General features: G+C 36.0%; 10 protein-coding genes and 1 non-coding gene across 11 annotated transcripts; 10 read left to right on the forward strand and 1 right to left on the reverse strand.

Annotated features, from left to right (window-relative positions):
- Positions 1-2,241: 2,241 nt before the first annotated feature.
- LOC141609452 (uncharacterized) lies at positions 2,242-4,985 on the forward strand. The gene is made up of 3 exons (XM_074428501.1): positions 2,242-2,452; positions 2,538-4,128; positions 4,462-4,985. Exons 2-3 carry the CDS (start codon positions 3,916-3,918, stop codon positions 4,594-4,596), a joined length of 348 nt encoding a protein of 115 aa, XP_074284602.1. The 5' UTR covers positions 2,242-2,452; positions 2,538-3,915; the 3' UTR covers positions 4,597-4,985.
- LOC141608751 (uncharacterized) lies at positions 2,597-3,849 on the forward strand. Its single transcript, XM_074428095.1, has 3 exons — positions 2,597-2,699; positions 2,958-3,653; positions 3,791-3,849. The coding sequence occupies exons 1-3, from the start codon at positions 2,597-2,599 to the stop codon at positions 3,847-3,849; spliced, it is 858 nt and encodes a 285-aa protein (XP_074284196.1).
- Positions 4,986-9,053: 4,068 nt separating the features above from the next.
- LOC141606645 (putative F-box/LRR-repeat protein At4g15060) lies at positions 9,054-11,645 on the forward strand. The gene is made up of 4 exons (XM_074425852.1): positions 9,054-9,142; positions 9,223-10,544; positions 10,625-10,837; positions 11,208-11,645. Exons 2-4 carry the CDS (start codon positions 9,282-9,284, stop codon positions 11,340-11,342), a joined length of 1,611 nt encoding a protein of 536 aa, XP_074281953.1. The 5' UTR covers positions 9,054-9,142; positions 9,223-9,281; the 3' UTR covers positions 11,343-11,645.
- Positions 11,646-13,834: 2,189 nt separating this feature from the next.
- On the forward strand, positions 13,835-16,905 carry LOC141606646 (F-box protein At3g59000-like). Its single transcript, XM_074425853.1, has 4 exons — positions 13,835-13,983; positions 14,064-15,373; positions 15,459-15,671; positions 16,497-16,905. Exons 2-4 carry the CDS (start codon positions 14,123-14,125, stop codon positions 16,629-16,631), a joined length of 1,599 nt encoding a protein of 532 aa, XP_074281954.1. The 5' UTR covers positions 13,835-13,983; positions 14,064-14,122; the 3' UTR covers positions 16,632-16,905.
- Positions 16,906-21,205: 4,300 nt separating this feature from the next.
- Positions 21,206-22,045, forward strand: LOC141608752 (putative F-box/LRR-repeat protein At3g18150). Its single transcript, XM_074428096.1, has one exon. The coding sequence runs from the start codon at positions 21,206-21,208 to the stop codon at positions 22,043-22,045; it is 840 nt and encodes a 279-aa protein (XP_074284197.1).
- A 15-nt stretch (positions 22,046-22,060) lies between these two features.
- LOC141606652 (uncharacterized) lies at positions 22,061-23,755 on the forward strand. Its single transcript, XM_074425860.1, has 3 exons — positions 22,061-22,800; positions 22,881-23,093; positions 23,467-23,755. The coding sequence occupies exons 1-3, from the start codon at positions 22,162-22,164 to the stop codon at positions 23,599-23,601; spliced, it is 987 nt and encodes a 328-aa protein (XP_074281961.1). The 5' UTR covers positions 22,061-22,161; the 3' UTR covers positions 23,602-23,755.
- A 5,398-nt stretch (positions 23,756-29,153) lies between these two features.
- LOC141608753 (F-box/LRR-repeat protein At3g03360-like) lies at positions 29,154-30,452 on the forward strand. Its single transcript, XM_074428097.1, has one exon. It carries the CDS (start codon positions 29,154-29,156, stop codon positions 30,450-30,452), a length of 1,299 nt encoding a protein of 432 aa, XP_074284198.1.
- Positions 30,453-33,532: 3,080 nt separating this feature from the next.
- LOC141608754 (putative F-box/LRR-repeat protein At3g18150) lies at positions 33,533-34,265 on the forward strand. The gene is made up of 2 exons (XM_074428098.1): positions 33,533-34,160; positions 34,258-34,265. Exons 1-2 carry the CDS (start codon positions 33,533-33,535, stop codon positions 34,263-34,265), a joined length of 636 nt encoding a protein of 211 aa, XP_074284199.1.
- LOC141609453 (uncharacterized) lies at positions 34,191-35,347 on the forward strand. The gene is made up of 2 exons (XM_074428502.1): positions 34,191-34,801; positions 34,887-35,347. The coding sequence occupies exons 1-2, from the start codon at positions 34,376-34,378 to the stop codon at positions 35,166-35,168; spliced, it is 708 nt and encodes a 235-aa protein (XP_074284603.1). The 5' UTR covers positions 34,191-34,375; the 3' UTR covers positions 35,169-35,347.
- A 13,841-nt stretch (positions 35,348-49,188) lies between these two features.
- LOC141609454 (F-box/FBD/LRR-repeat protein At3g26920-like) lies at positions 49,189-54,781 on the forward strand. Its single transcript, XM_074428503.1, has 4 exons — positions 49,189-49,445; positions 49,526-50,850; positions 50,929-51,141; positions 54,372-54,781. Exons 2-4 carry the CDS (start codon positions 49,585-49,587, stop codon positions 54,504-54,506), a joined length of 1,614 nt encoding a protein of 537 aa, XP_074284604.1. The 5' UTR covers positions 49,189-49,445; positions 49,526-49,584; the 3' UTR covers positions 54,507-54,781.
- Positions 54,002-54,090, reverse strand: LOC141609942 (small nucleolar RNA snoR8a). Its single transcript, XR_012527844.1, has one exon. It is a non-coding gene; the product is annotated as a small nucleolar RNA snoR8a (small nucleolar RNA).
- Positions 54,782-70,731: the final 15,950 nt, after the last annotated feature.

The raw sequence follows: 70,731 nt of genomic DNA on the forward strand, positions 1-70,731 counted from the left end.
TTATTTTAATCACCTTATCCCACAACAATACCCCACCTCACCCACAACAATACTTATTTTAATCAACTTACCCCACAACAATAATTATTTTAATAACCCACCCACAATAATACCCACAATACCTTCTCTCTCTCCAATTACCAAACCCCACTATAATACTTTACCCTATTTTAATCCCTCTCCTTAATTCTAGTGCTTCCCATGAATAAGGAGTTTTATCTAGAATAGAAGGGAGTAAGTAGAGGTGGCAATCGGGTCAGTCGGGTCGGATTTGGGTCGGGTCACGTCGGGTCGGGTCATATCGGGTTCGGGTGATATCGGGTCAGCATACCCTTTCGGGTCGAGTCGGGTTGGGTTCGGGTCGTTATCGGGTCGGGTCATTTCGGGTCAAATGATGTATCGGGTCGGGTCGGGTTTGGGTCGGGTCATTATCGGGTCTGGTAACTTAATCGCATTACTACAATTTTTTACCATTAAATATAGTTTTTAACCTATAATTTAGTTTAATTACTTTATTACTAAGTCAAACATATCAATCTAAACACAAAATCACTTTCATTTTGATCAAAATTAAGCTTAATAACTATCGGTTCATCAATTTAATCGGGTCAACATCGGGTCGGGTCAATATCGGGTCGGGTCAGGGTCGGGTTCGGGTCACTGATAATCGGGTCATGTCGGGTTACGGGTCATCATCGGGTCGGGTCGGGTCGGGTCGGTTTCGGGTCGCAATATTTTCGGGTCGGATCGGGTCGGGTTTGCTCGGGTTCGGGTCGGGTCGCTCGGGTCGGGTCAGACTTGCCAGCTCTAGGAGTAAGTTCTATGAATTGTTAATAAATTGAAATAATAAATTATACGGTAGCAAATTAAACTTGCATTAGATTACGTGGTGTTGGTTACAAATTTATGATCAATTTATTGTTTTCAAATCCCTTAGAAAGGTTATTGTTTCTCGAGTCCATTTTTGAAATAATGCTCAAAAATAAAATATTTATCATTTTGGGTCGGTTTTGAAAATATTTGTCAAAATGGTGTCCACGTAGGCTCGGGATTTCTGGACCTAAAACACGCCACTACCAATGGCGTGTTTATAATGAGTAGGGAAAGAAACTTCATTAAAAAATGGACTAAAAAAAACACGCCATTGGGAATGACGGGTTTCGGAGTTGAAACACGCCACTCCCTATGGCGTGTCTTAGTATAATATTTTTTTTTTTTTTTTTTTTTTTCAAAGTTATGTCAGTTGAAGAAAAAATTGTTGTAAAGACACGCCACTGCTAATGGCGTGTTTCTTTCACAAAACACGCCATTGGTAGTGGCGTGTTTCAGGTCTAGAAATTCCGAACCTACGTGGACACCATTTTGACAAATATTTTCAAAACCGACCCAAAATGACAAATATTTTATTTTTCGGCATTATTTCAAAAATGGATTCTTGTTTCTCAGACACTAGGGATGGCAGGTTTGGATAGGGTTCTTTAAAAATACATATTCAGACCCGTATTATATATGTTGGACCCATTTAAGCTATATAACATATTAAAAACATTTGACCAAACTTTCATTTTGCGTCATCCCCATTATAAAAAGTCAAATTTTATGCTCTTCAAAATAAAAATAAAAATAAAAATAAAAATAAAGCGGTTTAAAATCCGGTTAACCTTACCCTGAACACATATCGCTAAAAAAACTTCCTCGGTTAAATGAATCGAGAAAAAAAAAACGAATTTTGCGGTTTCTAAACTTAGTTATTTTGGTTTCGATTTACAAAGGTTGTTCGTTTTTTTTTCCTCACCTCCTAGTCATATCCATTTTTACTCATCCTAATTAGAGCTATTCAGAAAAAAACTGAATTGCATAAATTGAAAAACAAAAAAAAAACCAAAAATCGAGCTGTTAACTTTATCATGGAATTTTTTCGGTTTCGGTTCTTAGTTTTAGAAAACAGGTTAACCGAACCAAACAGTTTTAAAAAAAATTATTCAAAAAATGAAAATATTATATATATATATAAAATTATTCTTTCGTTTCATTTTCCTAGTGCATCCAAATTTAGAAGTTTTTAAATTGGTTAATTCTAAATTTATCCAATTAACTTTATCGTGAGTATAATCCAGTAAGTAAATTATATGTCCGATGTACTATCAACAAAAAATAAACACAAATTGAAAAAATAAATACCCGTATTTCTAGAATGATTTAACGGTTAACCGTAAACCGGGCCAACTTATAACTATTGAAATCGGTTAGCTAAACATTTTATAATCAATAGAGACAATGGGATTTAGGTTCAGAATTTGGCCAAACCATACCGCACCCTAGTGACTGTTTTAGTAATCTTTGGGTTCGAACCTCACTTCCCTTTGTAATAATTCTACTTGCTCAAAATAATCTACTTCGTCTTCCATTCTTCCCTACATTACTTGCCAGTCATTTTGTGTGCTGTTACTCGGTAATTACTCGTAGTCTGCATTACTCCTTTTTGCTTTGAAGTAAACCCCTTCCTTTGGCTTTACTCAGTTTTTCCTTTGTTGCAGGAGAAATTATTAATTTGCGGCTGTGCACACTATCTGTTCGACGAAATTCCTCAGTGAAAATGAATCTTGATTGCAAGGAAACGATACCTGGGCAGTTGAACACTGTTGATAGACTCTCAGATTTACCGGATTTCATCTTGCATGATATCATTTCTTATCTGGGTACGAGGGAGGCGTATAGAACTAGTATCTTGTCGAAAAGATGGGCTCATATTTCGGGTACAAACCCAGTTATTGAGTTTCATTATTATTGTAAGACGGAGAATTCATCCACAAGGTATTGGCCATCTAAGGAAGTCTCTGCCAGATTATTAGAATATATGGATACAAGAATGTAAAGATACGATAAAGATAAGCTGCGTGTAAGGACGCTCGGCCTTGGATTTCCAAATTCTAATAGAGTGTTTGGTTGCGATGAAGAAACAGAGTTATCTATCAAATTTGAAGAGTTGTCATGCATAGTTGATGAGTGGATTCAGATAGTTGTGCGCAATCAGGTTAAAAAACTTGATCTTGATGGTCCTATTAACTACGAATTGCCCGACATTTTGCTCTCTGCAAAATCTCTAAAACGACTTGACTGCATGAATGTCAAATTACCGTACTACAACAAAGCTATAAATCTTGCATCTCTTCGTACTTTGGTATTATTTCATGTTGATGTAGAGGAACAACTGCTAAATCAAATCATTAGTTCGTGCCCGTTGTTGAGGTGTTTGTCGGTTAGGAATTGCGCTGGCTTTAAACCTATTGTTATTCCTTATTGTAGTCAACTGAAGAAGCTTACTTTAAGTTATTCTTTACCTGAAAATGGGACTATCATTCTTGAGACCTTGGGTCTTACGCATTTTCAGTTTTTGGGCGAGTATTTTGATGATCTTTGGCCGGTTATGGCAAAGCCTGGTTTATTGAGAAATTTGAGGACATTTGATATCGTTGGTTCTGGTATTACAGACGGGGAACTTGGCAAACTACTACCTGAATTAGCCTCATTAAAGACTTTGCGGTTAACCTACTGTCATTTTCTGAGAACTGTCAGGATTTCAAGTAATCAGCTAAAGAAGATTTACTTGAATTATTGCTCTAATTTGTTAGATGTTATGATTGATGCTCCAAGTTTGACGAAGTTCAAATATAAAGGGAGCTTTCACCCTTATCGTGCTATCACCATTAGTAGTCAAGCCAGCTGTGTTATCTCTCTTCACACTACACCTAAATACCTTGATACTCGTGGATTTTTCAAATTGAAAAAGCTAATGACAGGACTAAGAAGCTGCAATGCTCCGAAAATTTCGATAACCAACTATGCTGATGAGGTATTGTATAATTGTTATGGCAAATTTTTAATTGTACTAACAAATTTTTATGGCTGTATACTATGAAGCCTGTATGTGATGATATCAAATTTGATGAAGAAGAACTCGGAGATGTTAATTTTGGACCCCCACGCAATATCACAGAACTGAAACTAGGCCTCAATTATTGGACTAGATCATCTGTCTCAGGTTTTTTGAATGGTATATTTTGGACGTGCCACCCTGAAATTATTTCTTTTCGGATTCGTTCAGAAGACCCTGATTTGATGATCCAGGTATATGTTCATGTCTTAATTTTCTATCATTTTCAATAGAATTACGGGTTAGTTATTCTCTATGCTATTTAGTTGAACTCGGTCTTCTTGGAATATTGGACATTTTCTGAAGTCGGAGCATGCAATTTTCAATTGTCCAAGTTGGAAATAAGTAACTCGAACTAATGCCTGCTTTGAGTCTTGGTTTATACATCAGCTGGCTATGTGTCACGGTCAGTGACAATAAAATGTTGTAGCGGTCGTTTTTCCAATAATGGTCAAGAAGTATCTCAAGATTCAAACTTGTAAAATCAGATGTTTTTTTTAACTCATATTGTTTGTATGTGTTTGCAGCTTTTTACGAGTGAACTAGAAGATATGGTAAATTGTTTGAAGCACCCTTTAAAACGGGTTGAATTTCCAGATGCTAATTGCTCGAATATACTCAAGTCTAAGAAGGTTGTTGTACAGTTGAGATTGCATTGGTGAACTGCTTGGTTGCATACATGGCTTGAACAAGTACCGATTTCGTGTGATCTTTATGCTTTCGAATTTGTGATGTTAACATGGAGCTGGGAAGATTGTACATCAATGAGTATTTGTGGTTGTTTGAGCTCAGGTGATGGAAAATTGAGTACATGTGGAGGAAGTATGTTACCTATGAGGCATAGTCATCGAATTATGCGATATGAACGAGTAGGTTGGTGAAGGGACAAGGGTGTTTTCGGAGTTTGAATCGTTCTCTAATTAGTTTTAACTAGTGTAGATTTGTGCAAATGTACGGTTTTTTGGAGAATGATTTATAAAGACGTTAAATAATACTCCTCGGTCTCGGTCATTTGTTGTCTTATTCCATTTTTGGGTATCTCACTCATTGTCCTTACTATTTTAAGAATGAAATTTCGAACAATTTGATTATTCACACTTAATTTAGTCCACTTGCCATTTAGTAAATTGCCCCTCCTCTTTCCCTAGTCTTTATGTCAAAACCAAAGGACAATAATTGACAGGAACATAAGGAGTATAGCTTAATAGCATGCTTAAACGGCATAACCGTATAAGAATGAAAATTTAATAATTTTCATATTAAATAAGCATGACATGCAACTTGAACCTAATTATATACTTACTTAATCATTAAAAATAGTATTATTATACTATTTTTAATTAATTTGACATAATGAATAAGGATCTATCATAGACATTTTATTTAAGCAGAAAATTTTTTGAGCCCTCTTATTCTTTAAGTAATGGGGACTGTTCTAAATCTAAATGCTAATCAATACAAATTATGAGAAATTCAAGAAATTAATGAAATACTTGGAAATTATATTTTTGTGATTTTGTTCGTCAGCTATGTTGGGCCTTAGAGCATCCGCAAAGGTGAGACTCTCCATATTTTCTCTTTCTTTCTCTCATTCACCCACCTCATTTTTCGCTACTTTTTTAATTTACCCTCCCAAATTTATATCTACATCTATGCAACAATGGTGTTCCCCAACAATATTAATTTATACCCAAAAATTTGGGAGCCCCCCTAAAAACATTTCAAAAGACCTTAATTTTTCTTTGGGAATCTTCCCTACAAATAGAGGTGCCCCATTTGTTGGGAGAATGTGTGCAATAATGGGGTTCTCCATTTGAGGAGAGAGAGGACATATGAGGAGGTTAGCTTCTCATCTTTGCGGATGCAAAGAGAGTCTTGTGTTCAAGTTGTATCAGGCCTACTCTAGCCTTAGTAATTTCCAAAACACAAATTCTCATTATAGACGGACACTATCCGTCTATACGTATAGACGGATACCACTTCCCCTCACAAAATACCCATTTACCATAAAGTGGGAAGCACATGGGGATGCCCCACCTTGTCCCCCCTACCCATTTTATTAGAAGTCTTTACCCGTCTATTCGCCCCACCCGTCTATACCAAGACCTATTGTTTCCAAAAAGGTCGTGACACACTAATTCAAATTGTCGACAAATTTAATGAGCAATCACGTCAATTATTTTTTGGGTTTTGATATATATACAACCTGTATTTAAGAAACTAAATATGAAAAGAAGGTCTTAAGATATGCATTAATTACATTAGATTGTGTATAATTTAGTCTTTTTTTTTAGGACAAGATGCCCGAAGGCATTACTTTATTAAAGATCGATCAAACAAAACAGCAGCGTTAGCTGTCGATGGCAAAACAGACGACCAAACAAATCTACCAACTACTCTAGGAACTAAATTTGCTAAAGCATGAGCAACACAATTGTTAAGACGATTCGTATGTAACCATCTAACTGACTGAAAATGAGAAACTAAAGCAACAATGTCATCAACAATATGAAAAATATACTCCGTCCTTGCTTTTGTGTCCGCATAGCCTCGATCACGATCAAGCTATCACTCTCCACTTCCACCTTTGACATTCCTCTCCGAGCAGCTTACTCCAACCCATCGAGCACTGTTATAGCTTCCGCTTCATGAACCTCCCAACTCTCTTCCCGAATAACAGACAATCCCCAAAGCACCTTACCTCGTCCATCTCGACAAACAATCCCCGTCCCAACTCCTTCTTTCTCCTTCACCCCCACATCCACATTAATCTTTACATAGCCATCTCCCACCACCTTCCACCCCTCCACATTATCCGAGTCCCCTCCCTCGCCCCTTCCACGTCTCCTCCTTCCCGCTGTTGTATGCACCTCTAGTCCATCACCTTCACTTAGGACATCCCTCACCCTTCGCACAACTCCCTTCGGATCGACCCTTGCTTCGTCAAAAATCACCTTGTTTTGGTGTTCCCAAATAGCCCAACATCCCATCATGAAAGTACCACACTCCGTAGGACTCATCTCCTTCCACGCCTGCTCCACCCAAGCACGAATATCCCCACCATCATCACTCGTTCCATCCTCAAAGCCCAGCTCCTCCCATACCCATTTTGCCACCCCACAATTCCGAAATAAATGAAGACTCAACTCAATAAAAGATGAACAAAAAGGACAAGAAGAGCACTCACCTCCTATCCGGGCAGCGATGTTTGCTCTCGTGGCCAGCGGTTCACTACACATTTGCCAGAAGAAGAGTTTAACGCGGGGCCAGACCGAAACCTTCTAAATCCGATTCCAGAGCCATTTCCCTCTCTCCCAGTCAGACGAGCTGGCCATATCACCCACATCCCCGACAAGAAGTTTATATGCACTCCGAACGGTATACATCCCATCCCGTTCCCTTCCTCAATACCAAATATCCCTCTACCTATTCGGGCTCACTCGTAAATTCATAACACGGTCGCGATCGAAGGGTAAAAACAACTGGGCAATCCTCACCGCATTCCATCTCATCCTGTCCTCACACATTAGCTCACTAACACGCATACCTTCATTCCCCGGCAAGCAAGGCGAAATAACCCGTCCTGTCTATGTATTAGGTACCCAAGCATGTCCCCACACATACGTTTCCTTCCAATCTCCAATCCTCCTTGGTAGTTCCTGCTCCAACACCGATCTTGCCTCGAAAATACTCCACCAAGTGTAGCTGGGATTATGTCCAATCGAAGTAGTCATGAACTCACCCTCGGGGTAGTATCGAGCCTTCATCAACCGAGACCATAAGCTGCCCGAATTCGTGATTAAACGCCATGCCTGCTTGCCCAATATTGCGAGGTTGAAGAGCCTGAAGTCCCTAAACCCGAGTCCTCCATCAGCCTTGGATTTCACCATCTTATTCCAAGCCACACGGAAAATCCCCTTTTTATTCTCATTATGCCCCCACCAAAATCGTGACACTATCGATCTTAATTCTTTGCAAAAATTCACAGGAATCTTAAACACACTCATCACATAGGTAGGGAGTGAATTGGCCACAACCTTTATAAGAACTTCCTTACCGGCCCCTAGACAAAATTTTCCCGCGCCATCCTTGAAGTCTTTTGCAAAGTTTGTCTCGAATGATGTCAGTGATTACAAGATATCTCGCTTTGCTCCTCAACAATACTAACCCCTAATCTCTCCGCAACACTATCCCGTTGGCCCTCAAGAACTCCCTTACTAAAGGAAACTGTGGTCTTATCTAAACTCACCAACTGACCAGACGTCGCCTCATATCTTCGTAAAATACCGTTCACTGCCTCCGCTTCCTCTAAAGTTGCTCGAACGAAGAAAATGCTATCATCCGCAAACAGAAGATGTGAAATAGACGGTGCAGTGGATGAAACTCGTATCCCATGAATAACATTATTCTCGACGGCCCGTCGCATCATATTAGACAAAGCTTCGGCACAAAGGAGGAATAAGTATGGTGAAAGCGGATCTCCCTGTCGCAAACCTCTACTTGGCCGAAATTCCCAAGATGGCTCACCATTAATAAGGACCGAGAAAGTTACAGATGACACACAGTCCATTACCCGGTTCACCCATATCCCATCGAACCCCATAGTCATCAGTACTCGGCGTAGAAAGCACCATTCTACCCTGTCGTAAGCTTTAGCCATATCAAGTTTGATAACCATGTACCCTAACCAAATTTGGAAGATATTAAATGCTTAAATACAACCGAATGGTTGTATATATCAAAACCCTATTTTTTATACTTCCTCTTATTCCACTAGCATTTTCCACATTTCCTAAAGCGGAAAATTCACAAAAATATTCCACCTACCTTATTTGTCTATCATTTGTGGTTATTAGTTAATATAACATGTAATTCCACATTCTCTCAACTATTTTCATTTTCCTTCACATATTAACACCCTATTAAATATTATTCGAAAAGCGATATGGAAGATTATGCGGGATAAGAGGGAGTAAATATAAATGAATAAACGATGTGATTTAGATTTAGAGTTTAGCCAAACCGTACCGCTCCCTAGTGACTAGTGACTAGTGAGTGTTCTAGTAGTTTGGGTTCAAGCCTCACTTCCCTTTGTAATTCTATTAGTCTTTTGGTCCCAAAAGTAGTTCCTCTTTTGTCAAAAATAATATCCTTCATCTTCCATTCTTCCCTGCATTATTTGCCAGTCATTTTGTCTGCTGTTACTCGGTAATCATAGTCTGCATTACTTGTTTTGCTTTGCACTAAACCCCTTCATGTTGTTTAACTCAGTTTTTTCACTTTTGCAGGAGAATTTTGAAATTTGCGACATTGCACACCACCTGTTCGACGAAATTCCTCAGTGAAAATGAACCCCGATTGCAAGGAAACGGTATCTGGGCAGCTGAATACTGTTGACAGGTTCTCAGATTTACCAGATTTTCTCGTACATCATATTATTTCTTTTCTGGATACGAGGGAGGCGTATAGGACTTGTATCTTGTCGAAAAGATGGGCTCATATTTCGGCTACAAACCCAATTCTTGAATTTCATTATTATTGTGAGCCGAAACTCCCTTGCAGATATTGGCCCTCTAAGGAAGTCTCTGCTAGATTATTAGGATATATAGATAGTAGAATGCAAAGATACGCTGAAGATAACCTGCGTATAAGGACACTCAAACTTAGATTTCCGGCTTCTAATAGAGTGTTTGGCTGTGATGTTGAAGACATAGAATTATTAGAATTATCTAGAAAACTAGAAGAGTTATCTTGCAAAGTTGATGAGTGGATTCGTATAGCTGTGCGCAATCAGGTTGCAAGACTTGATCTAGATGGTCCAATTAACTACCAATTGCCTGCCATTTTGCTCTCAGCAAAATCTCTAAGAGAACTTTATTGTATGAATGTCAAAATACCGTACTACAACGGAGCCATAAATCTTGCATCTCTTCAGACTTTGAAATTAATAAGTGTTGATGTAGAGGAACGTATGCTAAATCATATTATTAGTTCGTGCCTGTTGTTGAAGTGTTTGTCGGTTAAGTTTTGCTTCGGCTTCAAAACTATTGTCATTCCTTGTTGTAGTCAAGTGAAGGAGCTTACTTTAAAATATTCTTTACCCGAAAATGGGACAATTATTCTTGAGAGCTCGTATCTTACGTGTTTTCAGTTCTCGGACAGTTATGATGATCGTTGGCCCATTATGTTAAAACCTGGTTTGTTGAGAAATTTAAGGACATTAGATCTCTTTTCTTCTGGTATTACAGACGGGGATCTTGGCAAACTACTACCTGAATTAGCCTCATTAGAGACTTTGCATTTGTTCAACTGTCGTAGGCTGACAATGATCAGGATTTCAAATGTTCAACTAAAGAAGATTTACTTGGATGACTGCCATGGTTTGTTATATGTCACGGTTGATGCTCCAAGTTTGACGAAGTTCAAATATAAAGGGGACTTTGACCCTGATTGTATTATCACCATTAGTAGTCAAGCCAGTTGTGTTCTCTCTGTTCACACTATACCGTGTTGCCTAGATACTCTAGGATTTTTCAAATTGAAACAGCTAATGACAGGACTAAGAAGCTGCAATGCTCTGAAAATTTGGCTATCCGACGATTATGATGAGGTATTGTATAATTGTTTAGAGTCTGAATGAATGTTTATATTAATTGCACTAACAAATTTTTATGGCTGTGTACTATGAAGTCTGAACGTGACGATATCAAATTTGATGAAGAAGAACTTGGAGATGTTAATCTTGGACCTCCACGCGATATCACAGAGCTGAAGCTAAGCCTCTATGATCAGAACCTCTCAAGATCATCTATGTCAGCTTTTTTGAATGGTTTATTCTGGACGTGCCGCCCTGATATTATTTCTTTTCAATTTTTTTTACATGAACCTGATTTGATGATCCAGGTATGTTCATGTCATCATTTTTTCCATTCTCTATGCTATTTAGTTGAACATGGTCTTCTTGGAATATTGGTCATTTTCTGTAGTCGGAGCATGCAAATTGCAATTGTCTAAGTTGGTAATAAGTAACTCAAACTAATGCTTGCTTAGAGTCTTGGTATATACATCAGCTAGTTATGTCTCACGGTCGGTCGGTCAGTCATACATTGAGCCGGAGTATTAAGTTTACCATTGCCTTAAGTTACGTTTGAATGTTGTATCTATTTCGACTTGCTGACAGCTCTTTCTGCTACGAGTATAAAGTATTCTACCAAGCATTTTACATAGTATTAGTATTGCTTCAAAAATCGAATTACCTTTTGTGTGTTTGCAGCTTTTCATGAGTGAACTAGAAGATATGGCAAATTGTTGGGAGCACCCTTTAAAACGGATTAAATTTCCAGATGCTAATTGCTCGAATACACTCGAGTCAAAGAAGGTTGATCTACAGTTGAGATTGCATTGGTGAACTGCTTGGTTGCGTACATGAATTGGAATTTTAATCAAATCCGCATTTGTATGGATATGGGCGACTACGGTTCGTTGTTTTGTATGCTTCTGTTTTAGTGTATTACTCAAGTAGTACAGATTTGTATGGATATGGACGATTATGGCTCTTTGCAAGTAGGATTAGTGTATTTGATGTGATCTTTATTGTTTCGAATATGTAATGTTGGTGTCCCTTATACTTCGTAAAATGAATATTTGTGGCTGTAGCTTCGATAATGGAAAATTGAGTACAAGTGAAGGAAGCATTGTTACTGCTGACTTGGTGAGATATGGTCATCGAATTATGAGATGTGAATGAGTAGCTTGGTTAGGACCCAAGGGTGATTAGGGGCGTTTTTCGAGTTTGAATCCTTCTACAAAATTAAGTTACTTTCTTGCTCGATTTGTTGTTGAAGGCGGATTGAAAGTTTAGATGAAATTTTGAAAGCGGTTTTTGTGAATTCGTATGCCAGATAAAATTTTGGGTAATCTGGGGTCGGAGGTGTGTTTTTTGTAGTTTAGATAAAATTTGTCAATGCTAATCGGCATCGGTAATTTGTCGATGACGGATAACAATTGGGTTAAACTTGTACTCAAGTTGTGTTGGGCGTGAAGGACAGTCTTGTGATCAAGTTCTATTGGGCCTAGTCGTTGAGCCTTAGTAATTGACCCGAGTGTTTATTTTAGCAACTTTTCTGTAGAATTGTTTTATAATGTTAACAAATATTAAATTTAATTTATATTTTAAGTTTATTATAACAATCCGACATTGTACGATGAAAACACGACAACTTATCCATTTAAAATTTTTGGTTATAAAAAAAAAACTTTTTTGCATGTTTATTAATTAATTTATTTGGACTTTTGGTTATTAAACTAGTTCTATGCATAAATATTATAACTACTTTCAACATTAGCTACACTATTATGGATTTTAAATATCACCCATAAAGATCTCAAACTTATTGCTCTGTTGTCGAGTATCGTCTTATTGTATTTCTTAATCAATGAGAAAATTAGAATTAAAACACAAATTGTTTTACAAGAGTGTAAGATTAATTTCCCGGTTTGTAAACATCGTCGACGTTTTAGTAAATATCGTCGACGTTTTCATTCTAAAAGACGATAATGCACTTTGCACATTTACACTCATTTATCTCTCTAGACAATTTTCTCTCAAATTCTACTAAAAACCAACTAAATTTCGATCTCCCATCTGCATTAAACCAATAAAAAATGTTCAAAATGAACGCACATCGACTAGAAAACTTAAATAATTTTAAAAAATCGGCAAATAAACGTATTAAACACGATTTAAAAAAAAATGAACTAGCTCATGGACTAAATGTTGAGATTTAACAATCGACCATGGACCAAACGTGGGAAGTCTGTGAACGCAACAATGGCCATGGTCGAAACGTAAAAAAGAAAAAAAAAATTGTTCACCATGGCCAAACGTGGGAATCCAACGTCTGGACCATGGCCAACGTTGGTTTCCCACGTTTGGACCATGGCAACGTTGGTTTCAACGTTTGGTCCATGGCTGAACGTTGGATCTCAACGTTTGGTCCATGGTTCAACTTTGGGGTACATATTTCTGATTTACGCAAAAATATCGCAATGTTTGCTATTACTAAGTCAATACGTGATGTAAATCAATTATCGAATAGTTTTAAAGGCGCGCAAAAAAAAAAAATTAACCAAATAATGAAGCGATTAAGTTGTTTAAGTACCGGTTATTCGGGATCTGTCATGTTAATTAATCTTGTTAATTGTTGTTGTTGGTTTTATTTTATTTTTAATTTAGTTGATTTTTAGTAGAATTTGAGAGGAAATTTTTTAGAGAGAGAAAGTGGTGTATGAGTGCAAGGGTAGTTATCGTCTTTTTTTTCTTAAAAAATGTCGTCGATATTTACTAAAACGTCGTCGATGAAAATTAGCGCTTGCTTATTAATTTTTGCCAATTTTTTTTTTTTTATATAATACAGTTTATCCGCTCCTAAATTTTAGCTATCTTATCAGCTACCTTTACGGATTTTAGTTAGCTTTTTAGTTTTCATGTACCTTTCGGGTTTGGTACCTTTTACAACTCGTTTTACCAAACAGAAATTTATAACGTGCTTAAACCGATTAGCTAATATTAAAATTTGTCTAATTAACATCATTCTTGAGTATAATATATAATGAAAATTTCATTAAACCACTATAAAAAAAATAACAGAAGTTGGGAAAAAAAAGTATTCGTAAAAGAATTATTGGTTGTTCATTAACAGGACCGCTGAGCTCCTGAGCTGTTAACCGAACTGTTTATAAGGTTAAAAACCTTTCTAGTAATTTTAGGGTCCCAAAGTTCCTCTTTTCTCAAAAACAAAAAAAAAAAAAAAAAATGAAAACTCAAATAAAAAATTAAAAAAGTATTCGTGGAAGGATTATCGGTTGATCATTAACATGACCGCTGAGCGCCCGAGCGGTAAAAACCTTTCTAGTAATATTTGGGTCCCAAAAATAGTTCCTCTTTTCTCAAAATGAAAACTTGCGTGTTTCCAGGACGTCGTTAAAGAAAATACATCTCCTTCATCTTTCCTATATTACTTGCCAGTCATTTTGCGTGCTATTACTCGGTAATCGTAGTCTGCATTACTCGTTTTGCGTGATCTTAAACCCCTTTCTGTTGTTTAACTCAGTTTTTTCACATTTGCAGGAGAGTTTTGAAATTTGCGACAGTGCACACCACCTGTTCGACGAAATTCCTCAGTGAAAATGAACCTCGATTGCGAGGAAACTGTATCTGGGCAGCTGAATACTGTTGACAGGTTCTCAGATTTACCAGATTTTATCGTACATCATATTATTTCTTTTCTGGATACGAGGGAGGCGTACAGGACTTGTATCTTGTCGAAGAGGTGGGCTCATATTTTGGCTACAAACCCAATTCTTGAATTTCATTATTATGTGACGAAATTCCCTGACAAGTATTGGCCCTCTGAGGAAGTCTCTGCAAGATTATTAGGATATATAGATAGTAGAATGCAAAGATACGCTAAAGATAGCCTGCGTGTAAGGACGCTCAGACTTATATTTCCAGATTCTAATGAAGTGTTTAGCTGCGATGTTGAACCAATAGAGTTATCTAGCAAATTAGAAGAGTTTTCTTGCAAAGTTGATGAGTGGATTCAGATAGCTGTGCGCAATCAGGTTGCAAGACTTGATCTCCATGGTCCTCTTAACTACCAATTGCCTGACATTTTGCTCTCCGCAAAATCTCTAAGGCAACTTAATTGTTCTCAAGTCAAAATACCGTACTACAACGGAGCCATAAATCTTGCATCTCTTCAGACTTTGAAATTAATATGTGTTGATGTAGAGGAACGTATGCTAAATCATATCATTAATTCCTGCCTGTTGTTGAAGTGTGTGTCAGTTAAGGATTGCTCTGGCTTCAACACTATTGTCATTCCTTGTTGGAGTCAACTGAAGGAGCTTACTTTAAGTCACACTTTACCTAAAGATGGGACAATCATTCTCGAGACCTCAAGTCTTGCGTGTTTTAAGTTCTCAGGCTTGACTTTTGATCGTTGGCCAGTTATGTCAAAGCCTGGTTTATTGAGAAATTTGACGGTACTAGATATCTATTGTTCTGGTATTACTGACGGGGATCTTGGCAAACTACTACTTGAATTAGCCTCATTGGAAACTTTGCTTTTATACAACTGTCGAAAGCTGACAACTATCACGGTTTCAAGTATTCGGCTAAAGGTGATTTGCTTGGATGTTTGTGGTGGTTTGGTAGATGTTATGGTTGATGCTCCAAGTTTGACGAAGTTCACATATGGAGGCGCCTTTGGCCTTTATCCTGCTATCACCATTAGTAGTCAAGCCAGTTGCGATATTTCTGTTCGCACTACAACTAATTACCTTGATACTCCAGGATTTTTCAAAATGCAAAAGCTAATGACAGGACTAAGAAGCTGCCATGCTGTGGAAATTTTGCTAGCCAACCCTCTTTATCAGGTATTGTATTGTATAATTGTTTTGAGTCTGAATGAATGTCTCTATTATTTGCACTAACAAATTTTTATGGGTGTATACTGTGAAGTCTGTATGTGATACTATCAAATTTAATGAAGAAGAACTCGGAGATGTTAATCTTGGACCCCCACGTAATATCACAGAGCTGAAGCTAACCCTCTATTATTTGAAACTCTCAAGATCATCTGTTTCAGCTTTTTTGAATGGTATATTCTGGACGTGTCGCCCTGATATTATTTCTTTTCGATTCTATTCAGAAGATCCTGATTTGATGATCCAGGTATGTTCATGTCTTCACTTTCTGTCATTTTCAACAGAATTAGGGTTAGTAATTCTCTATGCTATCTAGTTGAACATGGTCTTGGAATATTGAACATTTTCTGAAGTTGGAGCATGCAAATCACAATTGTCCAATATGGAAATAAGTAACTCGAACTAATGCCTGCTTAGAGCCTTGGTTAATACATCAGCTAGCTGTGTGTCACGGTCAGTGACATTGAGCCAGAATATTAAATCTTCCATTGTCTTAAGTTACAGTTGAATGTTGCATCTATTTTGACTTGTTGATAGCTTTTTCTGCTAAAAAGTATGCTATCAAGCATTTTACCTAGTATTAGTAATGATTTTACCTTTTTAAGGCGCACTCAATTAGAAATTAGACATTTAGACCTGGCAAAAATCGAATTACCTGCCCGTAATTGATATGATTCGAAATTACCAGAATTTACTAATTTGACGTTATGCCTAAGTTTATTGACATAAAAAATGACCCATAAACATCAATAGACAGGTGCCAAAGTTAATGTGTCGAGCAGTGGTACTGGTAAACCATTTTGCTTTCTCTAATCCTAATGAGACAATAAACACGAAATTTCTGTCTTAAGTTGTTCTTATCACAAGATTGAGAAGGAAAGATTGAACCACAACATTAAAATGTTGTAGTGGTCGTTTTTCCGATAATGGTCAAGTAGTTGCAAGGTCTGTCACTGAGTCTCATGATTCAAAATTCTCCACCAGCAATGTTTTTTTATGCATTTCTTTTTGAATCCTAGTTGGTTGTGTTGCAGATGCTTTTTTAACTCATATTGGTTGTATGTGTTTGCAGTTTTTTATGAGTGAACTAGAAGATATGGCAAATTGTTTGAGGCACCCTTTAAAACGGATTGAATTTCCAGATGCTAATTGCTCGAATATACACGAGTCAGGGAAGGTTGAGGTACAGTGGAGATTGCATTGGTGAACTGCTTGGTTGCATACATGAATTGGAATTTTACTCAAATCCGGATTTACATGGGGGTAGAAGATAAACACCTCCCTCTATTTTAGAACAATGTTTTGTATGCCTCTGTTTTAGTGTTTTAGTGTAGTGCTGAAGAAGTACGGATTTGTATGGATATGGACGACTATGGTTAGTTGCTTTGTATGCCTTTGTTTTAGTGTATTACTGAAGAAGTACGGATTTGTATGGATATGGATGATTATGGTTTGTTGCAAGCAGGATATGTTTTAGTGTATTTGGTGTGATCTTTATGGTTTCGAATTTGTAATGTTGGTGTTCCTGGTACTTCGCAAATATATTAAAATGGAGCGGGAAGATTGTACATCAAGAATATTTGTGGCTGTGATTTATAGCTCAGATAATGGAAAATTGAGTACATGTGATTATGTGAAGGAGTAGCTTGGTTAAGGCCAGGGGTGATTAGAGGCATTTTTCGAGTTTGAATTGTTCTCTAGTCCATTTTAATAAATACTCCCTCCAATTTTCTTTTATCTCCTCCTTTCTTTTGGCCACAAAAATTAAGAAATGGGAAGAAATAAGGAATAAAGTATAATAAAGTATTGTAAGTTGTGAAATTTTTAGGGGAGAGAAAATAATAAAGAATGAATAATGAATAAATAATAGATAAAGTAATGGGAGTTGTTGATTTTTTAGGGGGGATAAATTAATAAAAAATGAATGAAACTTACCAAAAAAGGAAAGAGGGGAGATAATCAAACTTGTGTGAAAAAAGAAAAGAGGGGAAATAATCAAACTCTAGTCCGTTTTGAATGGTTCTCTAGTCCTGTTTGGGCCTTGGGCCTTGAAAGGACATTCTTGTGTTCAAGTTGTTTTGAGGGTACTCGTTGAGGTTTAGAAATTGACCAACGATGTACTCCCTCCTATTCTACATAATCGTCTCATTGTGAAAATGACACAGGAATTAAGAAAGTGAGTTTAGACCACGCAAAACAGACAATAGGACAGTTATGTGAATAGACGGAAATGGAATTGAATTTGGACCACACAACACTAACCCAAAATAGACAATGGGACAATTATCCGACTAGACGAAAATGGACAATGGGACAATTATGTGGAATAGGAGGGAGTATGTTTTTTGGGCTATATTTTATGCTCATGTTGTGATGTATCAGGATTATTCGGAAATTTATTTGTTGGAAAAATTTTATACAACTTAATCAATAAAATAATACACTACTTTTATTCCATATAAATTAGGCTTTCTCATTCACGAAAGTATGGTTAATTTTAATTTTCTCATTGGTTAAGAAATACAATAATAGTGCACACTATACATGACAACATAGCAAGAATTTTGAGACATTTTTATGGGCGAAATTCAAAATCCATAATAGTGCAGGCTAATGTTAAAAGTAATTAATTTATTTTCCTCAGTAAAATAAATTGACATTCTAAAGTTACTCATCCACAAGTATAGGTATTTATTTATATTTCCTCAAAAGAAGTATCAGTTTTTATACTACCTCGGGATAAAAAAATTACAGGATTGTATACTATATCGTATTCACTTTCTCCTAATCACATCCGTGATCTAGTAATCTTCGGGGTTAAACTTCTCTTAGCCCAAGTTCTTTCTGGTTGAAAGTAGTTGAACATAACAACAAAAAGTGAGTTGAACTTAATGGAATTTAACTGGAAAAAAAATACTAATATAAATTAATAATATTAAAAAGGATAATTCTCACATTTTGACCAAACTTTCATTTTTTCTTTCCCCACGTTTCAAGTCTAATTTTGTGTATTTTGAAAAACAGGAAAAAAGAAAAGAAAAGAAAGGCGGTTCAAAACCATGTTAATCGTACCCGGAACGGGTTTTCACTAAAAAAACACGATTGGTTAAATGAATCGGCAAAAACCGAATATCAAGGTTTCAAAATTTAGTTCTTATGGTTTAGGTTTGCAAAAGTTATTCGTATATTTTACACCCCTAGCCAATAGCTCTATCCATTTTTACTCGTCTTAGCTAGGAGTATTCAGAATAAATCGAACCGCAATAGATCAAAACCAAAAAACCATTAATTTTGTAGGTCCGGTAAACCAAAACCATTTTGCCAAAGCAGTTTAGTGAACCGATCTTTTAACTTTGTCGTGGAATTGGTTCAGCTTCGGTTAACAGTTTTAGAAAATCGGTTAAGGGAACAAAACCATTTCCCTAAAAACCAAGCAAAAAAACAAAGATATCATATAAAAAAAAAATTATTCTTTCATTTCATTTTCTTAGTGCATCCAAAATTAAATTTTTTAAAATAATTAATATACTAAAATTTGTCTTGTTAAATTTATTGCTGTATATAATATATAATGAAATTTTAACTAAATCATTAGAAAAAAAATTTAACAGAAGTTGAAAAAAAAATTGTAGAATGAGTATCAGTTAATTATTAATCATATTGCTTATGACTGTTCAACCAATAAACCGATCCGTTTATAACCGTACCGCACCGCACCCTAGGTACAGAGTTTGGCCGAACCGTACCGCACCGCACCCTACTCTTAGTGACTGTTCTAGTAAATCTTTGGGTTCAAACCTCACTTCCCTTTGTTTCCAGGACTTCGTAAAAGAAAGAGAATACATCTGCATTCATCTTCCCTACATCTCCTTCATTTCTCTACACTACCTGCTATTACTCGGTAATCGTAGTCTGCATTACTCGTTTTGCTTGATCTTAAAGCCCTTCATGTTGTTTAACTCAGTTTTTTCACATCTGCCGGAGAATTTTGAAATTTGCGACAGTGCACACCAACTGTTCGACGAAATTCCTCAGTGAAAATGAACCCCGATTGCGAGGAAACGGTATCTGGGCAGCTGAATACTGTGGACAGGTTCTCTGATTTACCAGATTTTCTCGTACATCATATCATTTCTTATCTGATTTACCCCGATTATTATTTTTTTTTTTTTTTTAACTCATTGGTTCATTGGTTGTATGTGTTTGCAGTTTTTTATGAGTGAACTAGAAGATATGGTAAATTGTTGGAAGCACCCTTTAAAACGGATTGAATTTCCAGATGCTAATTGCTCGAATATACACGAGTCAGGGAAGGTTGAGGTACAGTGGAGATTGCATTGGTGAACTGCTTGGTTGCATACATGAATTGGAATTTTACTCAAACACCTCCCTCTATTTTAGAACAATGTTTTGTATGCCTCTGTTTTAGTGTTTTAGTGTAGTGCTGAAGAAGTACGGATTTGTATGGATATGGACGACTATGGTCAGTTGCTTTGTATGCCTTTGTTTTAGTGTCTTACTGAAGATGTACAGATTTGTATGGATATGGACAATTATGGTTCGTTGCAAGCAGGATTAGTGTACTTGGTATGATCTATATGGTTTCGAATTTGTAATGTTGCTGTTCCGGGTACTTCGCAAATGGAGCGGGAAGATTGTAGATCAATGAATATTTGTGGCTGTTTAAGCACAGATAATGGAGTGGGAAGATTGTAGATCAAATTATGATATGTGAAGAGTAGCTTGGTTAGGGACTAGGGGTGATTAGGGGCATTTTTCGAGTTTGAATTGTGCTCTAGTCCGTTTTAATAACTATAAAATTATGAAAAATTCACGGAAGTAATGAAACAAAATTAAGTTAGTTTCTTGCTCGATTCGTTATTGGTGGCGGATTTGAAGTTGAGATGAATTTTTGAAAGCGGTTTTTGTGATTTCGTTTGTCAATTTTATAGAGAATGAAGGATTAAGAGTTTTGGGTAATGTGGCGGGAGTGTTTTTGGCAGTTTAGATAAAACCGTCAATGCTAATCGTTAATTTGTCCATGACGAATAACGATTGGGTTATTGTATTGGGCGTGAAGAACAGAAACAGTCTTGTGTTCAAGTTGTACTGGGCCTAGTAATTGAAGCAAACCGCTAGGAATCCCAGCGGCTTACCATATTAGCACTACCATTTTGTAGTGTACCTATTACCTATTGCAATTGGTTGGACAAAGTCGCTAGGTATCTTAACGGCTTATTCTCTACGCTATTTTTCTAAAAGTGATAGATATTTGGCCAATGACATTTTCTAAAGCCGCTAGGTTTCTTAGTGGTTTTGTATAAAAAATAAAAATCAAATAAAAAGTAATGACGTGGACTCATTGAGCCAAAATAATTTGAAACGGACACTAATTCTCTAATTAGTTTGCTAATGAACACTCATTATCCAAAAAAATTCCGATTCAGAAATAGTGCGATTTAACCTTTAGGTATAGAGTTTGGCCGAACCGCACGGAACCGCACCGCACCCTACTCCTACTCTCCTAGTGACTGTTCTAGCAAATCTTTGGGTTCAAACCTCACTTCCCTTTGTTTCCAGGACTTCGTTAAAGAAAGAAAATACATCTGCATTCATCTTCCCTACATCTCCTTCATTTCTCGGTAATCGTAGTCTGCATTACTCTTTTTGCTTTGAACTAAACCCCTTCATGTTGTTTAACTCCGTCTTTTCACATTTGCAGGAGAATTTTGAAATTTGCGACAGTGCACACCACCTGTTCGACGAAATTCCTCAGTGAAAATGAACCCCGATTGCAAGGAAACGGTATCTGGGCAGCTGAATACTCTGGACAGGTTCTCTGATTTACCAGATTTTATTGTACATCATATTATTTCTTTTCTGGATACGAGGGAGGCGTATAGGACTTGTATCTTGTCGAAAAGATGGGCTCATATTTCGGCTACAAACCCAATTATTGTGTTTCATTTTTATTGTAAGAATGAGAATTCATCCGCAAGGCATTGGCCATCTAAGGAAGTCTCTGCTAGATTATTAGGATATATAGATAGTAGAATGCAAAGATACGCTAAAGATAACCTGCGTGTAAGGACGCTCAGACTTATATTTCCAAATTCTAATGAAGTGTTTAGCTGCGATGTTGACCAAATAGAGTTATCTAGCAAATTAGAAGAGTTTTCTTGCAAAGTTGATGAGTGGATTCAGATAGCTGTGCACAATCAGGTTGCAAGACTTGATCTTGATGGTCCTCTTAACTACCAGTTGCCTGACATTTTGCTCTCCGCAACATCTCTAAGACAACTTAATTGTATTAAAGTCAAAATACCATACTACAACGGAGCCATAAATCTTGAATCTCTTCAGACTTTGGAATTATTTGATGTTGATGTGGAGGAACGTATGCTAAATCATATCATTAGTTCGTGCCTGTTGTTGAAGTGTTTGTCGGTTAAGTATTGCTTCGGCTTCAAAACTATTGTCATTCCTTGTTGTAGTCAAGTGAAGGAGCTTACTTTAACTTATTCTTTACCCGAAAATGGGACAATTGTTCTTGAGAGCTCGTATCTTACGTGTTTTCAGTTCTCGGACATTTGTGATGATCGTTGGCCGGTTATGTATTAATACAATCTCTAAGAGAAGTTTATTGTATTAATGTCAAAATACCGTACTACAACGGAGCCATAAATCTTGCATCTCTTCAGACTTTGGAATTATTAGGTGTTGATGTGGAGGAATGTATGCTAAATCATATCATTAGTGCGTGCCTGTTGTTGAAGTGTTTGTCGGTTAAGTTTTGCTTCGGCTTCAAAACTATTGTCATTCCTTGTTGTAGTCAACTGAAGGAGCTTACTTTAAGTAACACTTTACCTAAAGATGGGACAATCGTTCTTGAGACCTCAAGTCTTGCGTGTTTTAAGTTCTCAGACTCGACTTCTGATCGTTGGCCGGTTATGTCAAAACCTGGTTTGTTGAGAAATTTAAGGACATTAGATCTCTCTTCTTTTGGTATTACAGACGGGGATCTTGGCAAACTACTACCTGAATTAGCCTCATTAGAGACTTTGCATTTGGTCAACTGTCGTAGGCTGACAATGATCAGGATTTCAAATGTTCAACTAAAGAAGATTTACTTGGATGACTGCCATGGTTTGTTATATGTCACGATTGATGCTCCAAGTTTGACGAAGTTCAAATATAAAGGGGACTTTAACCCTGATTGTATTATCACCATTAGTAGTCAAGCCAGTTGTGTTCTCTCTGTTCACACTATACCGTGTTTCCTAGATACTCTAGGATTTGTCAAATTGAAACAGCTAATGACAGGACTAAGAAGCTGCAATGCTCTGAAATTTTGGCTATCCGACGATTATGATGAGGTATTGTATAATTGTTTAGAGTCTGAATGAATGTTTATATTAATTGCACTAACAATCTTTTATGGCTGTGTACTATGAAGTCTGAACGTGACGATATCAAATTTGATGAAGAAGAACTCGGAGATGTTAATCTTGGACCTCCACGCGATATAAGAGAGCTGAAGCTAAGCCTCTATGATCAGAACCTCTCAAGATCATCTATGTCAGCTTTTTTGAATGGTTTATTCTGGACGTGCCGCCCTGATATTATTTCTTTTCAATTTTTTTTACATGAACCTGATTGGATGATCCAGGTTTGTTCATGTCATCATTTTCTACCATTCTCTATGCTATTTAGTTGAACATGGTCTTCTTGGAATATTGGTCATTTTCTGTAGTCGGAGCATGCAAATTGCTATTGTCTAAGTTGGTAATAAGTAACTCAAACTAATGCCTGCTTAGAGTCTTGGTATATACATCAGCTAGCTATGTCTCACGGTCAGTCGATCAGTCATACATTGAGCCGGAGTATTAAGATTACCATTGCCTTAAGTTACATTTGAATGTTGTATCTATTTCTACTTGCTGACAGCTCTTTCTGCTACGAGTATAAAGAGTATTCTACCAAGCATTTTACATAGTATTAGTATTGCTTCAAAAATCGAATTACCTTTTGTGTGTTTGCAGCTTTGGATGAGTGAACTAGAAGATATGGCAAATTGTTGGGGGCACCCTTTAAAACGGATTGAATCTCCGGATGCTAATTGCTCGAATACACTCGAGTCAAAGAAGGTTGATCTACAGTTGAGATTGCATTGGTGAACTGCTTGGTTGCGTACATGAATTGGAATTTTAATCTTTATTGTTTCGAATTTGTAATGTTGGTGTCCCTTATACTTCGTAAAATGAATATTTGTGGCTGTAGCTCCGATAATGGAAAATTGAGAACATGTGAAGGAAGCATTGTTACTGCTGACTTGGTGAGATATGGTCATCGAATTATGAGATATGAATGAGTAGCTTGGTTAGGACCCAAGGGTGATTAGGGGCGTTTTTCGAGTTTGAATCCTTCTCTAGTCGATGATGACGTATGTGAAGTTTTGATGATGACGGATTTGAAGTCTTATATGAAATTTTGAAAGCGGTTTTTTTTTTTATTTGTATGCCAGATTTTGAGAGACGAAGGAATGAGAGTTTTGGGTAATCTGGGGTGGGAGGGGGGTGTTTTTGGTAGTTTAGATAAATCTGTCAACGCTAATCGGCATGGGTAATTTGTCGATGACGGATAACAATTGGGTTAAACTTGTACTTAAGTTGTGTTAGGCCTGAAGGACAGTCTTGTGTTCAAGTTCTATTGGGCCTAGTCGTTGAGCCTTAGTAATTGACCCGGGTGTTTTTATTTTAGCAACTTTTCTATAAGATTGTTTTCTTCTAATATAAAACAGATTCAAAAGATGAGAAACACAAATATTAAAGAGTAAATTATAAATAACTCTCTTATATAATCGACTTTTTTGAAATAACCCACTTTTATAATTTTTTATTCAAATAACTCCCTTTTAAAACATGTTTTTATAAAAATCAATGCCTCTTCACTGGAATGAGACTTATTTTTAAATTTTTCGGCCAAAAATCCGTTTTTCCTTTCATTTTTCACTTATATAAGATGTTAAATTACTATTCTGCCCGTTTACTCACTACGTTATTCTTTAAAATAAGACGAAACGGGGAATTTATGCTTGATTCTTTTTCGTTCAGAGTGCATTATTTGAGTGTATTATATTTGAGAGAGATTTGGAATTAGTCACAGAGTCACAGGTTTTGAAAACTTAGTAAGGATGTGAGGATTACGTTATAGGAAGAGTAAATCAATCAAATTATAAAATTAAATTTAGTTCCAGTGAAGAGGCATTGATTTGTTGAAAAACAAGTTTTAAAAGAGAGTTATTTGGATACAAAATTATAAAAGGGAGTTATTTCAAAAATGATGACTATATAAGGGAGTTGTTTGTAATTTACTCATTATTAAATTTAATTTATATTTTAATTTTATTATAACAAACCGACATTGTACGATGAAAACACGACAACTTACCCATTTAAAATTTTTGGTTATAAAAAAAACCTTTTTTGCATGTTTATTAATTAATTAATTTATTTGGACTTTTGGTTATTAAACTAGTTCTATACATAAATATTACTGTACTAGTTGAAAACCCCGTGCGATGCACATGACTCCCATGAAGATCATCTGTATAAATATATTCTATAGTTGATAAAAAAAGTTCAATTATGTTTAAATCATTGATAAATAAAAGTTCGTGATTGGTGTAGTTGATCATCAATGAACTATTAGTGCTTTTAGCATAGAAGTTTTGTCATTTAGTAGTTATCATTTCAGTTGTAAAACATCAAGTAACATTGTAAGAGTATGTAGTTAGTTTTTTCATTATTGTTATAGGCATCACTGGTTTTTTTTTTTTTTTTTTTTTGAAAGGGAAAGCCCGAAGGCTTTACTGCATAGATAACGAATCAAATAAAACAGCATTGTTCACAGTCGGCGGTAGACTATCCGACCATACAACTCTACCAGCAACAAAAGGTAAGAAATGAGCTAAAGCATGGGCGACACTATTGTTCGTACGGCTAGTATACACCCATTGAACTGAAATAAAGGAACTACAAAGCGATAAGATATCTGCTAAAACTAACGCAAGATTGTTTCTCCCTGGATAGGCATCACTGGTTTTTAATTAAATACAAAACGTTATCTCCATAAACATAGTGCAGCTTACCAAAAATGAACCGCCCTTAATACAATACTAACTGAGACAGACCTTTATGAGTTTTACAAATTATTTTAACCTATAACAATTACGTAAAACTAAATGGTGTTACGTAAAGCAATATGTATCATAATTATCTATATTTAGTGTGTTTAGAGAAAATGTTAGATTTCTTATAGCATAAGTTTACCTTGACTATCTACAACTAAGAGTGTTTTGGTCTATATACTTATCGTAAAATCAAATCCATACTAAATTCCAATAAAATTAGTAGTCTCTAAACAACAGTACAAAAATATATGTGATTCTATTATATAGAATGTATGAGGCTTCCATTAGGATCATCTTTTACAATATGCATGTTGAATGTTCTAAGAATTTGTTGAACATTAGATTGCAAACGTTGGTTTAATTTACATTGTCATGGTTTGTAGTAGAATTCTATTAAGTTGATAAAAAAAAAATTCCTAACTATGTTGAAAATCGGAATACACAAAACTATTGGGTTGATTTAGTTGATTATTGATGGACCATCGGTCCATTTAACATAAAAGCTACTCTTTTTTGTTTACGTTAATTATATTATGTAGTTACCTATTTTTATTGTTGTACGCACCACCGATTTTAGTCAATTTAAAACGTCATTCCCAAAAATGTGGTTTACTTTCTTAAAATGAACACGTGATAACTGAGACTGGCTTTTATAAGATTCACAAATTAGATTAACTTACAACATCTACCAATATATTCCATTTTGTAAGCATACGACAGTGTAAATGTTGATGGTGGTACGCAAAACAACAAGTGTCTCAATTATATATGTAAACTGTTTGGAGGATTTTTGTTAGATCTCTAAACAATAAATTTGTTTTTGACTATCTACCATTAAGACTGGTTGTTCCCTATGAACTTCATGCGAAATATATAATACATCTAATTTTGTAGATGTGGGATATATTTTTGAGTGAATTAACGATCAACTTTTCAAAGTCCGACCTCCAAAAAGCAAATTAAGAGTTTTGTGTGGATTGGAGGGAGTAGGATATTAGGATACTACTGTTAAACTCGATTAGTTTTAGATTAGTTTTATTAAAATTATAACTCATTTTTGTTTATTTGAAATTTTGTCTATCAACAAAATCAAGTATTATTATCTTACATTATTATTCTACTCTTTATTTATAATAACAAAAAGAACAAATTTTCAAAAAAGAGTTTCAATTTTAAGAAATTGGCTTCAAATTACTAATTATATATGTACAATTGTTTCACTTCTTAACCAATATATATGCAATTAGTTGTCTTTATTTTAACCTAATTTATTACACTAAGCAGTACCTTATATTCAACTAAACTCATATGCGATACCTCATAGTTAACCATTAACAAAAAACGGAATTTTATTTCAATACTCGGGTTACCAAGGTGGGAAGTAGTCGAAACCTCACGACACCAAAGTGGAATTATGCAAAGCTCAGGGCACTAAAGTGGAATTAACCCAAACCTCGGGGCACCAAAATGGAAATTTTACAACAAAAAAAAAAAAAGAAAAAAAAAAACTATGAAAAGCTACTGCAAAAATTATTGCACTTTTAAATATATAATCAGTGCATGATATAGTAATAACCAGCCATACGCAAACCGCGGTAAATAGTTAAGTGGATAAAAAAAACATAGATGAATTAGAATTTAGAAAATAAAAATTGATGTAACCGAATAATTTTGTATATTTGGCAACTCAATACATTTTTAACGTTTATTATGGATTTGATATGAATTTGAAACCAGATTGAAGAAAAAATTTGGTGATATAATAACAGATTATATATAGTCCGCACAATTTTTCTATATATTTATTATACACTCATTCATTCATAAAATCATAGTTAGCTGGTTCTTGAATATTATTGGTAATCTAACCATATTCAGAATTAAAACTATTTCATGCCACCGTTGAAGTTGTTTATTTCTAATATTGTCATTATTAAAAAATTTCTCCTCCTACCGCCATTGTAAAAGCCAAATGATAAGTAAATGTCATTCCTTAATTCTTTTTTCCTATTATGACATGTTATTTTTTTTTTTTTCTCGAGTTTTTCTTTTTAAATAAAAATCACTTTTTCTTATGGTTTTTGGAAGATAATTAGGGGTTTGGTTATAATTAACAACTCGAATATTTTGTAAATCTTTCAAATATTCAAAAAAGTTTTAAAATAAAATTATCTTTATTACTACAAGGGTGGGTTTCACTAAGTAGTTAAAGTCGAACAACTTAGATTTTGGAGAATAGTTTATATTTGTAAAAAATTAGGGTCTCTTTTGATTTTTTTCTCACAAAGAGTAATTGTATGTTTATAAAATATACAATTTTAACACTTTTATATGTTTATTATATGACCTTTTTTGCGTTATAAATATTTTCAAAATAAATATTCTTTATAAAGTTATTTTCCTATTATTATTTTAGTAAAGAATAATGGATAAATTATTAGATCCACTTCTATTAGTATTATTTTTCTCATAAATAATTGATCTACTTCTAGTAGGATTATTTTCTCATAAATTATTGGATCTACTTCAATTAGGATAATTTTCTCATAAATTATTAAGAGGAAAAAGCTAAATCTACACTTATTAGGATAATGATAATAATTTAATATAAAAATTATTTTATATATAGGAATTATAAAAAAGTTGGACTCTCTAATATCGCTCGAAAAGTTCCTACTTTATATATATGTATGTATTGATTAACTACTTTCAACATTAGCTACACATGGATTTTAAATATACACTATTATGGATTTTAAATATCATCCATAAAGATCTCAAACTTATTGCTCTGTTGTCTAGTATCGTCTTATTGTATTTCTTAATCAATGAGAAAATTAGAATTAAAACACAAATTGTTGTACAAGAGTGTAAGATTAATTTTTGCCAATTTTTTTTTTTTTATATAATACAGTTTATCCGCTCCTAAATTTTAGCTATCTTATCAGCTACTTTTTCGTATTTTAGTTAGCTTTCTAGTTTTCAAGTACCTTTTGAGTTTCAGGTACCTTTTCAGCTCGTTTTACCAAACAGAGCCGTAAGGTACTATAATCATTTAACTAATATTAAAATTTGTCTAATTAACATCATTGTTGAGTATAATATATAATGAAAATTTAATTAAACCACTATAAAAAAAATAAACAAAAGTTGGGAAAAAAAAGTATTTGTAGAAAGATTATCGGAATATCGGGGAACACGACCGCTGAGCACATGAGCGGTTAACCGAACCGTTTATAAGGTTAAAAACCTTTCTAGTAATTTTGGGGTCCCAAAAATAGTTCCTCTTTTCTCAAAAAAAACCGAAAACTTGCGTGTTTCCAGGACGTCGTTAAATAAAATACATCTCCTTCATCTTCCCTATATTACTTGCCAGTCATTTTGCGTGCTATTACTCGGTAATCGTAGTCTGCATTACTCGTTTTGCTTGATCTTAAACCCCTTTCTGTTGTTTAACTCAGTTTTTTAACATTTGCAGGAGAATTTTGAAATTTGCGACAGTGCACACCACCTGTTCGACGAAATTCCTCAGTGAAAATGAACTCCGATTGCGAGGAAACGGTATCTGGGCAGCTGAATACTGTTGACAGGTTCTCAGATTTACCAGATTTTATCGTACATCATATTATTTCTTTTCTGGATACGAGGGAGGCGTATAGGACTTGTATCTTGTCGAAGAGATGGGCTCATATTTCGGCTACAAACCCAATTATTGAATTTCATTATTATTGTGAGCCGAAATCCCCTCACAGATATTGGCCCTCTGAGGAAGTCTCTGCTAGATTATTAGGATATATGGATAGTAGAATGCAAAGTTACGCTAAAGATAATCTGCGCGTAAGGACGCTCAAGCTTAGATTTCCAAATTCTCATAAAGTGGTTGGTTGCAATGTTAAAGACTTACGTTGCATAGTTAAAGAGTTACCTCACGTTGAAGAGTTACCTAGCAAAATTGATGAGTGGCTTAGGATAGCTGTGCGTAATCAGGTTGAAAAACTTGATCTTGATAGTCCTGTTTTGAAGTACCAATTGCCTGACATTTTGCTCTCCGCAAAATCTCTAAGACAACTTAATTGTATTAAAGTCAAAATACCATACTACAACGGAGCCATAAATCTTGAATCTCTTCAGACTTTGGAATTATTTGATGTTGATGTGGAGGAACGTATGCTAAATCATATCATTAGTTCGTGCCTGTTGTTGAAGTGTTTGTCGGTTAAGTATTGCTTCGGCTTCAAAACTATTGTCATTCCTTGTTGTAGTCAAGTGAAGGAGCTTACTTTAACTTATTCTTTACCCGAAAATGGGACAATTGTTCTTGAGAGCTCGTATCTTACGTGTTTTCAGTTCTCGGACATTTGTGATGATCGTTGGCCGGTTATGTTAAAACCTGGTTTGTTGAGAAATTTAAGGACATTAGACCTCTTTTCTTCTGGTATTACAGACGGGGTTCTTGGCAAACTACTACCTGAATTAGCCTCATTAGAGACTTTGCATTTGTTCAATTGTCGTAGGCTGACAATGATCAGGATTTCAAGTGTTCAACTAAAGAAGATTTACTTGGATGAATGCCATGGTTTGTTATATGTCACGATTGATGCTCCAAGTTTGACGAAGTTCAAATATAAAGGGAACTTTGACCCTGATTGTATTATCTTCATTAGTAGTCAAGCCAGTTGTGTTATCTCTGTTCACACTACACCTAAATACCTTGATACTCGAGGATTTTTCAAATTGAAAAAGCTAATGTCAGGACTAAGAAGCTGCAATGCTCTGAAAATTTCGCTATCCGAAAATTATCATGAGGTATTGTATAATTGTTTAGAGTCTGAATGAATGTTTATATTAATTGCACTAACAATTTTTTATGGCTGTGTACTATGAAGTCTGAACGTGACGATATCAAATTTGATGAAGAAGAACTCGGAGATGTTAATCTTGGACCTCCACGCGATATCACAGAGCTGAAGCTAAGCCTCCATGATCGATCCTCTCAAGATCATCTATGTCGACTTTTTGAATGGTTTATTCTGGACGTGCATACGATATTATTTCTTTTCAATTTTTTTTTCATGAACCTGATTTGATGATCCTGGTATGTTCATGTCATCATTTTTTCCATTCTCTATGCTATTTAGTTGAACATGGTCTTCTTGGAATATTGGTCATTTTAAGTGAGTCGGAGCATGCAAATTGCAATTGTCTAAGTTGGTAATAAGTAACTCAAACTAATGCCTGCTTAGAGTCTTGGTATATGTATCAGCTAGCTATGTCTCACGGTCAGTCGGTCAGTCATACATTTGAATGTTGTATCTATTTCGACTTGCTGACAGCTCTTTCTGCTACGAGTATAAAGTATTCTACCAAGCATTTTACATAGTATTAATATTGCTTCAAAAATCGAATTACCTTTTGTGTGTTTGCAGCTTTTGATGAGTGAACTAAAAGATATGGCAAAATGTTGGGGGCACCCTTTAAAACGGATTAAATTTCCGGATGCTAATTGCTCGAATACACTCGAGTCAAAGAAGGTTGATCTACGATTGAGATTGCATTGGTGAAATGCTTGGTTGCGTACATGAATTGGAATTTTAATCAAATCCGCATTTGTATGGATATGGGCGTCTACGGTTCGTTGTTTTGTATGCTTCTTTTTTAGTGTATTCTTTGAAGTAGTACGATTTGTATGGATATGGACGATTATGGCTCTTTGCAAGTAGGATTAGTGTATTTGATGTGATCTTTATTGTTTCGAATCTGGTGAGATATGGTCATGTGAATGAGTAGCTTGGTCAGGACCCAAGGGTGATTAGGGGCGTTTTTCGAGTTTGAATCCTTCTCTAGTCCGTTTTATTACTAAAAATCTAACTGCTAATCAATACTAATTATGAGAAATTCACGAAAGTAGTGAAACTTTTACAAAATTTAGTTAGTTTCTTGCTCGATTCGTTGTTGAAGGCATATTTGAAGTTTAGATGAAATTTTGAAAGCGGTTTTTGTGATTTCGTATGCCAGATTTAGAATTGCCTAAAAGACGACAAATCCAAAAATAAAATTTAATTTAATAATATTTTCATCTTATTTTAACAAGACCACATTGTATGATGGAAACACGACAAGTTATCTATATAAAATTTTAGGTTATCAAAATAAAATATTTTTTACAAGTTTAGTAACTAATCTATATAGGCTTTTGGTTATTGAACTAGTTTTATACATAAATTAATCTTACACTCTTGTGCAACAATTTGTGTTTTAATTTTATAGTTCTCGTTGCAAATTTCTAAGTTACACTCAGTCAGACATCGCCACATCGGTGTACCGTGTATCATATTACCGTACATCTTAATTATAATAGCGCATTCTTGTTTTGGGCCTTGAAAGGACATTCTTGTGTTCAAGTTGTTTTGAGCGTACTGATTGAGGTTTAGAACATGTTTGGCCTAATTTGCTTAAAATGAGTTTCTATTTTTTAAACTTAATTTTTCAAAAGAAGTTTTTAAGAAATAGAACACCAAATTGATGCTTTTATTTTTATGGGCAAAAAGGTATTTAAGCTTTTGAGAATCCACTATTAGCTTTTAAATTTAAGATATGTTTGGTCGAAAAGTGTTTTTAAGTCCAAAAATACTTTGAAAATCAAGGCCACGGTGTATATTTTTTGGGCTATATTTATGCTCAAGTTGTGATATATCAGGATTATTCAAGAATTTATTTGTTGGGAAAATTTTATACATCTTAACCAATAAATAATACGCTACTTTTATTCAATTTAAATTATGTTTTCTCATTCACGATAGTATGGTTAATTTTAAATTTCTCATTGGTTTAAAAATGCGATAAGACTATACGTGACAATAGAGCAAGAATTTTAAGACATTTTATGGGTGAGAATTCAAAATCCATAATAGTGCTTGATTAATGTTGAAAGTAACTAATTTATTATCCTTTTTAGAATAAATTGACATTCTAAGGTTACTCATCCACAAGTATAGGTATTTATATTTCCTAAAAAAAAGTATCGGTTTTTATACTACATCGGGACAAAAAAAAAATATAGGATTGTATACTATGTCATATTCACTTATAGTCTTATACACATCCTAATCATCCGTAATCTAGTAATCTTCGGGTTTAAACCTACTTTAGGTTAGGGGTCTTTCTGGTTGGAACTTGGAAGTAGTTGAACAAAACAACAAAAGTGAGTTGAACTTAATGGAATTTAACCGATCTTTGTATAACTAAATTGAACTGAGCTAAATAGAGTTGAACTGAAAAAAAAAATACTAATATAAATTAATAAGTTTAATAAACAGGGAAAAAAATGAAGGGGGTTCAAAACCATGTTAATCATACCCAGAACTGGTTTTCACTTAAAAAAGAACATGGTCGGCTAAATGAATTGGGAAAAACCGAATATCAAGGTTTCTAAATTTAGTTCTTATGGTTTAGGTTTGCAAAAGTTATTCGTATTTTTTCACCCCTAGTCAATAACCATATCCATTTTTATTCGTCCTAGTTAGGAGTATTCAGAATAAATCAAACCACATTAAATCAAAAACCGAAAAACCATTGATTTTGTACTTTGTAGGCTCGGTAAACCAAAACCGTTTGGACAAAGCAGTTCAGTGAACCGACCTGTTAACTTTGTCATGGATTGGATCAGCTTTGGTTAACAGTTTTAGAAAATCGGTTAATGGAACTGAACCATTTCATCTCTCCATTCATCTCCTCTACAGGCTACACTACGTGCCAGTCATTTTGCGTGCTATTACTCGGTAATCGTAGTCTGCATTACTCGTTTTGCTTCATCTTAAACCCCTTCATGTTGTTTAACTCAGTTTTTTCACATTTGCAGGAGAATTTTGAAATTTGCGACAGTACACACCACCTGTTCGACGAAATTCCTCAGTGAAATGAACCCCGATTGCGAGGAAACGGTATCTGGGCAGCTGAATACTCTGGACAGGTTCTCTGATTTACCGGATTTCATCTTACATCACATCATTTCTTTTTTGGATACGAGGGAGGCATATAGAACTTGTATCTTGTCGAAAAGATGGGCTCATATTTCGGCTACAAACCCAATTATTGAATTTCATTATTATTGTGAGCCGAAATCCCCTCACAGATATTGGCCCTCTGAGGAAGTCTCTGCTAGATTATTAGGATATATAGATAGTAGAATGCAAAGATACGCTAAAGATAATCTGCGCGTAAGGACGCTCAGGCTTAGATTTCCAAATTCTCATAAAGTGGGTGGTTGCAATGTTAAAGACTTACGTTGCATTGTTAAAGAGTTACCTCACGTTGAAGAGTTACCTAGCAAAATTGATGAGTGGCTTAGGATAGCTGTGCGTAATCAGGTTGAAAAACTTGATCTTGGTAGTCCTGTTTTTGAGTACCAATTGCCTGACATTTTGCTCTCCGCAAAATCTCTAAGACAAATTAATTGTATTAAAGTCAAAATACCATACTACAACGGAGCCATAAATCTTGAATCTCTTCAGACTTTGGAATTATTATATGTCGATGTGGAGGAACGTATGCTAAATCATATCATTAGTTCGTGCCTGTTGTTGAGGTGTTTGTCGGTTAATAATTGCTCTGGCTTCAAAACTATTGTCATTCCTTGTTGTAGTCAACTGAAGGAGCTTACTTTACGTAACACTTTACCTAAAGATGGGACAATCATTCTTGAGACCTCAAGTCTTGTGTGTTTTAAGTTCTCAGACTTGGTTTTTCATCGTTGGCCGGTTATGTCAAAGCCTGGTTTATTGAGAAATTTGACGGTACTAGATATCTATTGTTCTGGTATTACTGACGGGGATCTTGGCAAACTACTACTTGAATTAGCTTCATTGGAGACTTTGCTTTTATGCAGCTGTCCAATGCTGACAACTATCAGGGTTTTAAGTATTCGGCTAAAGGTGATTTGCTTGAAAATTTGTGGTGGTTTGGTAGATGTTATGGTTGATGCTCCAAGTTTGACGAAGTTCATATATAGAGGCACCTTTGGCCTTTATCCTGCTATCACCATTAGTAGTCAAGCCAGTTGCGATATTTCTGTTCACACTACACCTAATTACCTTGATACTCAAGGATTTTTCAAAATGCAAAAGCTAATGACAGGACTAAGAAGCTGCCATGCTGTGGAAATTTCGCTAGCCAACTCTCTTTATCAGGTATTGTATTGTATAATTGTTTTGAGTCTGAATGAATGTCTCTATTATTTGCACTAACAAATTTTTATGGGTGTATACTGTGAAGTCTGTATGTGATAGTATCAAATTTAATGAAGAAGAACTTGGAGATGTTAATCTTGGACCCCCACGTAATATCACAGAGCTGAAGCTAACCCTCTATTATTTGAAACTCTCAAGATCATCTGTTTCAGCTTTTTTGAATGGTATATTCTGGACGTGTCGCCCTGATATTATTTCTTTTCGATTCTATTTAGAAGATCCTGATTTGATGATCCAGGTATGTTCATGTCTTCACTTTCTGTCATTTTCAACAGAATTAGGGTTAGTAATTCTCTATGCTATCTAGTTGAACATGGTCTTCTTCGAATATTGAACATTTTCTGAAGTTGGAGCATGCAAATCACAATTGTCCAATATGGAAATAAGTAACTCGAACTAATGCCTGCTTAGAGCCTTGGTATATACATCGGCTAGCTGTGTGTCACGGTCATTGACATTGAGCCAGAATATTATATCTTCCATTGCCTTAAGTTACAGTTGAATGTTGCATCTATTTTGACTTGTTGATAGCTTTTTCTGCTAAAAAGTATGCTATCAAGCATTTTACCTAGTATTAGTAATGATTTTACCTTTTTAAGGCGCACTCAATTAGAGATTTAGACCTGGCAAAAATTCGAATTACCTGCCCCTTGACGGAAATTAGACTCAAAGTGCTGTACCAAGATGACAAAAAGACACAAATCACATAACCTGTAATTGATATGATTCAAATTTACCAGAATTGACTAATTTGACGTTATGCCTAAGTTTATTGACATATTAAATGACCCATAAACATCAATAGACATGTGCCAACTCAGTGAATAACTCGACTAGTGGTGTGCAGCGTAGCCAGAAACGAAATTTTAGGGTAGCAAAACTTCTTTTTATAGTTTAATATATTTGCAAAGACTGCATTTGCGGCTCTAATCCTAACGAGACAGTGAACACGAAACTTCTGTCTTAAGTTGTTTTTATCACAAGATTGAGAAGGGAAGAATTAACCACGACTTTAAAATGTTGTAGCAGTCATTTTTCCAATAATAGTCAAGAAGTATCTCAAGATTCAAACTCGTTAATTTTTTATGAAATCGTTGCAAGGTCTGTCACTGTGTCTCATCCCCTATCTATAAAAGCTGAAGCATTTAAAGCTTTCTGATTGGTTCCTCATTTTTAGAGAGTTAAAAATCTTTTATTTCATAAGGGACCCCACCATTTTCTCACAAGAATTAATTACCCTCTCCCCAGTTTATAATTTTTAAGGTTTCATATGGTTTAATTTCATTAATTAGTGAACACTACTCCCTCCATTCAACTCCACATTACTCCCTATTCCTTTTCCGTCCATTCAACTCCACATTGCACATTTCCTTATTTGGTTGTACTTTTATTACTATAATACTATAATTCCACTATTAAGGCCCACAAATTACACAAAATCACAACACTTTCTATCCATTCGTTGTACTTTTAATACTATAATATAGTTTTCTTAATATTTGTGCATAAAGTATATATACAAAGTAGAGTTGAATGGAGGGAGTATATCGTTAATTATGCTGTATCTTTAATTATTCCAAAAAATTCTCCAAAATAATACTGTGTATTGATATGAATATATTGTTTTTAATGTTTTTAAATGAAAAAAACACGAAAATTGGTACAGCTCCTTAATTTCTACAGCTACAATTCTATCAAATATAGAAATACATGAAATCAACTATACAAAATTACAAATCCATATAATATTTACAAATCCATATAATATTTACAAATAAATTCTGAACATCAAGAAAATACAAATTGAAAAGTTACAAATTTACAAAAATATTCTGAATAAATTAAAAAATTGCGAAAATGATACTTTTAAAAATCAGATCTGTATGACCTCAAAATTAAAATACAATACATTAACTCGAACTAAATTAGTTAAAATCGAAAAAAAAAAACACCTTTGATACCAAAAAATCTAAATATGCGCTATTTAATACACCAAGAGTAGTTAAAAATCTCAGAATAATAAGTAAATCTCAGAATAATAAGGGGGCGTTTGGTTCAAACATTCGGTATGGAATGGAATGGATTCTAACTCCAAGGAGATATGGAGTTAGAACCCCATACATGTTTAAACTTGTTTGGTTCAATCCGGGTATGGGAATAATAATGTGTTGGGTAGAATGGAGTTGGAAACTTGGGGAGAGGGATGGGTATGGGATTCCAAGGGGTTGGAATGGAGTTAGAATCCATCAGGTATCTAACTCCATTCCAAAATGCTCCAACCAAACATTGGAATGGCCCGAATCCATTCCAATCCATTCCAAAAGCTCCAACCAAACACCCCCTAAGTATAGATTTCATAGAGCCAAAAAATCGATACATTGGAGAGAAATATCATGGATTAGTATTTCATGTGGCACATAAATAAATGAGTAGGTCTCCTGAGAGACGGTCTCTTAATAAGCTTTATTGAGAGACCATTGTACAATTTTAAGAAAAAGTGGTACTAAAGGTAATAAAATAGGTACAAATCATGATTAATGATAAAATGGGTACATTTATTATGTATATAGGTACAAAATTACTATATCACGATCAACAATAAAAATGGTACGAAATACAAATAAAAAGGTACGAAAGATTGGTCTCTCAATAACTTAGTGAGAGACCGTCTCTCCCAAGTTTTAGTGTAAATAAATATATAAAAGAATGTTATTTGTATGATTTAATAGAGTGTTAGATGTAAAGATGGAGTTAATAAAATATTTGAAAGGGGGTGAGTGAGAGGAGGGAGCCGACGGTAGTGAGGGAGATGGGAGAGTGTAGATTGGGAGAGAAAATTAGGTGATGAGGGAGTGACGTCAAAGAAGGAATTAGGGTTAAATACTTAAATGTGAGACAATTAGTGTGGGGAATATATTTGGGGGGCTATAAGGCTATTGGTTAAAATTGGACTTTAAAAGTAAATGGGTTGAATTTGGTTACACTAAAAATAAAGATTTGAAATAATAGGGAATGAGGGATGTCAGCGGGTACTGCCCCGCATCAGTTGGGGCTGGTATGGGTACAACTTTAGTTGATGGTGGTGCGGGTACAAAAATTTCACCGTTTAGGTGGTGGGCGGGGATGAGTTTTACGTCATACCCACCAAATACCCGCTTACCCACCAATTGTTAAAAAAAATATACTTCGTATATTATCATAACTTTCTATAATATTCTTTATTGATTTTATTATTGAAAATTTAAAATAGGATTATAAATACGAAAATTCACGGATATTTATAGTGATTAAAGTAAATTTTATTTAAAAAAATATTGATAAAAATTATAACATAGGTGGTTGGTTGGTAAACAGGGCGAGTATGGCTCTAGATTTTCACTCAGTGGGGCGGGTACAGGTATGGAAACCTGTACCCGCCGTGGGTGGTGGGGCGGTACCGATATGGGAATTACTTGGTGGGTACGGATACGGGGGAGCCTATATCCACCACCGCCCCGCCCCAATGACATCCCTAATGAGGGATATATGCGGTGTTCAAATTGGGTCAAATGAAAATGAGTGGAATAGGAAGAGAGCTTTTATATTTTTTGTAAAAGATATTTTAATCATAGGAACATTAATGATCGCGATGGAGGTAGCAAATTTGTATAATAATGCAATATAGTTCGGTTCTAATTTTTTTTTATCATAATTATATAGAAATAAATTGTCGGGATTTACGTACTATTTTTGTATTGTTTTCTATTTAAATCAAAATTATTATTTTTATTATAATTATTAAATATTTGGCAAGTGCTTCAAAACTATCTCAATTATTCAAATGGTACATTTATTAATACGTTATTTACTCCTGTTCTTGAATATTCAATCCCCAGCAATTCTATCAACATGAGCTTAATTTACAACTACATTATTATTATTATTATTATTATTATTTTTTTTTTTTTTTTTTTTTTTTTTTTTATTTTTGTAGAAATGCAAAGGATCTTTATAAATTTAAGATTAGAGTGTTTACAAGACCCTAGACCAGATCTACAAAGGAGATCAAAGCAATCCCCCTTACAAAAACCAAGATAAAAAAGCCCTAGACACCAAGCAGATTACAAGTCACCTTTGTCTTACAAGAGTTACAAACTGAATATGCAAGCTAAGAATCTCAGGGGGTCGTTTCAATCCCTTGAAAATCCTTCGATTCCTTTCATGCCAGATATGGTAAATGGTGGCCGTGAAAGCACAAAGACAACGTTGCTGTGCCTGCTTACTCCCCTTATTGAGAGTCTCAAACCAAAGAAGGGTGCTAGGAAGATCATTATCAATAGCCACTTTCAGCCATGCTCCCACCTGACGCCAAACAGCTGTAGAATAGGGGCACGTAAAGAAGAGGTGCGATCCCTGTTCAGCTGCATTCTCACAGAGGGAACAACGATTAACCAAGTGAATTCCTCTTGCACACAAATTATCAATGGTAGGCAAAGAGTTCTGAGTAGCAAGAAGACTGATGAAGCTGTGCTTTGGGACACTGATTGAGCTGTGGATAATAGTTGACCAAGGCTGAAAAGGAGCTCTGAGTCTGAGCAGTTCATACATGGAGCTGCAAAGGAACTTAGACTGCTGTATACAATCCTGGACACACTGTGCAGCCAAAGAAGGAGTGCCAGCTAGTTGCAAAAGTCTGTCCCTGGAGTAAAGAACATTGTTCCAGTACCACGACTGACTAATGCTATGAGGGATGTTCCAGAAATCAACACTTTTAAGAAGGTAGGCATGAACCCAACGAGCCCAGATCCCATCAGGTCTATGCAGCAATTTCCAAACCCATTTAACCATTAAAGCATGATTCCAAGCCATGACCTCCTTTATATCCATCCCACCTTCAGTTTTAGGTAGGCATAGAGTCTGCCAACTTTTAAAAACATGCCTACGCTTACCATCCTCAATGCCCCAAAGGAAGTCTGCGCAAATTTTATTAATTTTCTTCACTACCCCTTTTGGCAAAATGACACTTGCTCCCCAGAAATTTTGCATACCAAAAATAACCGAATTGATAAGCTGAAGCTTCCCTGCATAGCTGAGGTGGGAGTTAGTCCAATGGCCAATTTTTACCCGCAGCTTCTCCAAGAGTGGGTAATACATTTCATTTGTGAGCCTGGAAGTGTGGAGAGGAAGTCCCAAGTACCTAAAAGGGAACTCTCCCTCAGTAAAGTGAGTAAGGGAAAGGATTTGAGACTTCACATCAGTAGCCACCCCCCCAAAATAGAGACAAGACTTCATAGGGTTAGCTTTAAGACCAGAATAATCCTCAAACCTTTTAAGGCAGTTTGCAACAGCAACAATAGAGGGAACATCTCCTCTAGAGAAAATAAGAAGGTCATCTGCAAAAACTAGATGTGTGAGATTAAGTTGCACACACTTAGGATGGTAGGAAAACCCCCTTGCACTTGGTAATTTTCTCAAAATTCTAGATAAAACTTCCATACAGATAACAAAGAGGTAAGGAGAAAGAGGATCTCCCTGCCTCAGTCCTCTTTTGCCAGGGAAAAAACCCTCCACTGAACCATTTATGCTGAGAGAATAATAGGGGGTAGTCACACATTCCATCACCCAAGCCACAAGTTTAGGAGGGAAATGGAGTAAAGTGAGACAACTCCTCAAAAATTCCCAATTGACAGTATCAAAGGCTTTTTGAATGTCTACCTTTAGGATACATCTAGGGGTAAGTAAAGACCTGGAATACTTGAAAGAGAGCTCATGTGCAAGCATGGAATTGTCAAAGAGATCCCCGCCTTGCACAAAAGCGCCGCTCTTGCCCAATGATTTCAGGTAGAATAGTTTTGATTCTGTTCGCTAGGATTTTACTCACTACCTTGTAGAAAGTAGTGCAACAAGCAATAGGGCGAAAATCAGTCACAGAGGCTGGAATAGGCTTCTTTGGGATTAAGACAAGTAAAGTGGAATTGGCAGCCTTGGGCATGGTCCCTTTATTGAAAAATTCCCTGACAAAGCCAGCGATGAAATCTTTGCCAACCACACTCCAAGCATCCTGAAAAAAACCTGAAGTATAACCATCCACTCCAGGGCTCTTGTTCCTATCAATGGATTTAAGAGCAAGGAGAATTTCGAGATCAGTGACAGGGCCCTGAAGATTAGGATAAACAGCAGGGGAGACAGTTTGAGTGTGAAATAAATCGGTGGGAAGATCCGTTCTCGCAGTAGTCCCTAGAAAGCCTTTATAATAGGATAGGAACCCCTCGGCTACGCTCTTACACCGGAGCGGAGGGTGCCATTCCCATCGGTGATCTTGCCAACAATCTTTTTAGCCTCGCTTGTCGGCAATTTTGGCATAAAAGTAACGAGTATTAGAGTCATGAAGCATCAGATCATGGACTTTAGCTCGTTGTCTTAGGTAGTCCTGCTCAGCAACTTTCAACCAATTATTATTATTATTATTATTATTATTATTATTATTATTATTATTATTATTATTATTATTATTATTATTATTATTATTATTATTATTATTATTATTATTATTATTATTATTATTATTATTATTATTATTATTATTATTATTATTATTATTATTATTATTATTATTATTATTATTATTATTATTATTATTATTATTATTATTATTATTATTATTATTATTATTATTATTATTATTATTATTATTATTATTATTATTATTATTATTATTATTATTATTATTATTATTATTATTATTATTATTATTATTATTATTATTATTATTATTATTATTATTATTATTATTATTATTATTATTATTATTATTATTATTATTATTATTATTATTATTATTATTATTATTATTATTATTATTATTATTATTATTATTATTATTATTATTATTATTATTATTATTATTATTATTATTATTATTATTATTATTATTATTATTATTATTATTATTATTATTATTATTATTATTATTATTATTATTATTATTATTATTATTATTATAAACTTTCATTAAAATAAGAATAAAAGTTTACATGAAATTGGTGGGGAGCCGAGAAACAATCTGGGCTCCCACACCCTTATTATTATTATTATTATTATTATTATTATTATTATTATTATTATTATTATTATTATTATTATTATTATTATTATTATTATTATTATTATTATTATTATTATTATTATTATTATTATTATTATTATTATTATTATTATTATTATTATTATTATTATTATTATTATTATTATTATTATTATTATTATTATTATTATTATTATTATTATTATTATTATTATTATTATTATTATTATTATTATTATTATTATTATTATTATTATTATTATTATTATTATTATTATTATTATTATTATTATTATTATTATTATTATTATTATTATTTATTATTATTATTATTATTATTATTATTATTATTATTATTATTATTATTATTATTATTATTATTATTATTATTATTATTATTATTATTATTATTATTATTATTATTATTATTATTATTATTATTATTATTATTATTATTATTATTATTATTATTATTATTATTATTATTATTATTATTATTATTATTATTATTATTATTATTAGGGTAGAGTTCCGGTGAGAACGGGGCAAAAATGTTGTTGATGGGGATTGAACCCACAACCTCTTGGTTGAGATGCACTTACTTTTACCACTGTGACACATGCATCTTGTTGTTATTTTTGTATCTCTTTTAATATATATATTTGTTCGGACTGAGTTAAAACAATATGTACCTCTAATAATAATAATAATACTAATAATAATAATAATAATAATAATAATAATAATAATAATAATTATTATTATTATTATTATTATTATTATTATTATTATTATTATTATTATTATTATTATTATTATTATTATTATTATTATTATTATTATTATTATTATTATTATTATTATTATTATTATTATTATTATTATTATTATTATTATTATTATTATTATTATTATTATTATTATTATTATTATTATTATTATTATTATTATTATTATTATTATTATTATTATTATTATTATTATTATTATTATTATTATTATTATTATTATTATTATTATTATTATTATTATTATTATTATTATTATTATTATTATTATTATTATTATTATTATTATTATTATTATTATTATTATTATTATTATTATTATTATTATTATTATCTGTATGAAAATATTACGCCATAAATAATCGTCTTAATTAACATATTTTGGATATTAGAATTTAAAATTAAACACTAATAACTAGGAAAAAGAAGTATTTTTAGCTATTTGATTGGTGAAAACTGGCCGCTTTCTAATTCTTCAAAAGCGTTTAATGTACATAAGTACATAACTAATAATATTACATATCAAACACTTCCTTAATTCTTGTGAAATATTGTCAAAGGATATATAAAATGAAACGGGTAAGAAATACTATATTTTGCTTGCTTTTTTTTAAATCAGCCCGTGCATTGTTTGCACGGGTGTAAAACTAGTGATTCAAAATTCTGCGTCAGCAATGTTTTTTTATGCATTTCTTTTTGAAACCAGGTTGGTTGTGTTGCAGATGTTTTTTTTAACTCATATTGGTTGTATGTGTTTGCAGCTTTTTATGAGTGAACTAGAAGATATGGTAAATTGTTGGAAGCACCCTTTAAAACGGATTGAATTTCCAGATGCTAATTGTTCGAATATACACAAGTCAGAGAAGGTTGAGTTACAGTGGAGATTGCATTGGTGAACTGCTTGGTTGCATACATGACTTGGAATTTTAATCAAATCCGCATTTTCACGGGGTAAAAGATAAACACAAAACACCTCCCTCTATTTTAGAATATATTGCTGTGTATGCCTCTGTTTTAGTGTATTGCACTATTACCGATTTGTATGGATATGGACTACGGTTCAATACATTGCTAGCAGGATAGTGTATTTTGATGTTAAGGTCAGGTAATCGAATTATGACATGTGAACGAGTAGCTTGGTTAAGGGACAAGGGTGTTTTTCAAGTTGGAATCGTTCTCTAATTTGTTTTAATTCTAAATGCTAATCAATACAAATTATGAGAAATTCACAAAATTAATGAAATATTTGCAGAAATTATATTACTTTCTTGGTCGATACGTTGTTGACTTGTTGTCGATGACGGATTTGAGGTTAGTGAAATTTTGAAAGTAATTTTTGTGATTTTCTGTGTCAATTTTTGTGATGGGTGTTCTTGTGCTCAAGTTATGTTGGGCCTTATAAGGATAGTCTTGTGTTTAAGTTGTATCAAGCCTACTCTAGCCTTAGTAATTCCTAAAAAGATCAACACATTGACAAATTTAATCAAACAAAGTAATTATTTTATTTTATTAATTTGGGAGTACGTTGACGTGACATATTGATTATTGGGTGCATCCAAGATTTCTTTTCTTTAGGTTGTTTACGTGTTGTTGGTTATGAATTTATAATGAATTTATTGTCTTCAAATCCCTTAAAAAGGTTAAGATTGTTTCTTGACACTGGGGAATATGGATTGGCAGGTATGGATAGAGTCCTATAAAATTCATATTCAGACCCATATTACATATGTTGGACCCATATAAGCTATATAACATATTACAAACATTTGACCAAACTTTCATTTTACCTCCCCCCATTATAAAAAGTCAAATTTTATGCTCATCAAAATAAAAATAAAAATAAAAATAAAGCGGTTTAAAAACCGGTTAACCTTACCCTGAACATATATCGCTAAAAAAAACTTGGTCGGTTAAATGAATTGGAAAAAAAAAAAAAACAGAAAATCGCGGTTTCTAAACTTAGTTATTTTGATTAGGGTTTACGAAGGTTGTTCGTTTTTTTTTTTCTCACCTCCTAGTCATATCCGTTTTGTTTTTCTCAGCTCCTAGTCATATTGGACATTTTCTGAAGTCGGAGCATGCAATTTGTAATTGTCCAAGTTGGAAATAAGTAACTCGAACTAATGCATGCTTTGACTCTTGGTATATACATCAGCTAGCTAGCTATATGTCACGGACTCACGGTCAGTGACAATAAAATGTTGTAGCGGTCGTTTTTCCAATAATGGTCAAGAAGTATCTCAAGATCAAACTTGTAAAATTTTTATGAAATCGTTTCAAGGTCCGTCACTGAGTCTCATAATTCAAAATTCTCCATAAGCAATGTTTTTTTTTGCATTTCTTTTTGAACCCAGGTTGGTTGTTTTGCAGATGTTTTTTTTAACTCATATTGTTTGTATGTGTTTGCAGCTTTTTACTAGTGAACTAGAAGATATGGTAAATTGTTGGAAGCACCCTTTAAAACGGGTTGAATTTCCAGATGCTAATTGCTCGAATATACTCAAGTCTAAGAAGGTTGTTTTACAGTTGAGATTGCATTGGTGAACTGCTTGGTTGCATACATGGCTTGGAGTTTTAATCAAATCCGCATTTACACGGGGGTAGAAGATAAACACCTCCCTCTATGTTAGAATAATGCTTTGTATGCCTCTGTTTTAGTGTATTGCTTAAGAAGTACCGATTTGTATGGATATGGATGACTATGGTTCGTTACGTTGTTAGCAGGATAGTGTATTTCGTGTGATCTTTATGCTTTCGAATTTGTGATGTTAACATGGAGCTGGGAAGATTGTACATCAATGAGTATTTGTGGCTGTTTGAGCTCAGGTATAGTCATCGAATTATGCGATATGAACGAGTAGGTTGGTGAAGGGACAAGGGTGTTTTCGGAGTTTGAATCGTTCTCTAATCTCCCTTTAACTAAAAGAATAAGAAACTCTATAATTTTTCCCGCTCAAATTTGTAGTAAGGAATTGGACCTCCTATATTTGGCTATATTATTCTATTGAAATATTCTATACAAATTGGGCCTAACAAGTGAACATATAATATTTAGTAGAAGTATCTTTCAAGACTAATGTGTTAAATAAGATTGCAATATACCAAATTATGTAGCATAACAAATCTTTTACCTTAAATAAAATATACCAAATAATATTCTTACGAGATTTAGTTGTTGCCAATATTTTAAGTCATCCCCACTAAACTAAAAGAATAAGAGTTGCTCATAATTTTCCCGCTCAATTGATTGATAAATATGATGAGCCCATATTAAAATTATGCGTTTTAATTTATTGACTAAAAATTGCATCCACAAAATAAAATATTATAATCAAATCAAATGCCAACTAAAAATAGGCTTAACAGTGTCATTATTCACGCTTAATATACCTGTAATATACTAATTTGTTCTTTTTTAAGTTGGTGGTTGGTGTTGATAAAGTTTCAATTTTATTTGTTTTCTTTTTCTAAAATAAATTATCCTTTTTTTTAAGTTAACTAATTTTATTAATATGAGTTGTTCTTAATGATAAAGGGGTAAAAATCAATAATTCTAATTTTCCTATTAAAAATAAAAGAAAAAAGAATATAGGGGTAAATAGTATTTTTAATTGTTTGTAAATCGTCCTTCTAAATGTGTCGTATACTGTTTATATATATTTCCGTTATAAGGTCAATATGTGCTTGATAATAACAGAGTACTGACCCTATTAAATTATGTTATTTCATAACAGTCAGCTATCATTATTTTTAATAATAAAAATAAATTCACACAAAAATAATTTAATCTAAAAGTCCTTTGAATAGTAACCTTTTTTTATAATTTAATTAATATTATAATCAGTACATTACAACATGTTATTATAACTATAACTATAACTCAGTTATGTAAAAAATGTTAATTTTTACAAGCTAAATTAATTTAAACCTCACAAATGCCGTGCTTTAGCACGGGATCTCAACTAGTTAGTTTTAACTAGTCTAGATTTGTGCAAATGCAAGGTTTTTTGGACAATGATTTATAAAGACGTTAAATAATACTCCCTCGGTCTCGCTCATTCGTTGCCCTATTTCATTTTTGGGTATCTCACTCATTGTCCTTTCTATTTTAAGAATGAAATTGATGATCAATTTGATTATTCATACACAATTTAGTCCACTTGCCATTTAGTAAATTGCCTCCTCTTCTTGGTCTTTGTGTCAAAACCAAATGACAACAATTGATCGGAACATAGGGAGTATAGCTTAATAGCATGCTTATAACCGTATAAGAGATAAAATTTGATAATTTTCATATCAAATAAGATTGACATGCAACCTGAACATAATTATATAGTTACTTAATCATTAAAAATAGTATTATTATACTATTTTTAATTAATTTGACATAATGAGTAAGGATTTATCATAGACATTTTATTTAGGTAGAGAAATTTTTGAGACCTTTTATTCTTTTAGTAATAGGGAATGTTTTAAACCTAAATGCTAATCAATACAAATTATGAGAAATTCACGAAATTAATGAAATATTTGCAGAAATTATATTTTTTGTGATTTTGTTCGTCAGTTATGTTGGGCCTTAGAGCATCCGTAAAGTTGAGGCTCCCCATATTTTCTCTTTCCTTCTCTCATTCATGCACCTCATTTTTCGCTAATTTTTTCATTTATCCTCCCCAATTTATATCTACATCTATGCAACAATGGAGTTCCCCAACAATATTAATTTACACCAAAAATTTGAGAGCCTTCCCAAAACAACTCAAAAGACCTTAATTTTTCTTTGGGAATCTTCCCTACAAATAGAGGAGCTCCATTTGTTGGGAGAGTGTGCAAAAATAATGAAGTTTCCCATTTAAGTAGAGAGAGGACATATGAGGAGGTTAGCTTCCCATCTTTGCGGACACAAGGAGAGTCTTGTGTTCAAGTCGTATCGGGCCTACTCTAGCCTTAGTAATTTCCAAAAAGGCCGTGACACACTAATTCAAATTGTCGACAAATTTAATGAGCAATCACGCCAATTATTTTTTAGGTTTTGATATATACAACCCGTATTTAAGAAATTAAATATGGAAAGAAGGTCTTAAGATATATACATTAACTAGGTTTGGTGCCCGGCTACGCCCGAGCTACCTTTATTTACCATTTAAGTTTTATTTTCTTTGAAATATGATTTTCTAAATTTGGTTAACACATACATTTACAATTTATATATTGAAATTATGATGAAAGGTAAAATTAATCAACAAATTATGAGACACGTTCACCTCTCCCGCTGTAAATATTATTACTTTCATTACATCCCCTGTTAATACTATTATGTTCACTACTTCTTCGGTTACTGTTGTTTGTTTTACTACTCCTGCTATTTTTACGGTTGACCCGTTATTTTTGTCAAACTCATATATTTAAATAAATTAATATTTTTCTTAAAATCGAATTGTTATTTAATTTTTCATACTCTCTCCATTGTTCCTACCATTACTTTCATTACATGTGTTGTAACTACTATTACTTTTACTTCTCCCACCGTCATTATTTTTTCTTTCACTACTCCCACATTTATTATTGTTAATTCAACTACTCTCGTTGCTGCTAGTATGACTTTCACTACTCCCGTTACTATTATTGTTGCTTTTACTACTCACATGGGTGGCTATTATCATAGTAGTTGATTATCTAGTTGTATATTTAAATAAATCTGAAATATTAGATTAGAATATTATTTAACAGCAATCATTATTATTTAGTAATTAAATTACAAATCTAATGAATCATGCACTATTATATTTTTTGGAAATCTGAATTGATTTACTTACCTTTTAATAGTTTCCTAAATATAACATATACTTATATATATTATATTTGTGTATGTTAAATAATTAACATCTTTATACTAATTAATATCATAAGTGCGACCCGTTTATTTTAAGGAAACTCACCATATTCTAATATTCTCTAAATTTATATTTTTAACCAAAACTATATAATATTTACATTGAAGTCCCTTGTTCAGGTCCATCACACAGCGCTAGCGATTAAAAACTATATAGTATAATTAATTTGTATAAATTTATTTAATTACATAGAAGTCCCTTGGTTTCTGGAATTAATATATAGTATTGATTGATTGATTGATTGATTGATTGATTGATTACATTAGATTGTGTATAATTTAGTCTTGAATTCCTAACTTAATACCAAATTTGGAAGATATTAAATGCTTAAATACAATCGAATGGTTGTATATATCAAAACCCTATTTTTTATACTTCCTCTTATTCCACTAACATTTCCCACATTTCTAAATTCATAAAAATATTCCACCTACCTTATTTGTCTATTATGTCTGGTTATTGATTAATATAACATGTAATTCACATTCTCTCTACTACTATCATTTTCCTCTACATATTAACACCCCATTAAATATCATTCCAAAATCGATGTGGAAGATTATTCGGGATAAGAGGGAGTAAATATAAACGAACAAACGATGTGATTTAGATTTAGAGTTTAGCCAAACCGTACCGCACCCTAGTGAGTAGTGACTAGTGAGTGTTCTACTAGTTTGGTAGTGACTAGTGAGTAGTGACTTCCCTTTGTAATTCTACTAGTGAGTAGTGACTAGTGAGTGTTCTACTAGTTCCTCTTTTGTCAAAAATAATATCCTTCATCTTCCATTCTTCCCTGCATTATTTGCCACTTTGCCAGTCATTTTGTGTGCTGTTACTCGGTAATCATAGTCTGCATTACTTGTTTTGCTTTGCACTAAACCCCTTTCTGTTGTTTAACTCAGTTTTTTCACATTTGCAGGAGAATTTTGAAATTTGCGACAGTGCACACCACCTGTTCGACGAAATTCCTCAGTGAAAATGAACTCCGATTGCGAGGAAACGGTATCTGGGCAGCTGAATACTATGGACAGGTTCTCTGATTTACCAGATTTTCTCGTACATCATATCATTTCTTTTCTAGATACGAAGGAGGCGTATAGAACTTGTATCTTGTCGGAAAGATGGGCTCATATTTCGGCTACAAACCCAATTATTGAGTTTCATTATTATTGTAAGGCGGAGTATTCACCCGCAAGGCATTGGCCCTCTCAGGAAGACTCTGGAAGATTACTAGGATATATAGATACAAGAATGCAAAGATACGCTACAGATAACCTGCGTATAAAAACGCTCAAACTTAGATTTCCGGCTTCTAATAAAGTGTTTGGCTGTGATGTTGAAGACATAGAATTATTAGAATTATCTAGAAAATTAGAAGAGTTATCTTGCAAAGTTGATGAGTGGATTCGTATAGCTGTGCGCAATCAGGTTGCAAGACTTGATCTAGATGGTCCAATTAACTACCAATTGCCCGCCATTTTGCTCTCAGCAAAATCTCTAAGAGAAGTTTATTGTATTAATGTCAAAATACCGTACTACAACGGAGCCATAAATCTTGCATCTCTTCAGACTTTGGAATTATTAAATGTTGGTGTGGAGGAACGTATGCTAAATCATATTATTAGTTCGTGCCTGTTGTTGAAGTGTTTGTCGGTTAAGAATTGCCCCGGCTTCAAAACTATTGTCATTCCTTGGTGTAGTCAAGTGAGGGAGCTTACTTTAAGGGAAGCTTTACAAGAAAATGGGACGATCATTCTTGAGACGTCGTGTCTTATTTATATTAAGTTATCGGATATGTATGATGATCGTTGGCCGGTTATCTCAAAGCCTGGTTTATTGAGAAATTTGAGGACACTAGATATCGTTTTTATGGGTATTACAGACGAGGATCTTAACAAACTACTACCAGAACTAGCCTCATTAGAGAATCTACGGTTAACCGATTGTGATAAGCTGACAATGATCAGGATTTCAAGTATTCAGCTAAAGAAGATTTACTTGAATGAGTGTTTCGGTTTATTAGAAGTTACGATTGATGCCCCAAGTATGACGAAGTTTGAATATAAAGGGGAGTTTTACCCTCATCGTGCTATCACCATTAGTAGTCAAGCCAGTTGCGATCTTTCTCTTAGCATTACGCCGGATTGCCTTGATAATGAAGGATTTTTCAAATTGAAAAAGCTAATGACAGGACTAAGAAGCTGCAATGCTCTGGAAATTTGGCTAGAGAATTATACTAATGAGGTATTGTATAATTGTTTACAGCATGAATGAATGTCTATATTAATTGCACTAACAAATTTTTATGGCTATACTGTGAAGGCTGTATGTGATAATATCGAATTTAATGAAGAAGAACTCGGAGATGTTAATCTTGGACTCCCACACGATATCACAGAGCTGATGCTAACCCTCTATTATATGAAACTCTCAAGATCATCTGTTTCAGCTTTTTTGAATGGTTTATTCTGGACGTGTCACCCTGATATTATTTCTCTTCGATTTCATTTAAAAGATCCTGATTTGATGATCCAGGTATGTTCATGCCTTCACTTTCTACCATTTTTAATAGAGTTAGGGGCTAGTTATTCTCTATGCTATTTTGTTGAAAATTGTCTTCTTGGAATATTGGACATTTTCTGAAGTTGGAGCATGCAAATCGCAATTGCCCAAGTTGGAAATAAGTAACTCGAACTAATGCCTCCTTAGAGGCTAGGTATATAGTATATACATCAGCTAGCTATGTGTCACGGTCACTGACATTGAGTCGGAATATTAAGTCTACCATTGCCTTAAGTTACATTTGAATGTTGTATCTTTTTTGACTTGCTGACAGCTCTTTCTGCTATAAAGTATGCTATCAACCAATTTCCTTAGCATTAATGACGCTTTTATCGAATAACCTGCCTGTAAACAGAAATTAGACTCAGACTACCATACCAAGATGCCAAACACACAATGACACAAACCACATAACTCATAGTTGATATGATCGAAATTACCTGAATTAACTAATTTGACGTTATGCCTAAGTTTATTTTTTTTTTGGTGAAAATGTAAGCCATTATATTAAACAAACCATCAACATTTTACAACATTCCTCAAGACTAGGCTAAACTCCTAATCAAACTAGAATGTTTATCTTGCACATGCTTACTAACAATATGACGAATACGAAGACAAATCTCATTCCTAATGCATTTAACTAGACCCCCAGGATGAACAAGGCAACCGTCATGTAAACAACGATTTCTTGCCTCCCAAATATGATAAATCAATCCACAGATGGCCGCACCAACAATCTTCTTGAATAACAACGACCTGAATCTCCGAGTACTCCACCACCTAGCAGTATTCTGACACGGGATATCCACCCCCAACCAAGCTGAGACCAAATGCACACACCTGATACTATACTCACAATCAAAAAACAAATGAGTGTGAGACTCATTTACCAGATCACACAGAAGACAAGCAGGAGGTACAGGGAGAGCTCTTCTAATTAGCCTGTCACGAGTCAGCAGCCTGCATTGCAGACCAAGCCAGGCTATAAACTGATGCTTACGCAAAGCAATCCTCGTCCAAACCAGATGATGCCAATTAACCTCATTCACCTCAGGTAGAAGCCAGTTATACCCTTCCTGCACAGAGTATTGTTTGCCCTGACTGATCCACCCATCATCACAATACCCTACTTTCATCCTATCCTTAACCCTGCACAACCATTTCCAAGCCCACTAGCGAAAGAGGAGGTTTATACGATCGCCCGATCTTGCCCTTTCATATAAATTGCATTAATCCACTTAACCTAGAGGTGATCCTTTTTAGAGGCAATCCACCAGATATACTTCCCAATGGCTGCAATATTCCACAATTGAGAATTGAGAAGACCCAAACCACCATTCTTTTTTGGCAAACACACTTTCTCCCATGCCACAAAGGGAGCTTTATCATAGTGCTCAGTGCCTTGCCAAAGGAAATTCCTGCACACTGCATCAATGTTTTTAAGGACAGTTTTGGGGAGCACAAAAATCCTGGCCCAGTAGTTATGCCTAAGTTTATTGACATAATAAATGACTTATAAACATCAGTAGACGGGTGCCAACTCAGTGAATGGCTCGAGTGCTCGACAAGTGGTACTGGTAAGTGGTAACCATTTGCTTGCTCTAGTCCTAATGAGACAATAAACACGTAATGTCTGACTTAAGTTGTTTTTATGACAAGATTGGGAAGGGAAGTTTGAACTACGACATTAAAATGTTGTAGGAGTCGTTTTTTCAATAATGATAACAAAGTATCTCAAGATTTAAACTCGTACAAAGTTTATGAAATCATTGCAAAGTCTGTCACTGAGTCTCATGATTCAAAATTCGCCTTAAGCCATGTTTGTTTTCTTATGCATCTCTTTTTAAACCGAGGTTGGTTGTTTTTACAGATGTTTTTTTTTTAACTCATATCTACATTGTATAAAAGCTAAGTTTTTTTAAAGAGATTTCATTGGTCCCTTAATTTACGGGATTGAAAAAACTTTTTTTTGCGGTAGGACCTCATGTTCCTTGGCCTGATTTAATTACTCTCTCCCTTTTGCTTTACATTTTTGATCAAATTTGTTTTTGTAATGCTTGGTGTAACAATTTCAATACCAAATTTCTCTATGTTCAATAATAATAAATTATTTAGCAATAAAAATCACCAATATACTTTCCAGGTAAAATATACTTTTCCGAGTAAAATGAGGAGTATATCATACCAGAAAAATTGCATAAAACTGAAATAGGAAAAAATCGTTAATTACATTAAGGGCTTGCTTGGAATTAGAGTAATAATTAAGGGAGTAATAGAGCTAAAATGAACTAAAAAATGGAGGGAAGGGATGGGGGTTGGAGATAGAAATGGATAGAAATGGGGAAATATAGTGTAATAGTCACTCCATTAAGGGAGTAATTGTTCCCTATCTCTTCCCCCAAGTAATGCATTACCTTCATATAGAGGTAATAATTCCTCCCTCACCTCCTCTTTCCACCCTCCACAACCACCACTAACCACCAATCTCCTCCTATTTCTTCTTATTTTAGCTCTCATTACTCCCTTAATAATTACTCCCATTCCAAGCAAGCCCTAAATAATACTCCCTCTGTCCCGGTCATTTGTTGTCCTTTTTCATTTTTGGGTGTCTCAGTCATTTGTTGTCCTTTCTATTTTAAGAATGAATTTGATGAGTAATTTGATCATTCACATCCAATTTATTCCACATGTCATTTGGTAATTGGCCTCTTCCCCATTTCCTTGGTCTTTGTGCCAAAACCAAAGGACAACAAATGACCGGGACGGAGGGAGTACAGTATAATACAAAGTAAATTAACACAAAAAAATAAAAAAAATAATAGGGGGTAGAAAAGCTCATATTCTATGGGTGTATTAAGGAGTCTGTCATGCCATTATACACACTGAACAATCATATTTTTTTATACAAATGATTTTTTTAGATTATTTTGCAAGTACACTGCTAAAATCTATTAAAGAAAAATAAAGAATGAATATGCTTACTTGATGCAAAACCCTGATTATCTACCTCTAAAGTCATGCGAACGGATAGGGAGATCATGAAATTTAATAGTTAAACGGAGCTACTGTAAAACAATCTATAACTTAATGGTTTTTAATAGTGGATTATGAATATTTTTATTCATCTCTTTTTGAACCCTGGTTGGTTGTTTTGCAGATGTTTTTTTTTTTTAACTTATATTGGTTGTATGTGTTTGCAGCTTTTTATGAATGAACTAGAAGATATGGTAAATTGTTGGGAGCATCCTTTAAAGCGGATTGAATTTCCAGATGCTAATTGCTCGAATATACTCGAGTCAGAGAAGGTTGATGCACAGTTGAGATTGCATTGGTGAACTGCTTGGTTGCATAAATGAATTGGAATTTTAATCAAAGCCGGATTTACACAGGGGGAGAAGATAAACAAACACCTCCCTGTATTTTAGAATAATGCTTTGTATGCCTCTGTATTAGTGTATTCCTGAAGAAGTACAGATTTGTATGGATATGGACGACTACGGTTCGTTGCTAGCAGGATAATGTATTTTGTGTGATCTTTTTGCTTTCGAATTTGTAATGTCAACATGCAGCTGGGAAGTAATTTCAATCAATCTACCCTAATTTCACAAAATTAATTACCAAGTGCAATAATTAAGTAATTAAACCTTGATTGTCTTGATGATGTTGCAGTTACCGTATGTTGATGTTAATGTTAGATTTAAGTATGCATTAGTGTGTGGAGGTATGAGATGAAAGTAAAAAGTATTAAGAATGAAGAACGTAGTGGGTGAGGAAGGGAATAAAATGGAAGGGTAGTTCGGTCTTTTAATCGGGTGATATTCAATTTACGGACGGGAAAAGATTTTTTTTTTTTAATTATTATTTAGGAAGAAAATGTCATATATGATTAATATGAATGAGTGATTCACAAGAAAATGAAATCCTGTTGAGATATTGAGCGGAAAATACAGAAATGTTTGATTTCACATTTTGGATAAGGGGGTCAATTACTTCAATTCAAATTTATGGGGCTAGATTTGAAAATTCATCAAAGTAGATTTGATATCGATGGTCCTCTTAAATACCAATTGCCTCACATTTTGTTCTCGGCAAAATCTTTAGAACGACTCGACTGTTATAATGTCAAGATACCCTACTACAGCAAATCCATAGATTTTGTCTCTCTTAAGACTTTGAGATTAAATAATGTGGATGTGGAGGAACGTATGCTAAATCATGGCATTAGTTCCTGCCTGTTGTTGAAATGTTTGTCTGTTGACACTTGCTCAGGCCTCGAAACTATTGTGATTCCTTGTTCAAGCCAAGTAGAAGAGCTTGATTTATATGATTCTTTATCTAAAAATGGGAGAATGATTCTTGAGACCTCGAGTCTTACGTGTTTTCTTATCTCAGACATGTTCTGTGATAATCGTTGGCCGGTTATGTCAAATCCTGGTTTGTTGAGAAATTTGAAGAAACTAGAAATCTATTCTTTTGGTATTACAGATGAGGCTTTTAGCAAACTAATACCTGAACGTCGTTCATTAGAGACTTTGAAGTTATGCGACTCTTATATGCTTAGTACTATAAGGATTTCAAGTACTCAGCTAAAGGAAATTTGATTCATTCATTGCGGCAGCTTAATAGATGTTAGGATTGATGCTCCGAGTTTGAAGTTCTTCAAATATGTCGGGGATTCCGGTATTGCAGAACTTTTTAGACTATGAAGGATTTATGTGAAGCTATCGGATTAGACGAAGAAGAACTCGGAAATGTTAATCTTGGGCTCCCATGTAACATTAGAGAGCTGAAGCTAAACCTCTCTGTTCCGGGTGTAATTCCAGAGCAGTTATTTGTTACCACCCGTGCTTGTAGAATGACGTCTTTGATTGAATCCTCCTTTCGGTCTCCTGAAACAATGAACAAACTGAGGGCTCGGCTTTGGACCGAGCGAACTCACTCCGACGCTCAAGTCAGTAAACTTAAAAGGATTAAGTCGTATGTTACTTGGCGAGGTGTATATTGTAGAGAGATAAGGAAGATATTACCAGATTATGAGGTGTTTAGGTTATTTTTCGTATCCTTTCCTCAATGAGGGTTGAGGAGTATTTATAAACTTTCACCTTTTGTCACGTAGTGGCCAAGTGGCTAGCAGGTGGAAAGACTGATCTACCCTCGGCCGAGGGACCCATGGCAGGCCGGCGGGCCCTGTTGACTCGCCGCCGAGGGGTCTTGGATATGAGTTCGCGGATATGTGCCCCGGCCGCTAGTTGTCCCAGTAGAGGCCCAGTGACAGCCGACGGGCTGCGTCGGTTAGGGTCATCTAAGTCGTTGACTTGCTTGTGGATATCTTTGACCTTGCTCAATATGTTGACTCGGTCAGCGGGTGCAGAATATGCCCCATCAATTTGCCCCCAGCGTAGTCTATGCCGTGGTATGGACCTTCGATGAGTGTTGAGCGTATTCTGCGCAAGTTTTGTAAAAATTTCTGCCCCGACTTCTTCTACCTCGGCTTGGTTCTGCCTAGGCCGTACCGTATCATATCCCCCCTCCACATGGATGTGTAATGGACATCAGATGTGGAAAAGAAAGTGGCGCTGGCCGAGACCGAGGTTGTGAGTGCCGTGTGCTTTTGATTGCCCCCAGCCGGTGCTGCCAAGCTTGGTTTCGTCAGCGGGCCGTTGGGCAAGTAGATACCAAGGAGCGTGTTTGAAAAAGATACGTCGATTGGCATTCTGTCAAGGAGCGTGTTGAAGAAGCTTTGTAACTGTTTGTCGATTGACATCCCATGGCTGCATGCCTGACATGTGTCTCGTTGCTGATTGGTTGACGTTTCATGGACTTTGCCCTGATTGGTCGGATTGAGTGGGCTTTGCCCTATAAATAGGAGAGTTAGCCCCTGAATTTGGCCTTCCAAATTCATTTTCTCAAAAAAATTTCTTCTTTCTATCCCTCTTTGACGAAACTTCTCTCTATTTTTCAGAATCGTTACTTCGGCGTAGCACTTTTCTTCAAGGTAAACAAACAAATTTTCCAACTTTTTATTGTTAAATTTTTGCTGTGAACATGTCTTCTGCTGATGCCGGACCTAGTAACCCTGCGCCGGGGGGATCCCCGTCGCGTTTTGATGAAGAGGAGGCACTAGCCGCCATCCCGCTGAGGTCCGGGGGCCCTAGGTCTCCTTCTCCTGAAGTTGATCCTAAAGCTCTGGAGGATTGGGAGGATGATGATGATGTTGATGATGACGGTGATGATGACGGAAGGACTCGTCCTAATGAGGGGAGGCAGTACATCATGGATCACAGCGACGCCTGTAAGGTCTGCCCTGACCGTGCTTGGACCCATAAGTTCGCCAGTTGTTCCGGCGAAACACTTTTCGAGGGCCATTTCTACTTCGGCAGGGGATACAAAATTGTTATCCCTGAGGAGGGTCAGGCCGTCTGTTGCCCTCCCCCGGGTTGCACCGGCGTATACATCCGGCACCTGGAGTACGGGCTTCGGTTTCCGCTGAATGAATACGTTATAGCCATCATTAGAGCCATGAACGTCGCCGTGGCCCAACTGCACCCGTTGGCCATTAGTACTATAGTCGGCTTTGTGTGGCTCTGCCTCTTCAAGGGGGAGGTCCCGACGGTTAATTTATTCCGTCGGCTTTATCACCTTCGGCCGTCGTTTCCTGGTCGCGTTGGGTGGTATAGCGTGCAGACGGAGCCGGGTTACGTCTCCGTTGATAAGCTTTCCTCCTGCAAGGACTGGAAAGAGCGGTGGGTGTACGTTGAGGTGCCGGATGACTATCCGCTGCCCCGGTCCTTCCAGCACCAAGTTAATTTGCGGTGCGAGAGTAAGGCAGAGCATGACAAATGGGTCACCCGGAGTAAGCTTAAGATGGACGCCAGCAAGGTTCCTCTTAATGCGGATGAGAAGCTGGCGATGAGGCTGTTTGAGGCGGAGAAGAATGGGGTGCCGAAGAGATGGATTCCCCCGACGCAGATCATTCTTCAGGATGAGCTGCTCTGCCATGTCGGCCTCATACCGGCCCTAGCACAGGGTGAGTGGGGTCGGTGTGAGGCCCATCTCTGCTTTCAATGTTTCTGTTTTTTGAATTTTGATTTATTTCTTTCACTTAACTCTTGCTTCGTTTCCTTTGCAGACCATTTTGGTCCGGACCTGTCTGAGGATATCCTCCGGAGAATGGGACTTGCCAAGGACAAGACAGTCGTTGATTTGCATCCAAAGGCCCAGGCCCGTGATCGCAGGCCGGCGCCAAATGATCTCATGGATCAGCAGCGGAAGGGCTTAGATGTGAAGGCGGCCCAGGCGAAGGTTGCTGGTAACATGCCGCGCCGAACGCGGAAAACAAAGTCTTCGGCGGCGACGGCGTCGACATCGGTCCCACCTCCCATCCCTTCAGTCCAGAAAGAGACGGTGGAGGTCGTTGATATTACCGCCGAGGAGGTGGTCACCTTGGCAGTGGAATCTCCCCTCTTCCGCAAGAGGAAAGAGCCTACTACTGCCGCTGATGCTTCTGCTTCTACTGCTGCTACTACTGCCGGCAAGGAAATGCGTCCTCCGACCAAGAAGGCCAAGCATGGTACAGATCTATCCTGTGGCTCAGACTTAGCCGGTTCATTAGGCGTTCCTGATGACAGGCTCTCCGGTATGTCCATGTATGTTGACACGGATGCTTTGATTGAATTTTTTGTAGATCAACCGCCGTCGTCTACCGGGCACACTGTGCGGGGTAATATCCGTATAAGACCCTTTAAATTTAGGACTATAACGTAAAATTAACATGCGATTATCGTCATAAAACATAAATACAATAGAGAAACGATAAGGAACAAGAATCAACCTCGGGTCCTTTGAAATGCGGCGTAATGAACAGAAATCAAAGTAGATTTCCTCCTAATCGTTGCACCCAAGACCGTCTGAGACTATGCCCCTTGTGCTAGAAAGAATTCTCTAATTGCCTTGCAATATTGAGAGAATTTTGTGAAGTTTTCTGATGTGAGATCTAGGTTTCAGAGGAATAATCTCCAAAACCCTAGTTTCTGTAAAAATGAGATGCCTCGGTCAAAAGGAGAGAGGCTCTCTCCTTTTGTCTTGTTCGGCCAAACCGAGAGCCCAAGGGGAGGGAGTGGGCTTTCACTTCCTCCTTATTCTAACTCGTAGTTCAGCTCGAAATTACTAAAATGTATATGACGGGTTTTCAATTATAAATCGTCATCGGTTATCGGTTATTAACGTATCAACTAGTGACATGACTCAGTCGATATATTAATACATGTCCGACAAAGACAATATTGTATAATTAAATAAATTCAATATACATTAATTAAATATAAATCGTTTATATTTAATTTACGAATTAACTGCTTAATTCGCCTTAGCCATTATTATTTAATCCGTATTAAATAAAATATCTCAACATCACATTTGACTAATTATTAGTCAAATAACTCGACTAACCGCTTAGTCAATTATTGGCATCAACATGACTGTATTTTCATACCGTCACATCTCTCAAACGTATCCTATAGGTGTGACTTTTAGGGACCAGTTGATCACCGCCATCTGTATGACAATAACGTCAAACTTATCTAGCAAGCCAACCGTTATTGATAAACGTGGACCAACTGATAATAATACAAAAGTATACCCTTTGATCCTTTTAGAGATTTGTAAGTCCTTGCACTAACTGTAAAGGACACCAGCCCCAACAAGCTCCCACTTGTCCGTACAAGTGTATGTGCAATGACGTTATCCGCACTAACTGGAGGACACAGCTCCAACAAACTCCCACTTGTCCGTACAAGTGTATGTGCGATAACCGATTCTCATATTCATTTAAAATTTCTCCCACTCAATGTAAAACAATTTGCAGATCCGGATCCGCAAAGGTCGTATTTTACAATCGATCTGTATCAAGAGTGGTTTCCCCGACTAGAGAGTAACTTAACTGATAAAACGAATCCGTATTCGAGCATGGCCATGCATTTCGATTCTGACTCCTCGAGTGGCCCTGAGAAATATCGAGTACCCGATAAAGGCTGAATATTTCCTTCAACTCGACTCCTTCCGATCTAAGCACAAAGATGAAAATGACCCGAAAAAATCTACTTGGCCCCTGTTACGGATGACCGTGAGAAAGAAACCAAAGTCACCCAAAATCTGCCGTAGTCTCAAGAGACAGTCGATAGTCAAAAGAATCGACTCTTAGGATCACCATGGAGGTCCTATCCACGACCTGGCACCGAATGTTATAAAACATTTAGGACTCCACGTCGATGTCACAATTGTGTCCTACGAGATATCCGTATAACTCGCCTCTGTGATTGGTCAGTCAACCGGTTGACTTATGGCTCGTTGAACCCACCATCAACCAACGTCACAAAATAATTGCCGAGTTATCACTCATGTGGGCAATTAAGGACTAAAAATATAATGTTTGTTCAGTTCACTTTGTGGTGTTCAAAATTGTCGTACAATTCCACATGAAAAACAAAATATATAAATATCAAAACGATGATGTCGTATAGAGTACACAAGAAAATGAATCTAATCCATAAAAGAGTACTACAACTCAGGAACACGTTTAATTCCCATGGAATTAACATGCCCTTCATGCTTATCTTGTCGTAATGGTTTAGTGAGAGGATCTGCTATATTATCATGTGTAGCAATCTTTTCTATCACTACTTCCTTTTGCTCCACGTAATCTCGGATTAGATGAGCTTTCCGTTGTACATGTCTAGACGCGACATAGTACTCGGACTCAGTCGTAGAATCTGCTGTGTAACTTTTTTTTGGAACTCTTCCAGTGATCAGTAGCGCCATTAAGAGTAAAAACGAATCCAGACTGAGATTTCGAGTCATCTCGATCCGTTTGGAAGCTAGCATCTGCGTAACCGGTTGCGCATAGCTTTTGTTCGCCTCCATGAGTCAATGCCCAATCTTTAGTCCTCCGTAGGTACTTAAGAATGTTCTTGACAGTCATCCAATGTGATTCACCTGGATGCTGTTGGAATTGACTTGTCATACTCAATGTATATGCCACGTCCGGACGTGTGCATATCATGGCATACATGATTGATCCTATAGCCGAAGCATAAGGAATCCGTGTCATGCGCGCTTTCTCTTCCTGTGTCTCTGGTGCCTGAGACTTGCTCAAATGCACCCCTGGAGCCATGGGAAGAAAACCCTTTTTGGAGTTAGTCATGCTGAATCTCTCTAGGACTTTGTCTATGTGAGACTCCTGACTGAGAGATAACATCCGACGTGATCTATCTCGATAGATACGGATGCCCAAAATTCTTTGTGCCTCACCCAGATCTTTCATCTGGAAATGGTTTTTCAACCATACTTTCACCGAAGTTAAGAGAGGTATGTCATTCCCAATCAGGAGTATGTCGTCAACATACAATATTAGAAAGACAATCTTGCTCCCACTCGACTTGATATACAGACATGGTTCCTCGACCGATCGAATGAATCCATTTTATTTTATCACTTGGTCGAAGCGATGATTCCAACTCCAAGATGCTTGCTTAAGTCCATAAATGGAACGCTTAAGCTTGCACACTTTCTTAGGATTTTCTGGATCAATGAAACCTTCGGGTTGTACCATGTACAACTCTTCCTCCAAAAAACCGTTTAAGAAGGCGGTTTTCACATCCATTTGCCAAATTTCATAGTCATGAAAAGCGGCGATCGCTAAGATAATCCGAATGGAACGCAGCATGACTACGGGTGCAAAGATCTCATCATAGTGCAAACCTGGCACTTGGGTGAAACCTTTAGCAACTAGTCGTGCTTTATAGATATCTTGTTGACCTTCCACAGAATGCTTTATCTTGTAAAGCCATTTGCATTGAGGGGGACGAACCTTAGCAGGTAAGTCAACAAGATCCCACACGTTGTTCTCATACATGGAGTCCATCTCGGATTGCATGGCCTCAAGCCATAGCTTTGAGTCAGAACTAGTCATGGCACCTTTATAGGTTGCGGGTTCACTACTCGTTAAGAGTAGAATGTCATCTATGTCATGTTCCTCGACCATACCAATGTATCTGTCTGGAGGAATAGAGACTCTTCCAGACCTTCTAGGTTCCTCAGGAATATTAACCGCAGCCGGGATTGAAGGAACTGGTTCCTCCAATGGATGCTCGGTACTTGGTTCTGGAATCTCCGACAGTTCGAAGGTTCTATCACTCTTTGCATTCTCGAGAAATTCCTTCTCTAAGAATATCGCACTAGCCGCAACAAAAACACGTTGTTCGGTTGGCGAATAGAAGTAATGACCAAGTGTTCCTTTAGGATAACCTATAAAGTATTTCTTGACCGATCGCGGGCCGAGCTTATCCTCGTGTCTCCACTTGACATAAGCCTCGCAGCCCCAAACCCGTATAAAGGACAAGTCAGGGACCGTTCCCTTCCATAGTTCATATGGAGTCTTGTCAACAGCTTTAGACGGACTTCGGTTAAGTATTAGAGCAGCTGACAGAAGAGCATAACCCCATAATGAGTCAGGCAACACGGTGTGACTCATCATGGATCGAACCATATCAAGTAGTGTTCGATTTCTCCGTTCGGACACATCATTCAATTGAGGTGTTCCAGGTGGAGTTAACTGTAAGGCAATCCCACAGTCTTTAAGGTGTTGATCAAACTCGTGAGAAAGATACTCGCCACCACGATCTGAACGTAGTGTTTTAATCTTTCTACCCAGTAGGTTCTGTACCCTATTCTGGTATTCTTTGAATTTCTCAAAGGATTCACTTTTGTGCTTCATTAAGTAGACATAGCCATATCTACTTAAATCGTCCGTGAAAGTGATGAAATACCTATAGCCTTTTCGTGCGGTGATTGACATAGGCCCACATACATCCGTATGTATGAGTCCTAATAGGTCAGCAGCGCGCATTCCAACACCTTTAAAGGAAATACGAGTCATCTTACCGATGAGACATGATTCACACGTGCCAAATGATTGAAAATCAAAGGCCGAGATAGCTCCATTCTTTATGAGCTGTTTTACGCGTTTCTCATTTATGTGTCCCATACGGCAGTGCCATAGGTATGTTTGATCTTTGTCACCGACCTTTAACTTCTTATTCATTACGTGTAATATTTCGGTGGTCTGATCTTAAAACATAAATTCCATTCATGGAGACTGCCTTGCCAAAAATCATATCGTGTAATGAGAAAATGCAATTATTATTCTCTATTACAAATGAAAAACCAAGTTTGTCAAGTGCAGAAACTGAAATAATGTTTTAGAAAGACTGGTACATAATAGCAAAGTTATATAAAAATAACTCAAATCCGCTATGAAGTGGATCACGTATGTTCCCCTCGAGACGGCACCAATCGTGCTCCATTCCCGATACGCAGTCCACCTCACCCTTTACGAGGGGTTCGATGTTCCGAGCCCCCGCACATGATTACACAGATGAGAACCACAACCGGTATCTAGTACCCAAGTTCCGTAACTTGCGTGGTTAATCTCAATCATATGAATAAAAGTAGAAAAGGATGAAGACATACCAACAACGGTTTAACGCGACCGCTTTTATGTCCTCATGGTAAACAAGACATGTACGCCTCCAATGCCCAGTCTTGTGGCAATGATGGCATTCCATGTTATCGGTTTTGCTCTTTGTCGTGCCTGATGAGTTACTTGCCTCACCAGGCCCACTCTTACCCGATCCCGACTTCTTAAACTTCGGTTTACCTACTTTGCTAGGCCCCCGATGAACTTTGCACTTACCCTTGCCCTTGTTTATCACAACGAGAACATCCTGTTTAAGGCTCCCACTAAACTTCATGTCCTTCTCGGTGCCTCATTACGAGAAGGAGTGTAGTGCGTGAGGACTTTTCTTCAAATCATTCATATAGTAATTGGCTCTAAAGAGCGCAAAACCATCGTGGAGTGAATGAAGCATGCGGTCAATCACAATGTTCTCGCTGATTTTACAATCAAGCGTCTCCAGTTCTCGACATTCTCAATCATGCTTTGAGAATGTGTGGGCTAACCGGTTGACCCTTCCGAGTTTCGCCTCAAAGAAGCAAATCGGTAAGCTCATAGGTCACGATTCTCGGTGCTTTCGAGAATTCCTTAGTGAGCGTAGTGAAAATCTTGTTTGCACTTTGGGCTATGAAGCGTTTCTGCAAATTGGATTCCATTGCAAAAATAAGTACGTTCTTTACCGCACCCGCTTCCATGGCGAAATCGTTATACTTGTCGATCTCGTTTATTTCAGCCGTGGGGCCTGGGTTTGGTGGGATGGGCTCAATAAGATATTTGAGCTTCCCATCAGCAATGGCAGCATTCCGTAATGCCGCCTCCCAGTCCGTGAAGTTTGATCCATCATTCTTCGATCCGAGTAGACGATTCATCCGATCCATGAAGATCCGAAGCCAGGACTCACGGTCCAATGTGACACTTGGCATTGGGTCGTCATCACGGCCAGCCATTATGTTATTAGCAGTTTAAATGATCGTGTTCTGCACTGAAAAGAAGAAAAACGAAAACGAAATAAGCAACTCATCGAGGTGATTTAAGTCTATTTAAAATTCATTTTAATCGTGTAGACTCATAGCACTTGCATAATTGATCTCCCTCAAGAATTATACAAGTGATCCCAAGACTCAATTTCCGTAAATTGATAAGCCAACTGTTTAGCTAGTTCTTCCGTAAGAACTCCTGGTCGATAGATTTCCGTAAATCCTATCTATAGTCCACCATAATCACAGGATCGTACGAGTGACCATAGTGTTGAGATAAAATAGGTCAATCAGTTCCAACTTACCCGACGTAGAAGGGGTCATATTATGCCTACCGACGAAGAAGGAATTCATTGGAGTTTGACCTATAAAGGCTGTTCTCAATTTTTGGTTATACGAGGAAGATCCCATCAACTTAGTTTTAATTCATTTTAAGTGAACAAATAACTAGCGTCTGCGTGAATGAATTAATTTAGGTGATGGCTTAGCATAGATCGTGTGACATGAGAATGTCAAAGAAAACTAACTCGTGACCTCTATATGTGTCAGTTTTCATGCAATAATTAGGTGGTTTGGTTTTAGGCGGAATATGATGCAAATTATCGTTACGAAAAATAAATAAAAGAATGCAATACGTAAATAAAATTCCTAGTGTGGCCTATCCTAATAAAAAAAACATAAAACAACTTTGGAATCCACCGTTGGACCCGAGAAGCTTGTCTTGATGTTCCATCTTGATCCATGTAGCGGGAGTGAGCATCCGATTCTCCATCTTTGGTCTTCTCAAAATTACAATTTAAAATTTACAAAATATAAACCTATTTACATTCTAAATAAAAACTGTAATTACAATTGAAAAATCCAAAACGGAGATACGAGATCTCAAAATACAACCAAGACCGTGTTCCATCATTACGGTAACACGTTCTACTAAGGCCACACTAAGTTACAACCGATTGTAAAATAAATACGTAATTAAAAACATTCAAGGCATTCAACAATAACGATAAATAAAATGCATCAACTAAAACAAATTTATTCGTGACATAATTCCGTAATTATGTTAAATTTATCCAAACCACCTTTTAATGATTAAAATTATATGACAAAACTGCTTCTATCAATTCAATTTTAATCCATTACAATCCGTTACTTTAAATACACTTTAAAATAACTATAAGGTACGTGAGTGAACCGTTTCACTATCAAGCGAGTGTACAACATCCGTATGATGCACATTTTATGGCCAAAAGAGAATTTTTGGAATAAAAAAAATTAAAATTCAAAGCTGCCAAAACAAAATCCCTCGATCCAGGGACAAAAATTCTCGATCGAGGAACAAGAGGGCTCGATCGACTGAACTGCTAGTCGATCGAGAGGTATGCCAAACAGTAAGTACTCGATCGACAGAACTAGAGGTCGATCGAGGACTTTAGTCAGCAAAACTGTTCGATCGAGTACGAGGACCTCTCGATCGAACAGTGGGGTTTTAAAAAGAGGTCGATCGAGTAAAGCATGTGCTCGATCGAATGAAAACATCACTGAAAAGCTCTCGATCGACAAGAAAATGGCTCGATCGAGAGGAAAACATTGCTAAAACTTTAAAACCCTCGTGAAAACAGATTTGATATAACAAAACAATTTCAATTTTGATCAAAACCGCATCAAAACAATTCTACAATTGTCAAAACTTAACATATTGCTATAATCTCCGTATAAAATAACAATATGCAAAAGAACAAATCGAAAACAAGATCGACATGAACAAGCATGTCACGGTTTACAAAATCGAAAACATTAGTGTATACATGGCACGGTTTTCGAGACAATAAAAATCGTTTCAAAACGTTTTTATGAAAATCACAATGAAAATTTACGTGGCCTCGCTCTGATACCACTTGCGGGGTAATATCCGTATAAGACCCTTTAAATTTAGGACTATAACGTAAAATTAACATGCGATTATCGTCATAAAACATAAATACAATAGAGAAACGATAAGGAACAAGAATCAACCTCGGGTCCTTTGAAATGCGGCGTAATGAACAGAAATCAAAGTAGATTTCCTCCTAATCGTTGCACCCAAGACCGTCTGAGACTATGCCCCTTGTGCTAGAAAGAATTCTCTAATTGCCTTGCAATATTGAGAGAATTTTGTGAAGTTTTCTGATGTGAGATCTAGGTTTCAGAGGAATAATCTCCAAAACCCTAGTTTCTGTAAAAATGAGATGCCTCGGTCAAAAGGAGAGAGGCTCTCTCCTTTTGTCTTGTTCGGCCAAACCGAGAGCCCAAGGGGAGGGAGTGGGCTTTCACTTCCTCCTTATTCTAACTCGTAGTTCAAATCAAATTACTAAAATGTATATGACGGGTTTTCAATTATAAATCGTCATCGGTTATCGGTTATTAACGTATCAACTAGTGACATGACTCACCGATATATTAATACATGTCCGACAAAGACAATATTGTATAATTAAATAAATTCAATATACATTAATTAAATATAAATCGTTTATATTTAATTTACGAATTAACTGCTTAATTCGCCTTAGCCATTATTATTTAATCCGTATTAAATAAAATATCTCAACATCACATTTGACTAATTATTAGTCAAATAACTCGGACTAACTGCTTAGTCAATTATTGGCATCAACATGACTGTATTTTCATACCGTCACATCTCTCAAACGTATCCTATAGGTGTGACTTTTAGGGACCAGTTGATCACCGCCATCCGTATGACAATAACGTCAAACTTATCTAGCAAGCCAACCGTTATTGATAAACGTGGACCAACCGATAATAATACAAAAGTATACCCTTTGATCCTTTTAGAGATTTGTAAGTCCTTGCACTAATCGTAAAGGACACCAGCCCAACAAGCTCCCACTTGTCCGTACAAGTGTATGTGCAATGACGTTATCCGCACTAACTGGAGGACACAGCTCCAACAAACTCCCACTTGTCCGTACAAGTGTATGTGCGATAACCGATTCTCATATTCATTTAAAATTTCTCCCACTCAATGTAAAACAATTTGCAGATCCGGATCCGCAAAGGTCGTATTTTACAATCGATCTGTATCAAGAGTGGTTTCCCCGACTAGAGAGTAACTTAACTGATAAAACGAATCCGTATTCGAGCATGGCCATGCATTTCGATTCTGACTCCTCGAGTGGCCCTGAGAAATATCGAGTACCTGATAAAGGCTGAATATTTCCTTCAACCCGACTCCTTCCGATCTAAGCACAGCATGAAATGACCCAGAAAAAATCTACTTGGCCCCCTGTTACGGATGACCGTGAGAAAGAAACCAAAGTCACCCAAAATCTGCCGTAGTCTCAAGAGACAGTCGATAGTCAAAAGAATCGACTCTTAGGATCACCATGGAGGTCCTATCCACGACCTGGCACCGAATGTTATAAAACATTTAGGACTCCACGTCGATGTCACAATTGTGTCCTACGAGATATCCGTATAACTCGCCTCTGTGATTGGTCAGTCAACCGGTTGACTTATGGCTCGTTGAACCCACCATCAACCAACGTCACAAAATAATTGCCAGAGTTATCAGCTCATGTGGGCAATTAAGGACTAAAAATATAATGTTTGTTCAGTTCACTTTGTGGTGTTCAAAATTGTCGTACAATTCCACATGAAAAACAAAATATATAAATATCAAAACGATGATGTCGTATAGAGTACACAAGAAAATGAATCTAATCCATAAAAGAGTACTACAACTCAGGAACACGTTTAATTCCCATGGAATTAACATGCCCTTCATGCTTATCTTGTCGTAATGGTTTAGTGAGAGGATCTGCTATATTATCATGTGTAGCAATCTTTTCTATCACTACTTCCTTTTGCTCCACGTAATCTCGGATTAGATGAGCTTTCCGTTGTACATGTCTAGACGCGACATAGTACTCGGACTCAGTCGTAGAATCTCTTTGTAACACTTTTTTTGGAACTCTTCCACTGATCAGTAGCGCCATTAAGAGTAAAAACGAATCCAGACCGAGATTTCGAGTCATCTCGATCCGTTTGGAAGCTAGCATCTGCGAATCGGTTGCGCATAGCTTTTGTTCGCCTCCATGAGTCAATGCCCAATCTTTAGTCCTCCGTAGGTACTTAAGAATGTTCTTGACGATCATCCAATGTGATTCACCCGGATGCTTTGTTGGAATTGACTTGTCATACTCAATGTATATGCCACGTCCGGACGTGTGCATATCATGGCATACATGATTGATCCTATAGCCGAAGCATAAGGAATCCGTGTCATGCGCGCTTTCTCTTCCTGTGTCTCTGGTGCCTGAGACTTGCTCAAATGCACCCCTGGAGCCATGGGAAGAAAACCCTTTTTGGAGTTAGTCATGCTGAATCTCTCTAGGACTTTGTCTATGTGAGACTCCTGACTGAGAGATAACATCCGACGTGATCTATCTCGATAGATACGGATGCCCAAAATTCTTTGTGCCTCACCCAGATCTTTCATCTGGAAATGGTTTTTCAACCATACTTTCACCGAAGTTAAGAGAGGTATGTCATTCCCAATCAGGAGTATGTCGTCAACATACAATATTAGAAAGACAATCTTGCTCCCACTCGACTTGATATACAGACATGGTTCCTCGACCGATCGAATGAATCCATTTTCTTTTATCACTTGGTCGAAGCGATGATTCCAACTCCAAGATGCTTGCTTAAGTCCATAAATGGAACGCTTAAGCTTGCACACTTTCTTAGGATTTTCTGGATCAATGAAACCTTTGGGTTGTACCATGTACAACTCTTCCTCCAAAAAACCGTTTAAGAAGGCGGTTTTCACATCCATTTGCCAAATTTCATAGTCATGAAAAGCGGCGATCGCTAAGATAATCCGAATGGAACGCAGCATGACTACAGGTGCAAAGATCTCATCATAGTGCAAACCTGGCACTTGGGTGAAACCTTTAGCATCTTTTGGCGCTTCAAATGATATGTCTGTAACCTTTTGCTTTTCTTTTCCTTGTTTTTTTGTAAAACTTTGGTAGGTTGTGTTTTAGCTTATCCCTATGGGGACGGCCGTCGTCTGTATTCTCCTTGCTTGTAATCTTTTTTAATAAAGCTTGTTTATTGGCCTTCGGCTTTAGCCGGGGCTTTGATCACAATTCTTCCCTTGTCTTCTTGCGTTATTAATTGAGCGCTTTTTCGTTTTTACCTTCGGCCTGGCCGAGGCAATTAGAATGCGTATCTCAACTGTGTTTAACGTCTTTTAAACATGTTGGCATGTTGGTCGCTTCCTCTTTCACTCTCGGTCTAGCCGAGGCGTCGGATTTGCGCTTCCCAACCGCCGCTGTAAACATGTTAGCGTATCGACCGTTGTGTCCCCTGCCGGGCCTTCGGTTGGCCGAGGCGGCTAGAGGTTACGGCGCGACAGCGTTCGTATCTGTAGACATATTGATCGCTTCCTCTGCCAGGCCTTCGGTTGGCCGAGGCGGCTAGAATTGCGTCTCAACTGTACTTATACGTTCCTAAGGCATGTTGGTCGCTTTCGCGAGTATCAATCGCTACGGTAGTGATCGCTGCGTGGCGTCTACTTCTTGGGATGACTGCCCGGCTTGGGCCGTGGCGTCTACCTCGATATGACTACGGAGGGGATAAACACTTTGATGGAAAACTTGGATGATTCTTTATTAGATATAAACACGCGTCGGGGTGCCAACAATTGTCTTGGACACCTCCGACGCTATACAAAGTATTTCCTGAGATTGTCAGTGTTCCAATGGCTCATCAAAGGCACACCCTCCATGTCTGTCAGCCGGTATGTACCCGGCCTCATTTCTTCAACCACTTTGTAGGGACCCTCCCAGTTGGCCGTCAATTTACCATGAATGTTTCCTTTGTTGGTGGCGGCCGACTTTCTTAGGACTAGATCCCCTACTTTTAAGTCCCTTTTGTGGACTCTTCGGTTGTAGGCTCTTCTCATTCGGTTTTGATATACTGCCAAGTTGAGGCGTGGTGCATCTCGGCTTTCTTCGACCAGGTCTAGGGAGGTTCTCAGACCTTCCTCATTTTCAACTGGGT

The sequence above is a fragment of the Silene latifolia genome, chromosome 10 (genome assembly GCF_048544455.1).
Source record: "Silene latifolia isolate original U9 population chromosome 10, ASM4854445v1, whole genome shotgun sequence".
NCBI lineage: Eukaryota > Viridiplantae > Streptophyta > Magnoliopsida > Caryophyllales > Caryophyllaceae > Silene > Silene latifolia.

Coding starts and splice junctions, on each gene's coding strand:
- LOC141608753 (XM_074428097.1), top strand. CDS start 29,154: ATGAACTCCGATTGCGAGGAAACGGTATCTGGGCAGCTGAATACTGTT.
- LOC141608751 (XM_074428095.1), top strand. CDS start 2,597: ATGAATCTTGATTGCAAGGAAACGATACCTGGGCAGTTGAACACTGTT. Junction 2,700..2,957: donor TGATATCATTTCTTATCTGG/GTACGAGGGAGG, acceptor GTTGCGATGAAG/AAACAGAGTTATCTATCAAA. Junction 3,654..3,790: donor TGTTATGATTGATGCTCCAA/GTTTGACGAAGT, acceptor AAATTGAAAAAG/CTAATGACAGGACTAAGAAG.
- LOC141606646 (XM_074425853.1), top strand. CDS start 14,123: ATGAACCTCGATTGCGAGGAAACTGTATCTGGGCAGCTGAATACTGTT. Junction 15,374..15,458: donor TAGCCAACCCTCTTTATCAG/GTATTGTATTGT, acceptor TATACTGTGAAG/TCTGTATGTGATACTATCAA. Junction 15,672..16,496: donor ATCCTGATTTGATGATCCAG/GTATGTTCATGT, acceptor ATGTGTTTGCAG/TTTTTTATGAGTGAACTAGA.
- LOC141609452 (XM_074428501.1), top strand. CDS start 3,916: ATGAAGCCTGTATGTGATGATATCAAATTTGATGAAGAAGAACTCGGA. Junction 4,129..4,461: donor ACCCTGATTTGATGATCCAG/GTATATGTTCAT, acceptor ATGTGTTTGCAG/CTTTTTACGAGTGAACTAGA.
- LOC141606652 (XM_074425860.1), top strand. CDS start 22,162: ATGCTAAATCATATCATTAGTGCGTGCCTGTTGTTGAAGTGTTTGTCG. Junction 22,801..22,880: donor TATCCGACGATTATGATGAG/GTATTGTATAAT, acceptor TGTACTATGAAG/TCTGAACGTGACGATATCAA. Junction 23,094..23,466: donor AACCTGATTGGATGATCCAG/GTTTGTTCATGT, acceptor GTGTGTTTGCAG/CTTTGGATGAGTGAACTAGA.
- LOC141609453 (XM_074428502.1), top strand. CDS start 34,376: ATGTCAAAGCCTGGTTTATTGAGAAATTTGACGGTACTAGATATCTAT. Junction 34,802..34,886: donor TAGCCAACTCTCTTTATCAG/GTATTGTATTGT, acceptor TATACTGTGAAG/TCTGTATGTGATAGTATCAA.
- LOC141608752 (XM_074428096.1), top strand. CDS start 21,206: ATGAACCCCGATTGCAAGGAAACGGTATCTGGGCAGCTGAATACTCTG.
- LOC141606645 (XM_074425852.1), top strand. CDS start 9,282: ATGAACCCCGATTGCAAGGAAACGGTATCTGGGCAGCTGAATACTGTT. Junction 10,545..10,624: donor TATCCGACGATTATGATGAG/GTATTGTATAAT, acceptor TGTACTATGAAG/TCTGAACGTGACGATATCAA. Junction 10,838..11,207: donor AACCTGATTTGATGATCCAG/GTATGTTCATGT, acceptor GTGTGTTTGCAG/CTTTTCATGAGTGAACTAGA.
- LOC141608754 (XM_074428098.1), top strand. CDS start 33,533: ATGAACCCCGATTGCGAGGAAACGGTATCTGGGCAGCTGAATACTCTG.
- LOC141609454 (XM_074428503.1), top strand. CDS start 49,585: ATGAACTCCGATTGCGAGGAAACGGTATCTGGGCAGCTGAATACTATG. Junction 50,851..50,928: donor TAGAGAATTATACTAATGAG/GTATTGTATAAT, acceptor TATACTGTGAAG/GCTGTATGTGATAATATCGA. Junction 51,142..54,371: donor ATCCTGATTTGATGATCCAG/GTATGTTCATGC, acceptor ATGTGTTTGCAG/CTTTTTATGAATGAACTAGA.